Raw genomic sequence first — 65,295 nt, forward strand, 5'->3', positions numbered from 1 at the left:
GTCTCCATTAGGAATACTGGTCTTTTGTCTTTTGTAGTAAGGAGCTTCCTTCTCATTTTTCACATCAATGGCCAACAACAGAGATAGAATATGGCTAAGGTCAACTCACTTCCCACTAACTTGCTCTCAAGGGAGAAAAAAGAAGATAAGCACTATTTGACAACAACAAAATTTAAAACTTCTGCGCATCAAAGGACACAATCAACAAAGTGAAAAGGCAACACAAGAAAATATTTGTAAATCATGTATCTGATACAGAATTAATATCTAGAATATATAAAGAACTCATACAAATCAACAACAGTAAGCTGATTGTAAAAATGGGCAAAGGGTTTGAGTAGACATTTCTCCAAAGAAGATATACAAATGCTAATAATCACAAGTAAAGATGGTCAACGTCACTAATCATTAGGGAAATGCAAACCACAATGAGATAACACCTCACACCCACACACCCACTAGGGTGGCTCCTATCAAAAGAAAGGAAGAAGGAAGGAGGGAAGGAAGGGAGAGAAAGAGAGAAAGAGAAGGAGGAAGGGAGGGACGGAGAAAGGAAGGAAAAAACAAGTGTTGATGAGGATGTGGAGAAATTGGAACATTTGTACAATGGTGCAACTACTGTGGAAAACAGTATCACGGTTTCTCCAAAAATTAAAAAAAGAATTGCCATATGATCCAGCAATTGCACTTCTGGATATATACCCAAAAGAACAGACAGCAAGGTCTCGAAGAGATGCCATGTTCATAGCAGCATTCTTCACAATAGCCAAAAGGTAGAAGCAGCCCAAGTGTCTATTGACAGGCGAATGGATAAACAATATGTGGTGTACATACAATGAATATTATTCAGCCTTAAAAGGAAGGAAATTCTGACACATGCAACAACATGGATGAACCTTGAGAACATCATTCTAAGTGAGATAAAACAATCACAAAGAGACAAATATTGTTTGATTACATTTACCCAGAGTAGTCAAATACATAGAGACAGAAAATGGAATGGTGATTGCCAGGGGCTGAGGGAGGGAAGAATGAAGCGTGTAATGGGTAGAGTTTTAGTTTTTCAAGATGAAAAGAATTCTGGAGATCCTAGGTGGTAGGTCTCATTATTAGAGAGAAAACTCAGGCTTTGACAGATTAAGTAACTTGCCTGAGGTCACAGAGCTAATGCATTATGGCCCTGGGGCCTGAATCTAGGACTAGTGGGCTCTGAGGCTGCGTGCCAAGCCACTATGTCATACTGCCTCCCTAGCACAGGTTCACTTTTCAAATGTCCACTTTGCTTCTCCTTTCTACCACGTTCAGAACCTAGTAAAGGGGTTTCTATCTTCCTCATTCCCACCACCACCCCCACCAAATGTTAAGAAATGTACAAGGATAACTTCATACCTGTTCCTCACCTTCCTCCCCTAAAGGCCCACCTAGACCCGATCACCTACAGGAGGCAGCCATAGATGTGGTAGGTGGCATGCTACCCTGGAAGGGAGACCTTTAACTTTAGAGCCAAAGAGCCCTGGGTTGGAAGCCTAGCTCCACCCCTTTGTAGCTGTTCGACACTGAGCAGGTGACACTCTCTCTGAGTATCATTCATCATCTTTAAAATGGTAAGCAATGCTCACCTCTCAAGGAGGCTAGACCATATATATATATATAACAGTAAATATTTATTTATTTATTTATTTATTTTATATTTACATACAAAATCTCCCATGTCATCCAAGGTCGCTGTCCTTTGAAATTCAAAACCATTGGCTTGAATCTCATCTTAGCTTCTGCAAGCGTTGGGATCCATTTAGAGACTCATTCCTCCATAGATTAGAATTGTGTCATTTTCCGTAAAAGGCAAAGAGGCTACAACGGGCTTTAATTATTATTTTCTTCTTCTCTATTATATGTGGAAAGCTCTGAGAACCTTGCCAGCTCCATTGTGATCACTCTGAGGACCAAGAGACCAATGGAGGGCTAGGAAGGAACAGTCCGACTTATTAAAGCGGAGGCTTGACTCTTCCAGGCTTCCTACAGAAGAGTTCTGTGAGGAGTTGATCCATTCTGAGGTTTTCTGATATCAGAAACCCAACCTACAGGACTTCAACTACCAAGACAATTTACTGGTTCATGAAATCTTAAATTCAGAGGTGGTATGAGCTTCTGGAGCAGGTTGTTCAAAGGCTCCCAATGTTTTGGGGTCTACAACTCTGCCTGTGAGTTTCTCACTTCCACACACCCTCACAGCTTTTTCTAACCCAGCCTTTTTGCGGGGGGGGGGGGGGGGCGCTGCTGGCAGCTTTCAGGGCTACATACTAACCCATTCACATCTAATGGATCAATGTATGTCCACTCCTAAAACATCCCCAGTAATCAAGGGAGCCCCACAGGGGTACGGATTATGTTGATGGTTGGGCCAATTAGAACCTACTCCTGAAACCAAGAGTTGATTTGATCCTAGACTTAAACCACATTGTTGCTACACACAGTGGAATGGCTGCCATTTATCAGTATGAGCATGGGTGTGTTGTGTTGTGTCAGCGTGTGTGAGATATGTGTTTGTGTGTATGAGGGTATGTTATGTGTATGTAATGTGTCTGTCAGAGCATGTGTGTGAGATGGATGTATATATGTGTGTGTGTGATTGTGCGTGTGTGTGTATGTGTGTGTGTGTTAGAAGACCATGTAACCAGATTAAGCGTCCCTTCCGTTTGGGGCCTTTCATGCTGACCTCTGCTGCTACCACCTCGCTGGCCCCTAGGCGGCACTGTGCTCCCCTTTTGACCCTATGGTCAATGCGCAAAATCCCTTTTCGCCTAAGCGCAGATGATAGGTTACAAGCCAGAAAGGAAATCAGTTCGGAGAGCATAAGAAACATACAATTATTTCTGACAACGTGCATCCCTGAGCCAATAACTACCTCTTTCTTTGCCCAAAGTGCTGTCTTTGAGGCTTCCCAGCTCCTGCCTGGCTCTTACAGACCGGCACCACATTATTCCCTGCTTTGCAGAACAGTCTCCAGGAGGCCTGTCCCCTTGCAGCCTTCACTCGGGGCCCTTCCTGCCCTCCTTCAGTGCACTTTAGATTCCTGCAAAGGACCAGACGGCCCCTTCTCCCCAAACACTAATCTAGTTCCGGTTCTAGCTGCCCGGCCTGCTGCCCAGCCCCGCCCCTCCCCCCACCTCCCCACCCCTCCCCCACCCAGCATACCTGCCGCACAAAGAAGCAGAACCACAGCCCTCTGCTGCCCTCTGCTGGGGCCTTGCTGTCATAGCGCTGGGGTTTTGCAACAGGAACCAGGGGCTCTTCTCAAACGTTTCAGATTTCCCCTTTGGGCCAGTCACTGGAACACAGATACCGATATTGTAACCCACCTATGGCTAGTCAGATGCTCGATTATAAAAACTAGGAATAAAAAAAGAGGTGGACGGAATTTAAAACTCTCACCTCAAGGGCCACAGTGAAGATTAAAAGGCCCATTCATTCATTCATTTATTCATGAGTCAAATGTTTATTACACGCCAACCATTTGCTAGACACTGTGTTGACACTGAGGATACAAAAAGGAATAAAAAAGAAACATCCCATAAAGGAAATAAATAAGATGCTGGGGGAGAATATAACAAGGGGAAACTACTTGGTTGAGGAAGAAGCAACACATCAAGAACAGGGTAAGGGGGGTGGGGGCTGAGTCTCCCCAGCAAAGAGGCAAGAAAACCACTGTGAGGCCCAAAGAACGTGCCTGAGGTTAGGAGTAATTAGAGCTACAGTGGGGATAGTGGACACTGGCGAGAGTGAGCAGAGGATCACAGAGGATGGGAAGAAGTCTGGACATTATTCTCAGCGCAGTGGAAGCCAGCAAAGATTTGGGAAGCAGGTTTCTGAGTCCTCCCACTCATCTAGCCATACCCATGGCTGCTCAGCAGTCTCCCCCTGGCTCCCTCTCCTCCACCCATTTCTAAATGCTGCTGTTCCTCAAGGCTCTGTCCTAACCCTCTTTTCCCTTTCCACACTCTCTTCTCCCTCCATCACCTCACCAGCTCCCACAATTCTGTACAACATTTGTATGTGGGTTCATGGCTCCACCTGGACCTCTCCTTCTGGCTGCAGACCCACATATCGAACAGCCTACTTGCTGTCTGCTCTGGATTCCTCAGACATCTCTAAACGAACATCTCAGCCCTGCACTCTTGATATAACCCTAGCCCATTCACCTTTGTTCCCAAATCCATTTCTTCTCTAAATCTTCCCCATCTCAGCAAATGGCACCACTTTCTGTGACTCCGTAATGCAAACAAGCCCGAATAGACTTTACAAGTCCCTCACTTCCCCCCAATCATTGCTGTTTTTCCATGTTAAAATATCTACAAGAATAAGGTGGGTAAATTTAAAGGATCCCATCTAGCTGCCTGGCCTGCTCCCCAGCCCCTCCCCTCACCACCCCTACAACACCCAGGAAGCTGAACCACAGCCCTCTGCTGCCCTCTGCTGGGACCTTGCTGTCACAGCCGGGAGTTCAGCAACGGGGACCAGGAATCTCTCTTCCCCAACTTTTTCAGAGTACCCCTTTCGTCTAGAAAAGTACAAAATGAAAAGAGGGCCCCTAGGAATCAGCTATGATTCCTTCCTGTGACTTACCCTACACTCAAGCAGTTATCAAATTTGTTGATTCTACTTCCAGAATGCGTCTCGGAGTTGCCCATTTGTCCCAAGCTGCACTGCCCCTCTGTAGCGCCTAGCACACTCTCTGGCCCAGAACACTGCAACGATCCCCTAACTGACCTCCTCACCACAGCTCTTGTTCTCCTCCCACCCAGCTCCACAAAACAGCCAGAGTGACGATGTTGTGCTCTGGGAAATGGGGACATGGCATTTCCCTACTCCAAATCCATTCTCATCTTCCCTCTGTACTCAGGACAAAACCAAGCTTTCCTGACAAAATCTGGCCTATATTTCCAACGCCATCTCACCTCTTTCTGTCCCGTGTTTACTGGCTCACCACACTGGTCTTTTTTTTAGTGCCTTCAAACACACCAAGCTGTTTTCTGCCTGCCAAAGTTTGGATACGAAGTTTCCTTTACCTGGAATGCTCCTGCCTTCATCTCCATGCAGCCGATTACTTCTTATTCTTCAAATGTCAGCCTACATGTCACCTCTCAGCAAGATCCTTTCTGTCCACCCCATCCAAAGCATGTCCACTTCTAGGGCTCTCCAGTATCAAACATATTTTGAAACTTCGATCAATAAAAAAGTTTGATATAAGAGGAGAAATTAATGAAACCAAAGAAAAATAAAAAAAATAGATGCAATGCACAAGGGAATTTAGTATACTAAAAGGGTGTTGAGGGGAGATTTCAAATCACTAGGGAGAAGAGAAACGAGTAAATAAAACGGTGACCTCTTAATAGTCAATATCTACTGAGGTAAGAGCAAAGCCAGGTTCCCATCACACTCCTTAAGCCCAAGTTAATTTCAGATAGATCAATTATTTAATGAAAAAATAAATCATAAAATATCAAAAAATGTGGATTAGAAGAATGGAGTTAAGATGGCAGAGGAGTAGGGGTCCCCTTTTTCAGCCGGTCCCTTTAGTCGAGTTGGATAGGTACCAGACCAGCCTGAACATCCGCGGAATCAGCCTGAGATGCAGGAAGATACATTTGGATCTCTACAAATGAACATCTCCAGAGCTGAGTATTGAGGTACGAAGCAGGGAGCCGTGAAACCGTGCACAGATATTAGAAGATAAACGGAAGGGGGAGGGAGCCGCCGCATTCAGCGGTAGCCACCTGCACAGGAGAGCGGGCCGACTCGCCCGCGAGACAGCAGACTGAGACTGTGAGCCGGGGAATGCACGACCAGTCTGAAACCAGAGCTCCGGAGTGCACGCGAACCACACTGAAATGGAGCTCCGGAGCGCGCGGGGGTGGCTGGTGACTGGCGGTGTTAGAAACACAAAGGACAGAGATGCGCCGGCCCTGGAAGTGAGGGCTGGGACGCCGGGTGTGGGGCGCACATCCCCGGACGCTGCAGGGTTGAGCAACACCAACAGAAACAGAGTTAAAGTGGCCAGAACATCAGTGGAGAATGGTCCGCAATCCCTCTGTTCTGAGACAGAGGCTGAGATTCGGCCACTGCTGCTCTGACTCTCAGAAGAGGCACAGCAAACCGCCAGGGAAAGAAGCCAGAGAACAAAAGCCTGGAAATACCGGCTCACAGTGTGTTCATCCCCATCCCCCATTGCAGGGGACACGGAGACTCAACCCAAACAGGGTTGCCTGAGTATCGGCGCGGCAGGCCCCTCCCCCAGAAGGCAGGCTGAAAAATCAATAAGCCACATCCCTAAGATCCCTATAAAACAAGGGCGCACGGCCTGGGTCCCGGTCAATAATTTGGGCTCTGGACAACCCTGCATCCTCTCCTCATCAGAATGACGAGAAGGAGAAATGCCACCCAGCAAAGAAAAGACAATGAGTCTGTGGCCTCTGCCACAGAACTAATGGATATGGATATAACCAAATTATCAGAAATGGAGTTCAGAGTAACAGTGGGTAACATGATGTGTAGACTTTAAAAAAGTATTAACGAAAATGTTAATGAGAATATAGAATCTCTAAGGGCAGAAATGAGAGTGAATCTGGCAGAAATTAAAAATTCTATGAGCCAAATGCAGTCAAAACTAGAGGCTCTGATGGCCATGGTGAATGAGGCAGAAGAACATATCGGCGAATTGGAGGATGGGTTAGTAGAAGAGAAAGCTAGAATAGAATCTGGACTCAAAAAAATCCAATCTCAAAAATGTAGGTTACGGGAGATTACTGACTCAATGAAACGTTCCAATGTCAGAATCATCGGAATCCCCGAGGGAGTGGAGAAAAACAGAGGTCTAGAAGAGATATTTGAACAAATTGTAGCTGAAAACTTCCCTAATCTAGCAAAGGAAACAAGCTTTCGTGTCCAAGAGGCAGAGAGGACCCCTCCAAGCTCAACCATGACAAACCTATGCCACGTCACGTCATAGTGCATTTCGCAAATATTAGATCCAAGGATACAGTATTGAAGGCGGCCAGGGCAAAGAAATTTCTCACATACCAAGGCAAAGGTATCAGAATTACGTCAGACCTGTCTACACAGACCTGGAATGAGAGAAAGGGTTGGGGGGGCATTTTTAAAGCTCTTTCAGAGAAAAACATGCAGCCAAGGATCCTTTATCCAGCAAGGCTGTCATTCAGAATGGATGGAGAAATAAAGACCTTCCAGAATCGCCAATCACTGACCAAATTCATAACCACGAAACCAGCCCAATAGGAGATATTAAGGGGGGTTCTATAGAAGTAAAGAGGCCCCAAGAGTGATACAGAACAGAAACTCACAATCAATAGACACAAAGACTTAACCGGCAACATGGCATCATTAAAACCATATCTCTCAGTACTCAGTCTCAATGTAAATGGACTAAATGCTCCCATAAAACACCACAGGGCTGCAGATTGGATAAAAAGACATGACTCATCCATTTGCTGTCTACAAGAGATTCATTATGAACCTAAAGATACATTCAGACTGATAGTAAAGGGATGGAGTACCATCTTTCAAGCCAATGGACCCCAAAAGAAAGCTGGGGTAGCAATTCTCATATCAGACAGATTGGATTTTAAACTAAAGACTATACTTAGAGACACAGAAGGGCACTATATTATTCCTAAAGAATGTATCCAACAAGTGGATATGACAATTATAAATATATATGCCCCCAACAGGGGAGCAGCAAGATACACAAGCCAACTCTTAACCACATAAAGAGGAATATAGATAAAAATACGTTAATAGTAGGGGACCTCAACACTCCACTATCAGAAATAGACAGAGCACCCAAGCAAGAAATCAACAAAGAAACAAGAGCTTTGAATGACATACTCGACGAGTTGGACCTCATAGAGATATATAGAACACTACACCCCAGAACCAAAGAATACTCATTCTATTCTAATGCCCATGGAACATTCTCAAGAATAGACCATATTCTGGGTCACAAAACAGGTCTCAACCGATACCAAAAGACTGAAATTGTTCACTGCATATTCTCAGACCACAACGCTCTGAAATTGGAACTAAACCACAAGGAAAAATTTGGAAGAAACTCAAACACTTGGAGACTAAGAACCATCCTGCTCAGGAATGATTCGATAAACCAGGAAATCAAAAATCAATTTAAACAATTTTTGGAGACCAACGAGAATGATAACACAATGGTCCAAAACCTATGGGACACTGCAAAGGCAGTCCTAAGGGGAAAATACATAGCCATCCAAGCCTCACTCAAAAGAATAGAAAAATCTAAAATGCAGTTTTTATATTCTCACCTCAAGAAGCTGGAACAGCAACAGACGGACTGGCCTAATCCATGCACGAGAAAGCAGTTGACCAAGATTAGAGCAGAAATCAATGAATTAGAAATCAGGAGTACAGTAGAGCAGATCAACAGAGCTAGAAGCTGGTTCTTTGAGAGAATTAATAAAATTGACAGACCACTGGCAAGACTTATCCACAAGAATAGAAAAGGACCCAAATTAATAAAATTATGAATGAAAAAGGAGAGGTCACAACCAACACCAATGAAATTGGAAGGATTATTAGAAACTTTTATCAACAGCTTTATGCCAATAAACTAAGCAATCTGGAAGAGATGGAGGCCTTCCTGGAAACTACAAACTACCAAGACTGAAACAGGAAGAAATTGATTTCTTAAACAGGCCAATTAATTATGAAGAGATTGAAACAGTGATAAACAACATTCCATAAAACAAAACTCCAGGCCCGGATGGTTTTCCTGGGGGAATTCTACCAACCATTCAAAGAAGAAATAATACCTATTCTCCTAAAGCTATTTCAAAACATAGAAACAGAAGGAAAGCTACCAAACTCATTGTATGAGGCCAATATTACCTTGATACAAAGACCCCATCAAAAAGGAGAATTACAGACTGATTTCCCTAATGAATATGGACGCCAAAATCCTCAACAAGATCCTGGCTAATAGAATCCGACAGTACATTAAAAGGATTATCCATCACGATCAAGTGGGATTCATCCCTGGGATGCAAGGGTGGTTCAACCTTTGCAAATCTATCAGTGTCTTAGATTTTATCCAGAAAGAAAAATTCAAAAATCATATGATTCTCTCAATAGATGCAGAAAAAGCATTTGACAAAATACAGCATCCTTTCCTGATAAAACCCTTCAGAGTGTAGGGATAGAGGGTACATTTCTCAATCTCATAAAAACCATCTATGAAAAGCCTACAGCAAATATCATTCTCAATGGGGAAAAGCTGGAAGCCTTTCCCTTAAGATCAGGAACACGGCAAGGATGCCCACTCTCCCCACTATTATTCAACATAGTACTAGAAGTCCTTGCAACAGCAATCAGACAACAAAAAGGGATAAAAGGTATCCAAATTGGCAAAGAAGAAGTCAAAATGTCTCTCTTCGCAGATGACATGATACTCTATATGGAAAACCCAAAAGAATCCACTCCCAAACTATTAGAAGTTATAGAGCAATTCAGTAATGTGGCGAGATACAAAATCAATGCTCAGAAATCAGTTTCATTTCTATACACGAATAATTAGACTGAAGAAAGAGAAATTAGGGAATCCATCCCATTTACAATAGCACCAAAAATCATATGTTACCTTGGAATTAACTTAACCAGAGACGTAAAGGAACTATATTCTAGAAACTATAAATCACTCTTGAAAGACATTGAAAAAGACACAAAAAGATGGAAAAATATTCCATGCTCATGGATCGGAAGAATTAACATAGTTACAATGTCCATGCTAACCAGAGCAATCTATACTTTCAATGCTATCCTGACCAAAATACCGAGGACATTTTTCAAAGAACTGGAATAAATAGTCCTTAAATTTGTATGGAACCAGGAAAGGCCCCGAATCGCCAAGAAACTGTTGAAAAGGAAAAACAAAGCTGGGGGCATCACAATGCCGGATTTCGAGCTGTACTACAAAGCTGTGATCACAAAGACAGCATGGTACTGGCACAAAAACAGATACATAGACCAATGGAACAGAATAGAGAACCCAGAAATGGACCCTCGGCTCTTTGGGCAACTAATTTTTGACAAAGCAGGAAAAAGCATCCAGTGGAAAAAGACAGTCTCTTCAATAAATGGTGCTGGGAAAATTGGACAGCTACATGCAAAAGAATGAAACATGACCACTCTCTCCCACCATACACAAAGATAAACTCCAAATGGATGAAAGACCTCGATGTGAGACAGGAATCCATCAAAATCCTAGAGGAGAGCATAGGCAGCAACCTCTACGACATCAGCCACAGCAAACTTTTTCATGACACATGTCCAAAAGCAAGAGAAACAAAAGATAAAATGAACTTGTGGGGCTTCATCAAGATAAAAAGCTTCTGCACAGCCAAGGAAATAGTCAAAAAAATTAAGAGGCAGCCCATGGAATGGGAGAATATATTTGCAAATGATAGTACAGATAAAAGACTGGTATCCAAGATCTACAAAGAACTTCTCAAACTCAATACGTGAGAAACAAATAAACAAATCATAAAATGGGCAGAAGATATGAACAGACACTTTTCCAACGAAGACATACAAATGGCTAACAGACGCATGAAAAAATGTTCAAAATCATTAGCCATCAAGGAAATTCAAATCAAAACCACACTGAGATACCACCTTACGCCAGTTAGAATGGCAAAAATGGACAAGGCAAGAAACAACAATTGTTGGAGAGGATGTGGAGAAAGGGGATGCCTCCTACATAGTTGGTGGGAATGCAAGTTGGTACAGCCACTCTGGAAAACAGTGTGGAGGTCCCTTAAAAAGTGAAAAATTGAGCTACCCTATGACCCAGCCATTGCACTACTGGGTATTTACCCCAAAGATACAGACATAGTGAAGAGAAGGGCCAAATGCACCCCAATGTTCATAGCAGCATTGTCCACAATAGCTAAATCGTGGAAGGAACCTAGATGCCCTTCAACAGATGACTGGATTAAGAAGTTGTGGTCCATATATACAATGGAATATTACTCAGCCATCAGAAAGAATGAGTTCTCAACATTTGCTGCAACATGGACGGCACTGGAGGAGATAATGCTAAGTGAAATAAGTCAAGCAGAGAAAGACAATTATCATGTGATTTCTCTCATCTATGGAACATAAGAACTAGGAAGATCGGTAGGGGAAGAAAGGGATAAACAAGGGGGGTAATCAGAAGGGGGAATGAAGCATGAGAGACTATGGACTCTGAGAAACAAACTGAGGGCTTCAGAGGGGAGAGGGTGGGGGAATGGGATAGACCGGTGATGGGTAGTAAGGAGGGCACGTATTGCATGGTGCCCTGGGTGTTATACGCAACTAATGAATCATCGAAGTTTACATCAAAAACCAGGGCTGTACTGTATGGTGACTAACATAATATATTTAAAAAATTAAAAAGTAAAAAAAATAGAAAGTGGTAGAATAATTGTAGGAGCGAAGTCCATCCTACTGATCTCATTAGTTCTAATACGTCAGTCAGTTGAGTCTTTTGACTTCACAGGTGCACAATCTTATCCTCTGAAAAGCCACCTGAAAAAATAATAATAGCACTTTTCAAATAAGTGATCATCATAAAAGTCATCATGGTGTTGTTTTGGGGGAGAAGGCAGGAGTTACGGCTGAAGGGGGCATATAGACCGGATTCTGGTTGGCTGGCAAAGTTCTACTTCTTGAGCTAGGTGATGGATACAAGAGTACTTGCTTTTTAATAATTAAGATGCACACTGGTTTCATGCAGTTTTCTGTTTCTGTGTTTTATTTGACAAGAAAAAGATTAATGAAAAATAATAAACTCTGTAAAAAATAAATAAATAAATAAATATGTGAATTAATTTAGCACTAATCTACGAGGCTTTTCTGAGAAAGATCTAAGTCTGAAAGCTGTAAAGGGAAAGCTGATAAATTCATCTAAGTAGCAAGGTAAATTTGATATAGAAAAAGAGAGGGGAAAAAAAAACACCTAAAACTTAAATCAAGACTAAGTTCCAAAACAAGGAAAATATATTTAAAACGTATTTCTCAAAGAGCTCTTTTGCTTAACTTAAATAGAATTGATATAAGTGAATATTTAAGAAAAGAACAGCTCAATAGAAAATTGTATGAAGGATAGAAATAGCTTATGGAACCGGAAATTCAAAAGATGGTAAACATACGGAAAGGTGCACGGCTTCACGTATAATTGTTTGTAAAGATTTTATTTATTTATTTGACAGAGCGGGAGAGAGCACAGCAGGGGGAGCAGCAGGCGGAAGGAGAGCGAGAAGAGGCTCGCTGAGCAGGGTGGCTGAGGCGGGGCTCCATCCCAGGACCCTGGGATCATGACCTGAGCCGAAGGCAGATGCTTAATGACTAAGCCATGCATAATTTTTAAAATGCAAGTCAAAAGAGTAAGAAAATATTTTTTCTTCCCTCGTCAGACCGCTGCAAGGCTTCTCTGATGCTGGCAGGGCTGTGAGGGAATTAATCCTCTAGTCCACTTGTGATGGGGAGAGGCCACAAACTGGGGCCTTACTGCAGATTAATGTGATACATTCCAAAGTTTTGAAGGCACATATCCTTTCCCATGGCAAAGAATTTACATATGGTTATATGTGCAAAAATGCAGCCACATATATGTACAGGAATCTTCTTGGCATAATTTTTATAAAAGTAACACCCAAAGTGTCTATTAAAAGTAAGTAAATTATATGTCACCCACATGACACAATACTGTGCAGCGATTAAAGAGAATAAAGGAGACCTGGATGTGCTGATGGGGGGAAGGTTTTTAAGACATATTAAGAGAAGAAAGCATAGTATAGAGGAAAATGATCCCTTTTGTATAAATTATAACATTGACGCATACGTGTTTAAATGCATTTTTTTTTCTGGAAGGAACCACAGGAAACTATGCCTTGTTACCTTTGGGGAGAGAAAATGGGATATGAAAGGAATGAGATTCTCCCTTCTCGTTTTGTATCTTTGGAGTCAAGTGGAAGACCTCTGAAATTTTTACTTTGGATTTACATTATCAACAATTTTTTTTAAATTTGGCATTAAATCGTTCATAATCATGTTATGGCCTCTCAGCTCTGGATGCACCTTTCAAAATATGCTCTGTGCTAAACAAAAGGATTCCTTTATGCATTCTCTTTTAAAGTGAGTAAGATGTGAACTTTCTCAGTCGAAGGCACTGGAGGGACATTGCTGGAGGAAGAGGCTTTCCTGCCATTTTCCAGGGCGGGGGGGGTTGAGGGCATGAGGGTGGGGGTAATAGAGGATGCATGCTGAAGCTTACCCCAGTGCGGGCCCAGAGCACCATCCCTCTGTAACCCTGAAGCCTCCTCTGACTGATAACCTTTCCACAGCATCTCCATAAGCACTAAGCCCCATGCACTCCACGTGTTCTAAAGGCCTCCTCCCAGATTATGCTAAGTGAAGTAAGTCAAGCAGAGAAAGACAATTGTCATATGGTTTCACTCATTTGTGGAACATAAGAAATAGGAAGATCGGTAGGAGAAGGAAGGGAAGAATGAATGGGGGGTAAACAGAAGGTGGAATAAACCATGAGAGACTATGGACTCTGGGAAACAAACTGAGGGCCTCAGAGGGGAGGGGGTGGGGGAATGGGATAGACTGGTGATGGGTATTAAGGAGGGCACGTATTGCATGGTGCACTGGGTGTTATACGCAACTAATGAATCATGGAACACTACATCAATAACTAAGGATGTACTGTATGGTGACTAACATAATAAAAGATTATTATTAAAAAAATTAAAAGAAATAAAAAGAAAAAAGAAAAAGAAAAAAATAAAAATAAAGGCCTCCTCCCACTCCTGGGCCCAAGACCACCCAGACCACCAGGTGCTGATCGCCTACATCCCCACCTGCATTCCAGAAGGTGGCCTACTGCTTGCTCAGTGGCTCCAGCCTAGCCCCAGCCTGGCCAAATCAGCCAGCTTCCCTGCTATCACATGTCTGAACCACACTGCTATGGACTGAATTGTGTTCCCCAAAATTCATATGTTAAACCCTAACCTCCCACAAAATAATATTTGGAAATAGGGCATTAGGGAGATGATTACATTTAGAAGAGGTCTTGAGGGTGGGGCTGTCATGATGGGATTAGCGCCTTGTAAGAAGAACTCTAGAGAACACTGTCTCTGTCTCTCCCCACCCCCCAACCCTCGTGCTCATGTGCGAGCGCACTCTCTCTCTCTCTCTCTCACTGTCTCTCTCTGCTCACTGTGAAGATGCAGCCAAAACCCAGCAGGCCGAAAACTAGGAAGCAAGCCCTCACTAGAGAACCTAATCAACCGGCCCTTTGATCTTGGACTTTCAGCTTCCAGAACTGTGAGAAATAAATGCCTGTTGTTTAAGGCACCGAGTCTATGGTATTTTGCTATGGCAGCCTGAGCTAACACCCATACCTTCCCTAATGAAAGCTGAATCCCTTCCAAGTCTGTCCTTTGGGTACAGTCCCTCAGCTCTGGGGTCCCAGATAGTGTCCTCACACCCTGTAGTTACTCTTTTATTACAGTTAATAATTCTTTATTCTACACTGCCCCCATTTTACCTGCTGTGTAGTTTCTGTCTCCTGGTTGGACTCAAACTGCTTCACCCACATTTTTTGTCTTAACAACTATTGCTTTCACAGCACATATTCTAATTTGTAATTATTTTGTTTCTTTTATTTATTTACTTATTGCTCATGTTTCCTGATAAACGATACACTCCATGATGACAAGGACCCTGTCTCTTTTCTGTATCTCTTCACTCTGTGCATAGTGGGTGCTCAGTAAAGCCCTACTGACTGAGGGGAAAGCTGGAAAGTGTAGTGATTGAGTTTGGATTCTGGAGCCATGCTCCATAGGTTAAAATCCTGACAGCCTCTTGATAACTGTGTGGCTTTGGCCAGGGTACTTGCCCATGCCTCAGCTTCCCCATCTATAAAATGGAGTAATAATCATACCTACCTCATAGGACTTTGGTGAGGATTTAGTTAATATACATAACACTCTTGGGGGAGTTCCTGACACACCGTAAATGCTATGTAAATGATGTTATATGGAGAAAGAATGAAGACAGTCTGAAGACTGGTGGAAAGATCATCATCTTCAAATATCTGAAGGACTGTCGTGGACAAGACCCTTGTAGGCAAAACTGCAACAGAAGTGGAAACTATAGGAAAGAAGGTGGGGCTCATTAGAATGCATTTGATATGGCTCCAGCCAACCCAGAGAGACCCATTATTCCCAAGCAGCCCCGCAATGTCTGCATTTTAAAACTGAAAGTCCCACCCTGTGTCCCAGGCAAACGAGATGATTGATTGGTCACTCTAGCTGTCCCCCAATCAGGCCTCCTTCCTGAAGTAGTCAGTGCCCTTCTGTGATGGGTTTGAGCAGAAGCTGGAAAAACCACGGTTCCAGGATGTTATGAGAAAGGAGCTGGAGCTAGAACTTGAATCCAGCTGAAAAAGCAGACTTTAGCAGGAGTAGCATGCACCTGGAGACAGAAAGCCCAGGTCCAAACTCTGGCTCTTACTAGTTGTGTGATCTTGGATTGCCTAATTAACATTCTGAGCCTCAACTCCTTGATCTGTAAAATAGAGACACTCATTCCCAGCTTGCGAGGCTGCTGTCTGGGTCAGACAGAATATATGCAAAGTGACTTGCAAAGGGCCTGGCACAGTGTAAGTATTCAAGAAAGTAAAACTTTTCGTGTGGAGTTGGGACTCTAGGACTCTCTAATCCCAGGCTCCCTAAACAGTAGTTCTCAAAGTGTGCTCCCTGGACCAAGGGCTTCAGCACCACCTAAGAACTCATTAGAAATGCAAATTCTCCACCCCAACCTAACACCTACTGAATCAGAAACTGGGGTCAGGCCCAGAAATCTGAGTTTCAAGCAGCTCTCTGGGTGATGCTTGTTACACTAAAAAGTTTAGAAAGCACCGCTCCCAGGGACAGTCCTATCTTTGAAATATGAAAATGGAAAATCTCTCCAAAACTTGAAATGCTCTCCCTTTATTCCTCCATGAAATTAAGTTATTTTAAAATGAAAATAGTGCTGGGACACCTGGGTGGCTCAGTCAGTTGGGCGTCTGCCTTTGGCTTGGGTTATAGTCCCAGGGTCCTGGGATCGAGCCCACATCAGGCTTCTTGCTCAGCGGGAGCCTGCTTCTGGCTCTGCCTGCTTCTCCCCCTACTTGTGCTCTCTCTTTCTCTGACAAATAAATAAATAAAATCTTTTTTAAAAATAAATGAAAAATTTTTAAAAAATTGAAAATAGTGCTGAAATGTTGATCCTTTTTTTTTTTTTTTACCATTGTCTTTGTAAACAGGACTCACGGGCAGGAGTCTGACCTGCCCTTGTCACGTCATCAGCCAAAAGCTCTGATAAATTGGCTAAGGTTGGTTATACTGTGTAAGCCGCTACTTGACCAATCATAGACTACATGGTCAAGCAGATTTTCCGCACTCATAGAGGTGAGTAAGTGGAGAGGATAGTTGGGAAAGAATCTCCTAAGTTGTTATAACATACTTGTTTCCGCATAAAGTCACCACAGGGTTAAGTAAAAAGAATTCTCACTGGAGCGCACATTAATTTTTCTTTGCCCTAACAAGTCCCAGAGCACAGTGATGTGTTTATAACATACATAAAGATAGATAAAGAATCAGGTAAAAGGGGCGCCTGGGTGGCACAGCGGTTAAGCGTCTGCCTTCGGCTCAGGGCGTGATCCCGGCGTTATGGGATCAAGCCCCACATCAGGCTCCTCTGCTATGAGCCTGCTTCTTCCTCTCCCACTCCCCCTGCTTGTGTTCCCTCTCTCGCTGGCTGTCTCTATCTCTGTCGAATAAATAAATAAAATCTTTAAAAAAAAAAAAAAAGAATCAGGTAAAAGTATTTTTAAACAGTGCTAAACTCATTTTATAAACAAAGAACTTTTAATATACAAAACCTCAGCTAATTCAGTCAAAATAATCCATCTTTTCTTGAATTTGTAATGCTTCCCGCAATTTTTAGGAATGAATGTGAAGACCAATCTTCACTTTTCAAGGTTCTGAAAATATCTTCAAAATATTTATTTAAACACCTAAGCAGAAAGCTTTGTCTACACAAAGCAATAGCCTACAAATTCCATTAGTACGTTTGCTTTGGGAAGCTGAATTGTCTGCTATACTTTGTGACTTTGACAAAGCAACCCCAAATCTAACGATGTATTGAGCACCTTCTAGCTTCCTTACACTAGGAGAAGGGTGTATTCCAGAAGTTTTATGATCTTCAGGCAGGGCAAAGTCAGAGGGAAGAAAAGACTTGTATTTTAATGTATATTTAATGTATTTTAAATATACTGTGATAAATACTGTTCTTCCAAGCTGAATATAGCACCATACCAAGCTTCTTTTGGAGACAATAAGAAACATGGGAAGGACAGAGTATCTTGAAGGATGCCTGCAAGGAAGGCTTCTGGGAGGAGATGGGACACTGACGGATATCAAGGAATTATCAAGGATTTTTTGTTTTCTTTTGGTTTTTGCTTTTTGTTTTTAGGAATTATCAAGTTTTAATGCTGTGATGTGTTTACTTATCACTGGCCTTTGAAGAGTATTATTCCTGCTGTTAAGATTTTGCTCACTTTCTGTTCTGCTTGAAACACTCTTCCCAAATTCGGCCTATTCAAATTCCACCCATCTTTTAAGGCCACCTCAAATTCTTTCCTTCCTTCAACAAGAATCAATAATAAAATCCTTAAAACAAGACGGGATCTTATGTTTCTTCTCTTTGGGGACAACAAGGAAGAGAGGAAGAGAAGAGTTTGAGAGTCTGTGTCCTACATGAATCGAGAAAATCCCAAGGGATAAAGCATATGGTCACAGTTTCCAAAGTCGAGGCACACAAGCATTGACCTATCTCATTACTCCTTATCTTACTTCCACACCAATCCTAGGAGATAGATATGACCACTCCTCGTTGCCCCACACCATTAACAGATTACTGTACCCATGACATAGGGCTGTTCTGAAGATTAATGAGTTTCGGCGTGTAGAGTGCTAACACAATAATCTTTCAATACCTTTTTAGTTACTGGGAGAAATAAGAATCAATCAAGAAGGTGAAGTAAGTTGCCCGAGCACCCCAGAGATACCACACACTTAGGGATATTTCCTGTGCTAATTTCTTGCCTCAGGAATTCCCAAACTAGGTAATGTCAGATATCAAACCGACCTGAGATACAGACCCGTGGTTGCAAATTCTCGAGGGACACTCTCCCACCCCTCTCCTGGCCACCTCCAGCAGCACGACCACCGCCATCTGCAACTTGTAAATGCACAGGCCAGACCATCATCTGTCTTGGTAGGATTTTTTTTCTTTAGTTCCACCACCCCTTTTACTGAGGGTGTAGTTTTTAAGACTTGCAGCATGGGCCCAAAGCCTCTAATTCTGTCTTGTGTGAACATTAAAACTCAAGTCCTTGAAGTAATGAAAAACAACATCCTTCTTGTACCCACCACCATCTGGGTAGTCTTTGTATAGGCTTGAATTACTGTTACTCAGATTATTAGATCTCTTAACTATGCATTTATAAGGACATTTACTAGATTATTCTTGTTGGTTTTTAATCCAGCACATCTAGGTGTTTTATAGCTGGAGGATTGTCTGTTTTTTCTAATTTGCCAGAACTAAGATTCCCATCATAGTTTTTCACTGACAATCAAATTAGGTCTGTTTACCTGTTCATTCTCAGTCCTTACCTAAGGGAGCATTTTATGTGGTTTTAAATTCCTAAAAACAAGCTCATGTTTTAGAGATGAATATTTGTTGAAAACCCAGAGGAAACTATGGCATAAATTGTAAAACTGTCCAGACAAATATAATGACAAATTATTATCCTAAAATGGTTTACTACAGATCATATATCCTAATATTTCAGAAACAAGCCTTACTTTAATACTTTATGGGGAAAAGCACAATTGATTCTTTTTTAAAAAATATATATATTTTTTTATTTATTTGTCAGAGAGAGAGCACAAGCAGGAGGAGCGGCAGGCAGAGGGAGAATCAGGCTCCCCACTGAGCAAGGAGCCCAATGCGGGGCTTGATCCCAGGACCCTGGGATCATGACCTGAGCTGAAGGCAGATGCTTCACCGACTGAGCCACCCAGATGTCCCTTTTTTTTTTTTCAAATTTTTTAAAGATTTTATTTATTTATTTGTGAGAGAGAGAGAGAGAAAAGCACAATTTAAAAATACACCTTCCAAGACTTATTCTATTCATCAGCTCTGTTGAGGGCTGAATTGTGTCCTCCAAAAATTCATATGCTGTACTTGTAACCTCCACTATCTAAGAATGTGACCATATTTGGAGACAGGATCTTAAAAGAGATAATTAAGTTAAAATGAGGTCATTAGGGTGGGTCCTAATCCAATATGACTGGTAACCTTATAAGAAGAAAAAATTAGGACACAGACACACATAGAGGGAAGACACAGGGAGAAGAGGGCCACATACAAGCCAAGTAGAGAGGCCTCAGAAGAAACCCAACTCTGCCAACACCTTGATCTTGGACTTCCAGCCTCCAGAATTGTAGGAAAATAAATCCCTATTGCTTGAATCAAGCAGTCTGTGGTACTTTGCTATGGCAGCCCTAGCGAATTAATAGAGCTGCCTATTCTTTCTCACTAATGTAGACAAACTACTTAAAACACTTCCCTTTGTGTTCTGCTATTTAAACGATATCTAATTTAAGGTCTCTAACGTTCTTTGTTAAGATCAAATATTCTTTATTCCTTTTTAATAATTGGCATATTGTATCAACATAAAAGACAGTTCACTTTTTGGGGGTGCCTGGGTGGCTCTGTTGGTTGAGTGTCAGACTCGGATTTGGCTCAGGTCATGAGCTCAGGGTTGTGAGATCTTTCTGGGGCTCCTCGCTCAGCGGGGAGTCTGCTTTCCTCTCCCTTTGCCCCTCCTCTTGCTCACACACACTCTCTCTCTCTCTCTCCAAAATAAATAAATCTTTTAAAAAAATAGCTCACTCTTTGGATTGCCTAAACATATGTATCTACCAATACTACAATCAACCACAGTATCAATAACAGAAAACTAAAGAATCTTAGCTGTCTTTCATATGCATTCAACAAAGCCCATACTGATCAAACACACTAACTGCTTTACCTGGATCTGGTGCACTCGAGCCCAATGTGGAGAATGATGTTTTGTGAATGGACATTGCACAATCATGCCAGCTGAAATAAAATCTTTGTATTCACTCCAACACTGGATGTTAGAGCTTAAAAATGCCTAATTTCATCCAGATCTGCTACACTTGGAGAAAAATAAAAAGCTGCCTATAGGTAACAGAGTGAGTTGCAGTTTCCATCCTGACTGTTGTCAGGTGGTTTTTCTCTGTCCGATCCTGATTCTTTGCAGACCCTCTTCCCCTACCTATCTGCTATATGCTAGAATGCCTCAGAACTTGGTCCGGGGCCTTGTCCTGTCACTCTACATACCCTCTTTAGATTATCTCATACAATTCCAGAGTTTTAAATTTCATCTATATGTCAGCAGCTCTCAGACTTATTTCTCAGCTCAGAAACTGTCTTTTGACCTCCAGATTTGAATATCCAACTGTCTGTCTGATATCTGTCTCAGACATATCTCTGATATTCAACTTGTGATCTAGCCTTGCCCTAATGTACTCCTCTATAATCATTCCTATCTTGGAAAATGACACTTCATTCACCCAGCAATTCATGGCAGAACTCTGGAAGCCCTTCCTGACACTACTTTTTCAATGACCCATATTTCCAATGCATTATCAAGACCTAGTGATTAAGATTTATTTATTGCTTGATTGATTATAGTGGAGGTGGAGAGAAATGGAGATATATTATATATCTCTCTCCACCTCCACTACCTTAAAGCTATTCCTAGATATTTATCATGTGTCACCTGGACAGTCACCAGGACTAGTTTCCTAAGTGGTCTGCCCACACCCTCTCCAACACTCTCTAATCCATTCTGTACAATGTAGCCAGAACAATCTTTTAAAACCACAGAACCAATTCTCTCTCTCTCTCACTTTCACACACACATACTGATTGAAACATATAAACATCACTTCAAACTTTTCAGTTACATGGCACCTAAAATAAAATCCAAATTCCTTAATATATCCTATGTCAAAAGAAGTCTCAGAGACAAAAGCATTTAGGAAAAAAAAAGTTTTCTTGGAAAAACACTTGTAAAAGTTTACAAGTGAGATCAACTTTAAAAGGACTGGTTCAGCACACACCCCAAGGTTATATGGTTCATGATGGAAAAAATAACTTTCTCATATGATTGCCATACTCCCCCAAATTATTGCATATCATCAGACTTATAAAAGACAAGAGTCAGCATTACAAAAGCCAGTGATTAAATTATTTTTGTTAAGGAATCAGAAACATGTGAAAAAGGCTAAAGGTTTCATTCACCTTGGAGACTATGGATAGTATGACACTGTTCTTTTTTGGCTTACCTCAGAGCACAAAGTGTTTTGTTTTTCCTAACTGTGGTATGTGACATTTATACTTATTCATATTGGAAGCAAGGCAAGGGGCCGATTTTGCTTTACAAGGATAAATCTGGGCATGATCTGGCTACTTCTAACGTCTTCATCCTCAACTTATGCTACTCTCCCCCTCATTTCTATGTTCCAGCCACTTGGCCTTCTTTCAGGTTCCCAAGCTCTTCCCTAGCACGGTATTCCCTCTCTCTGGTACACACTCCCCTATAACCTTTACCTAGCCCAATGTTACTCATCTTCCCAGTTGCAACTTAAATGTCACTTCCTCCAAATCCCAATCTGAATCAATACTCCTATTATTAAATCAGTCATAGTGTCTGTATTATCAGTTAGGATGCCTTTGGTTGTCGGTAACTCAAAGACTAATTCAAATGTATTGCTAGTGTCTTTAAAGCCAGAGAGGTTTTGAGCATGGAGAAGAACACTCAGCACTATGTGTACTTTTGTTTAAAGCTCACTATACAAACCTTAATACCTAGTAAACAGTATTTCCTGGAAATACTTTGCTGTGCTGTCCAAAACAGTATCCACTAACCACATGTGGCTATTGAGCACTTGAAATACAGCTAATGCAACTCAGGAATTAAATTTTTAATTTTATTTATTTTTAATTAAAATTTAAAGCTGATAATTGCTTCAGTTATTGAAAAATTTTTAAGTGTGTTTGGAAAAACTCAAGTATATGGATCTATCTTTTCAACTTCAAATTTTATGAAATCTAATACAGTTCCAGTATTTCTAACTGAAATTAAGCAATTAAGAATAAAGTATACAGATGGAACCAGAGGGTATTATGCTAAGCAAAACAAGTCATCAGAGAAAGACAACTATTGTACGATCTCACTGATATATGGAATTTAAGAAACAAAAAGAGGATCATAGGGGAAGAGAGGAAAAAATAAACAAGATGAAACCAGAGAGGGAGACAATCCATAAGACACTCTTAATCATGGGAAACAAACTGAGGGTTGCTGGAGGGGAGGGAGGTGGGAGAATGCAGTAACGGGGTGACAGACATTAAGGAGGACATATGTTGTAATGAGTACTGGGTATTATATAAGACTGATGAATCACTGACCTCTACCTCCGAAACCAATAATACATTATATATTAATTAATTGAATTTAAATTAAAAAATGAAATTTTAAAAAAGAATAAAGTATATAAGTGTAAAGTACATACTGGATTTCCAAGACTTGTATGAAAAAATGTAAATTATCTGTTTTTATATTGATTACATGTTAAAGTTATATTTTGGATATATTGGGTTAAATAAAACGTTACTAAAATTAATTTCATCTATGTTTTTGTTTTTTGTATGTGGCTAAAAGAAAACTTTAAATCACCTAGCTTATTTTAAATTACATGGCTAATTACAGACTTAGCATTATGTTGGACAGCACAGCTCCAAATATCTCCTCAGCTAATCAAAAACATAAATTTAACAAAGTTTCCAGGTAAAGGCTTACAAAATTTCCGGTTAAAGTTTTTGAGGGAGTTGGGAGGAAATACAAACATCAAACTGGTATTTTTAAAAGATAACTGTGTAAGATGCCGAAGCTGGACTGGAATTTAAGGCGAGTGGCCAGAGTATTGGGTAAAATGGGAGGCTACTGCAGTAAACCAGGCAGAAAAGTGATGATACTGGTTTGGGCTAGAATGGAGGTGGTGAGATGAAGAGAAGCTACATCTGAGAGACACTCGGGACGTAAAACTGACAAAGTTTAAAAATCTACTTAATCAGATTATCTGATTGAATCAAAACATTGACTACAGTTTAATCATGTTCTACAATGAAAACAGTAATTAAAATGTATTTAATCAAATTCTGTAATTTTTTCAAAACACTGATTACAGGTTTAATCAAATTCTTCAACAATTTTATTAAAATCACAAATCTAGCAGATTCTCATATCCTAAGAACCGAAAAGACACACACACACACACACGCGCGCGCGCGCGCGCGCGCACGCACGCACACACACAATACCGGAACTATCACAAGGTTACAGAATTCATTGTAACATTTATATTTAAACTGATCAGAAAGGTAGCACAGGCATGACTGCGCCTCATATCTGCTAAAGGAGGAGGGGCTGAGGAATGAATGATTGAATTATTCACGGCAATCTGGAGCAGAAGACAGCGGCCAAGCCCGGGGCGCGGAGGCGGAGTCCGCGTCGGACCCGACTGCCAGAATTGGCCGGAGGTCCCACGTCAGTCAGTGGCCAGGCCCCGAACCCTCGCCTCATTCGTCGCCCCGCCCACCGCGGGTCGGTCGGCTACGCCTTCAGCGTTTTTATTCAGGCTGCGCCAGTGCGGGTCTGATTCAAAATCCGCAGACCCACCGAGGATCTGACCCGCTAACGAAAACCTCGACGCCGGCGTCCTACAATCAAGGAGACGCCGGAGCCACAGGCTGAACCGGCCATCTGACAGACCCTCCCGCCGGGAATGCTTCCGGGGCAGGGGGCGGGGCTGACGGAAGTGGCCGGCAGCCGTCTGTGGTTCGTTGTTTAAGCGGCTGACGGGAAGGAGAAGCCCAAGCTCCTGCGGCGCCGCGGGGCGGCAGTCACGACCTGAGCCGGGGCCGCTGCTAACCTCTGGACGAGCCACAAGCCAGGAGTACCGGCTGCAGAGCGGAGGGGCGAGACGCCCGCTCGCCTTCTGATCTCATCATGTCGCGGGGCTCCATCGAGATTCCCCTCCGGGACACTGACGAGGTAAGTGTCGAGTATGGGGGAGGGTGGGGACTGTGAACTTGGACGATCCACACCTTCCCCCTTCTTTTCACTTCGCCTCCAAAGCGAGATCCCCACCTTCTCCCCCAGGATCCCAGGTCGAAATCCCCGACCGAAGCCGCAATCACCTCCTACCCCAGCTCCTGCCCCTTTTCAGGCTGGCAACATCACGTCCCCGCAGCCTCGGGGCCACCCCGAGGAGTTCTTGAAAGTTCCTTTCCTACCTGTTCGTATGTGACAGCACTCTGCTCTTCCTAATTTGTCGGGCGCAGGGGTGTGAGAGTGCACATAAATTGTTAAGGCGCCTCACAGGTAAAAGGTGGGCGCTGATGTCACCGTGGTCTCTGCTGCTCAAACTATCTTTCCCTGAGGATACATAGGATGTCGCCCTTCATCCCTTAGAAACTCGAGCCTGTCATGGTGCACTGTGTCCGCCACACACGGCTCCAACGGCGAAATGGAGACCCCGAGATCTACCCGCCACGGTGTGCTGATAGAATTAACCCTCTTCCCCTTCGGTTCGCCTCAGCATGGGTACCCTGTGGCTTGTCTGAGTAAAGCCCTCAGCATTGATGTTGTCTATATCCAGTATATCTCATACTCTCATTTTTGTTTGATTGAGATAAAATATTGAGCTATAACTGACTTAGCATAAAATCCACTGGTTTTCAGTAGTATTGTTGTAAAGTTGTGTGACCATCATCATCTATCAAATTCCAGAACATTTGCCTACTGTTAATTTTTGTGCCCACATTCAGGAGTGTGTGTGACACACAAATGCTGTCTCCCTGATGAATGTGTCCAGTGACATTCAACTTCGCATTGCCTCTAGGATTGTGCTTCTCAAGTAGTCAGGCCTATGGCATCAGAGTCTCAGGGGTGCTTGTCTGCACTTCACCGGGATTATATGTTAGGCAGGGTTTTGTTTTGTTCTTCTTGAGTAAGCAACACTTTTGTAACATTTTATAGTTCTGGTGATTTGAAGACATCTAGCAGTATTTGTTGGCTTCTCTATGCTTTTACCTTAATATTTTCATATGCCCTATTTGACATGTGTGCCTTAAATATGTCTTAACATATATACTTGCTCAGCCTTATGGCAAGTGAACACAAACCCTATGTATATCCATATTGATGTATATTCTGAAAAGCAGAAAAGAAGATATGTGAATTTGAAGAAATAAGAGTCAAAACCTGTATTTTGTGTTTTAGGTCATTGAACTTGACTTCGATCAGTTACCGGAGGGAGATGAAGTTATCAGTATTCTGAAACAGGAACACACACAACTGCACATATGGATTGCTTTGGCGGTCAGTGTTTATGTAACAAATATTTTTTATATGTTGACTGGGAAAAATATTTGGTTTCTATTTTCAGATATAGTAATAGCCAGCTTGGGAGCAGGATAAGTAAATTGTACCATATGTATGGAAGTTAATTGTATTACCATTTATGGAATAAGAAGGCCAGTTTCCTAAATGATATACTACTCCACTGGTAAATTAGTATATGTTGGTAAAAGCAAAATTCATTTAAGTTAAATAGTACTCTGTACTGTGTATTTGATTATTTATAAATTACTCCGTGAAGACTGGCTTATGATTTGTAGATAATCTGAGAAAAGACAAGGTGCTACCATGTAAACATTGTTACTTAACATTGTTTTCCCATAAAATAGTGTAGAAGGTGATTATATTCCAGGCTAACTCACAAAATCCCTTTGGATGAAGTTTATCTCAGGCTTCTTTTTTGTCCTGTTCAGTCCCTTCCATAACATAAACCCTACTGGAGATTCTCAAGAGAATCACCTCAGCCTAAAATTCTAACACCCTTCACTCTCCCCAGCACCAACTGCCTAATGTTTCCTTTTTATGAGAGCATCATAATAAATTATTCTGGTACTGTAATATAGGATATACTAAGATCATTTTTTTTAAGCAAGTGTGCCCAGGTCCCTTTTGTGTAAAGATACATAGGAGGCTCCTCCTATTATCTTGAAAGGAGAAGTTGATCTACAATTGGGCTTATATCCAATGCTCAAGCTTAACTGTTAAGAATTTATTAGATAAGGATTTGCAGAGAAATATTTTTAGTGACAATAGTGCCTTTCTGAAGTGTGAAGTTTTCCTGGTCTATGGAGAACCAGCCACTAATGCTTGTCATGCAGTTTTTAAAGTCAGAGGGGAATTTAGATTTTCTTTAGCACAAATGCCTCCTTGAGCAGCACTTACAGGAAAAATGGGGGATTGTAGGGTTAGTGCACCTGTGGTAAGATTGATGAAACATCGTGGGCTGTAGAGTGTTACAGAGAAAAGAGTGTATAGGCTTTGGAATTAGAGAGGCCTTTGTGCAAATTCCCACTTGGCTGCTAACTAGCTGTGTGACCTTAGACAAATGATTGCCTTCTCATCTAAAATGTGGGGATCTTAGCATTCATTTTAAGGGTGATTATACAGATTAGAAATAAGTATATAAAGCTCCTGGCATAATCTGTGGCCCACAGTAGGTGGGTAATAAATGATGGATCTTCCTTTTAGTATTATTGAATGAAACAGATGCCCAGGGATGTTATCCAGCAGGCCCTAAGTCATGGATAATTTTGATAGATCTAGAACCAGAACCTAAGTTTTCTGTTTAGAATTCTATATCCCCCTCATTATTGCTTTTTCTCTTGGGCTCTGATTTAGTTTGAAATCAACTATCGCTAGGTAAGTAGTAATTTGGAAACATATGGTGATTATCACTTTTTTAACAACTTTATTAGGCATAATTCACCTACAGTAAGCTGCACATATTTGACATGTGCCATTTGAGAAGTTTTAGCATATTTCACACCTGTGAAATCACCACTACATTCAAGATAATGAATATACCCATCACCCCCCAAAACCTTCCTCCAAACTCTTCCCCACACCCCATAGTGCTCAGTCAATCCTTGATCTGCTTTTTGTTTCTAAAGAGTGCATGTTCTACAGTTTTTATACAAATGGAATCATTACAGTATGTACTCTCTTTGGTCTGGCTTCTCTCACACAGCATAATTATCTTGAGACTTATCCACATTGTAGCATGTATCAGTGGTTCTTTCTTCTGCCGAGCAGCAGCCGTTGTACAGATAGACCACAGCTTGTTTGTCTATTCACCTGTTGATCAACAATTGAGTTGTTTCCAGTTTTTGGCTATTACAAACAGAGTTGCTATAAATGTTTGTGTGTAGCTATTTGTATGGACATATGCTTTAATTAATTCTAATTTGATTCTTTACCTTTTAGCTGGAATATTACAAGCAAGGAAAAACAGAAGAGTTTGTAAAGTTGTTGGAAGCAGCACGTATAGATGGCAATTTGGACTATAGAGACCATGAGAAAGACCAGATGACTTGCTTGGATACATTGGCAGCCTATTATGTACAACAGGCTCGGAAGGAAAAGAATAAGGACAATAAGAAAGATCTTATTACACAGGCAACCCTGTTGTATACCATGGCTGATAAAATTATTATGTATGATCAGGTAAATAAGTCAGATTTCTTTGAATTCATCATGAAAGAGGAAAGAATACCACATGAGAGTAAAATGTGTGTGTGATAGGCAATGGAATTTTTTTTTTTTTGGAAAGAATTTTTCTTAACATGGTCGATAATAAAAATATCAAAAGAAGAATTCCCTGTTAAAATTGGAATTTCTTTGGTTGTTGTACTGTTGAAGTAATGTGGGCAAATTTAGCATGTATAAAACTTATCCACAGGTTGAGTCAGTAATTCCGTCATCTCCGGGTGAATTTCAAGCATATTTTTAAAAATTTTTTATTTAAATTCGATTTAATTAACATGTACTGTATTAGTTTCAGAGGTAGAGTTTAGTGTTTCATCAGTTGCATATAATACCCAGTGCTCATTACATCAAGTGCCCTCCTTAATGCCCATCACCCAGTTTCCCCATCCCCCCACCAACCTCCCCTCCAGCAGCCCTCAGTTGTTTGTTTCCTGTGATTAAGAGTCTCTGTGATTTGCCTCCCTCTCTGTTTTCATCTTATTTTATTTTTCCTTCCCTTCGCCTGTGTTTGTCTGATTTGTTTCTTAAATTCCACATATATGGGGCACCTGGGTGGCTCAGTCGTTAAGTGTCTGCCTTCGGCTCAGGGTGTGATCCTGGCGTTCCGGGATCGAGCCCCACATCAGGCTCCTCTGCTGTGAGCCTGCTTCTTCCTCTCCCACTCCCCCTGCTTGTGTTCCCTCTCTCACTAGCTGTCTCTCTCTGTCAAATAAATAAATAAATAAAATCTTAAAAAAAAAAAAATTCCACATATGAGTAAAATCGCGGTATTTGTCTTTCTCATTTCACTTAGCATGATACCCTCTGGTTCCATCCATGTCGTTGCAAATGGCAAGATTTAATTCCTTTTGGTAGCTAAGTAATACTCCATTGTATATATATATATACACCACATCTTTATCCATTCATCTGTTGATGGACATCTGGGCTTCATATTTTGGCTATTGTGGAAGAATGAACTTTTCTTTTTGTCATTGTTCCTGGCACAGAAGACTTGCATTTCTGGATAATTTCTTGATTTGTAATTAAGAATTGCCCATTGGTAGTTTTTAAACACATTACAGTTGATAGAGGAATTTATGTGATACTCTACCTCCTTCCTATATGGTTTTCATTTTAGTGTTACACATTCATGTTAAATTGTGTTTGCTCCTTGGTAAAGTCAAGTCTAAGATGATATATTACTTTTTCAGAACCATTTGTTGGGAAGAGCCTGTTTCTGCCTACTTGAAGGTGACAAAATGGATCAGGCTGATGCGCAGTTTCATTTTGTACTCAACCAGTCTCCAAATAATATCCCAGCCCTTCTTGGTAAGTCATTTTTGGCAACCATCTTAGGAAACTATCTTTCATCATATGCCTGTAATATATTTCTTTGACTGGGCTGGACAGCAATGTAGAAGAGCTTTACTTTATAAAAATGAAACTATCTGCAATACATCATTGTTTCTTTTGAAGTTACAATCACAGACCTGTACCCCTGAAACAAATAATACATTATATGTTAATTAATTGAATTTAAATTTTAAAAAAGGAAAGAATTCCCTTTACCATTAAAGTCACTTCAAAATATTAAAAAATAAATATATATATATATATATATATATATATATATATATATATATATATATATACATACACACCAGTTAAGAATAAGCTATTATCCAGTTCTAAAGAGTCAACAAGCAATGTCTATTTGGACAACTATAAGCTATTTTAATTGTTTTATACCATTTAACAGGATTCTTTTATTTATAGGCATAAATTAATATATCCTTACGGAAAACAAGTTTAAATATGAAATCATTTTCACCATTTTCAAGTATTATTCAGAGATGTATGGATTTAGGTGAGTTTATATAGAACATGTGAGACTTGTGTTCTTTAATCAATGCATGTTTATTTTTTAAAATTATTACAGGTAAAGCTTGCATTTCATTCAACAAGAAGGATTACAGAGGAGCTCTTGCTTACTATAAGAAAGCATTGCGTACTAACCCAGGATGTCCAGGTAAGAAAAAAACTTTATTTGAAGTCTAAGCTATATGTGATCCAACTGAAAATATTGAGGATTTGGCAGTTGCCTAGGAAGTTAGTTGTGAAAAGATGCTATGGGGTTGTTGAAATGACAGAATTGAAATTTAAAAAAATATATTATGTTTGATCCAAAAGCTGAATAGCAGATCTTATTTTTTTTTTTAAGATTTATTTATTTTAGAGAGAGAGAGCAAACATGCATGAGTGGGGGTGAGAGGCAGAGGGAGAGAATCTTTAAGTAGACTCCCTGCTGAGCATGGAGCCAATGCAGGGCTTGATCTCATGACCCATGAGATCGTGACTTGAGCTGAAACCAAGATTCAGAAGCTTAACCAACTGAGATACCCAGGCATCCCTAGCAGATCATATTATAATCTTTTTGCTTTATACTATTTGTCTATTGAAAATCTCAGTCATTTACAAATCTTATTGATCAACTGTGCCAGGTATTGTTCTAGACCGAAGGAATGCAGCAGTAAACCAAAAAGACAAAAGTCCCTGCCTTGGGGTGCCTGGGTGGCTCAGTGGATTGAGCGTCAGACTCTTGGTTTTGGCTTAGGTCATGATCTTGGGGTCATGGGATCGAGCCCCATGTCGGGCTCCACACTCAGCAGGGAGTCTGATGGAGATTGTCTCTCTCTCCCTCTGACCCTCCCCCTGCTCACTCATTCTCTCTGGAATGGATAAAAAAATCCTAAAAAAAAAAAAAATTCCCTGCCCTCGTGGAATTCATTTTGCAGTGGGGAAGATAAAATGAGTAAAATATATCCTGCATAAGATAGCAGTAAAAGGAAAGTAAAGCAGAAAAGGTGTATGAGAAGAATTGGGAGATTGCTTAGAAAGGTTGACCAGGGAGTGCCTGGGTGGCTCAGTCAGTTAAGCATATGACTCTTGATTTTGATTTGGGTCATGATCTCACGGTTGTGAGGTCAAGTCTTGCGTTGGGCTCTGCACTGGGTGTAGAACCTGCTTAAGATTCTCTCTCTTGGGGAATCTGGGTGGCTGAGTCGGTTAAGCATCTGACTCTTGATTTCAGCTCAGGGGCGTGGCATCAAGCCCCGCATTGGGCTCTGTGCTCAGTGGGGAGCCTGTTTCTCCCTCTTTCCTCTGCCCCTCCCCCTGCTCATGCTCTGTTTCTGTCTCAAATAAATAAAATCTTAAAAAAAAAAAAAAAGATTCTCTCTCTCCCCTTCTGCTTCCCCCGCCACCAAAAAAAAGAAAGGTTGACCAGGAAAATGGTAACAATTAAGTAAAGACCTTAAAATAATAGACATATAGATATATGGAAGAAGATTATTCCCAGAGAGAGAGAACAAGAGGTATAAAGGTCCTGAGAAAAGAGTTGGTCTAGCAAGTTTGAAGAACGGTGAAAAAGCTCTCTCCATCTGGAATGGAGAGAGAAAATGAAGAGGAAAAGTAGTAAGAATTGGGTCAAAGATAGAACCAGGGACCAATCATGTAAGGCGTCATAGATTATTATTATTATAAGCACTTATGCTTTTACTTTGATAGACATAGGAAGCCACTCGAGGGCTTTGGGCAAAGGAGTAAGTAATGAATGATCTTACTTATATATATATTTTTAAAGATTTTATTTATTTAACAGAGAGAGACAGCCAGCGAGAGAGGGAACACAAGCAGGGGGAGTGGGAGAGGAAGAAGCAGGCTCCTAGCAGAGAAGCCTGATGTGGGGCTCGATCCCAGAACGCAGGGATCACACCCTGAGCCGAAGGCAGACACTTAACAACTGCGCCACCCAGGCGCCCCTGATCTTACTTATATTTAAAAGGATCATTTGGGCTTCTGGGTTGAGACTAGAGTGGGTCAGGAGGGCAAGGACAGAAATGGGGAGACCAGGTAGAAGGCTTTGGCAGTCGTGTAGGTCAGAGATGATTGCGGCTTGCACTAGGTAATAGTAGAGGAGCAAGTGATTGGAATCTATATGTTTTGAAGGAAGAACTGACAGAGTAGATGTGATGTATGAGACAAAGGAGGAATCAAAGGGTAACTCCTTGTAAGAGTAGAGTTACATTTTAGTACATCTGGAAAATAGTTCAAGACAAATTAGTTTTAGACATGAAAATTTTAAAATACCTTTTAGACCTACAAGTGGAGAGGTCAGGAGTGCTGTTGTTCAGGAAAGAGGTCTGAGCTGAAGTAATTAACTTGGAAGTCATCAACATGTAGGTGGTACATAAAGCCATGAAACTATGAGGTCACCAGGGGAGTGAGTAGAGATAGAAAAAGGTCCGAGGATGGTGTTCTAGGGCACTGTGACATTGTAGAGGTTAGGGAAATGAAGAAGAACCAACAAAGGAGCCTGAGAAGGAGCAGCCAGAGATGTAAGAGGAAAAGAGAGTAAGGGCAATGTCCTTGAAGTCAAATGTAAAATGTTTCCAGGACAGGGTCAGACACTGTCCCATTCTATTGTTAGGTCAAGTAAAATAGGAACCCAGAATTGACCATTGAATTCAGCAGCATAGTAATCGTTAGTGACCTTGATAAAAGCAGTTTTACTGGAATGGTGGGGGTGAGATCCTCGGTGGAATACATTTAAGAGAAAATGGAAAAGGAGAGTTAGAGAGGCAGCAACTATAGCTAGATCTTTCAAGCAGTTTTACTATCAAGGGAAGAATAGGAATGGGTTGACAATTGAAAAGGGAAATGGAATCAAGAGAGGATTTTTTTTTTTAAGATGGGAGAACGTATGTATCTGAGAATGATGTAGTAGAGAGAGAAAATTTGATAATGCAGGAAAAATAGGAGACGGTTGCTGGAGCAGTGTCCTTAAATAGATGAGAAGGGTAAGATCCAGTGACCAGTGGGGAGGTTGGCCCTTCATGGGAACGTGGTGGAGTTTTGGCACGGCCTTGAAGTTGGGTAGCAAGTATAAGCATAGCTCTGAAGGAATGACAGTATGTGCACATAGTCACAGTGTTGAATGCCTTCATGAAACTTTTTGCTGCCTTTAAAAATTGCTCTTTGAAAATTAGATCTTGAAGGTACAGTGTAGCCAGGAGTGCAAGAAAAATACCAGTATTGTAGGTATTCTGTTCATGGTGAGAAAGGGGGTGGGCAGTATGGTATAATATCCACTGAAACTAAATTCATGATATACCAAAAGATTTTATAGTGTAGTTATACTGAGGTTAATTTTGAGATTTTGCAACTAAAAGAGAATATTTAATCATTTTGTTTAATTCAAACCCTAAAAATGTCCCAGTTTGACAGATTGACTATTTTTTTTAGCGGAAGTTCGTTTAGGAATGGGCCATTGCTTTGTGAAACTTAACAAACTGGAGAAAGCTCGTCTGGCATTCAGCAGAGCCCTGGAACTCAATTCCAAATGTGTGGGAGCATTGGTTGGACTGGCTGTACTAGAACTCAACAATAAAGAGGTATGTGAATGAAAAAATTCTTTCGTGACTGATCTGTCAGGCTCACTACACTTATCTAAAACTCTTGAGACCAGAGTGTTTTAGACGTCAAGATTGCAGATAATAGAAATGTCATATGATGCCTGCACTGCATAATATCTAACACCCAGGTATTAGGACACCACCCCAAATGCAAACTTATATTTCTGTGTTGGAATGAGTGACTGTTCACACTAATAGGATAACCCCACAATTTAGGTAAAGTTTTGCCCCCATGTAAGCTTGCTCTAAGATTACCAAACAACTTGTTTTTTAAGAAGTTTTTGAATTTCAGAATTTCAGGTAAGCAGTTGTACAACGTTTGTCAGTTTGGAATGCTTTCCATCGCAAGTAACAAAAAGCCTACTGCAGTGACTTAAACATGAGGGTTTTTATCGTCTACCAAACCAGCTATCTAAGGTCTTGGATTTGGCACCTCAGTATCCTCAAACCCAGAATTTTACATCTTTCTGTCCTTCCTTAGTATGTGGATTTTCCTCCTCATGTCTGTCACCTCATAGTTGCAAGATAGCTGCTGTCTTTCCAGGCTCTTGTTATTTCATCAACCTTATATAGAGGGAGGAAAGGGAAAGGATAAACGGCTTTCTCTTAGAGCAGTTCTATCCCCGTCATGCTTCCCCTTGTGTGTAATTGTCTAGACAGGGTTGTCAGAGTTTCTTAGCCTTAGCTAAGCTACCTATTGACTTCTGGAGCTAGGTAATTTTTTGTTGTGGGAAATTATCCTACCCATTGGTAGGACGTTTAGCAGCATCCCTGACCTCTGGCCACTAAATGCCAGCGTGTCCTACCTGTTGTGATAATGAAAAATGACATCGCCCCCAGTTTAGAACCACTGCCTTAGGCTGATCCCCAGAGAAGGGAAATACATTATCTTGACTGGTTTAGATCAATCATCATTCATCCCCTGGGGTTTGAGAAGAGGAAGAAGGAATTTTCCTTCCTGAAATTAAAAGATCACAAGCTGCAAAGTCTGGACTCTATTAACACAGTAAGGGGGGTAAACTGGCTGTTGGGTAATCCGCAGACATCTGCCACATCAAGAAGACAGCCAGGATCTATAAAAATACCAAAGGTGGCTGATTGTGAGGGAAGTTCTAACAATTTAATTCACTATTAGAAATTTTTTTTTTATCCCTGCTGAAGGTTAACTGAAACGAGCTATATTTTGGTATCTGAACTTAGATTTATATAACCTTATTTCTTCAGACTATAAAGAAAACTTTGAGAAAAATGCTAAGTAAGTAATGACGCTGTTGTCATTGTTTTTCTTTTAGGCTGATTCCATCAAAAATGGTGTCCAGCTTCTTTCCAGAGCCTATACTATTGATCCTAGCAACCCCATGGTATTGAACCACTTGGCAAATCACTTTTTCTTCAAAAAGGTAAGAGAAGTCAATTTATTAAAGTTGTTTGCTTTTAAATCCTGATTTGTTTTTCTGTTCTGCAGTTGATACTTTTTTTAACTTGGAATAAAATTGAAAATGTCGAGTTTTTTTCAAATTAAAATTTGTATTAGTTAATTGGGGGTGGGTATGTTTGTTCACTTACTCATTTAATATTTATTGACCCTTTATACTCTACCCAACACTGCAGTAGAGACGTGGAGATGAAAAAAGTGTGGTTTCTGCACTCGGTTCAGTTTCATAGAAAACACAGACATGTAAACAAATGTAAATATAGAAATAAAGGCCTCTATCTTGCTGTGGTAGAGAAACGAAAGAGGAGGTGACCAAGTGGTTAAGAAGGGTTTTCACCAAGAAGGAAAAGCTCTTGAACTAGGTTTTTAGGAGGAGGTCTTTAGGTAGTTGAAAGGGGAAAGGCACAGATGTAGAAATAGTCTCTAGTTTAGTAAAAGCATGGCATATGGTGGGCTCATGCTAGACAATGCATTGGATCCAGGTAGTGAGGCACTTGTGTCATTTAAGGGGTTTGGACCTACTTACATAGGTATCCAAGGAGTTATTGAAGTTTTTGTTTTTGCATATTGATCAAGATATAATTTTTAGAGTTGCTACTAATTCTGTAGAAGCAGTGGTATTTTAGATTTCTTGAATACTAAATCCAAGATTTTATTGGCAAAGTTTTTATATAGTAAGTATGAAAGTTTTACTTGCCATATGGAAACCAGGTACTAAATTGTACTAGGAACTTTAATTAGATAGCAATTTAGGTAAAAGTGATAGCATATCACTGTTATTACTGCTATTAATACGCAGTCAATACTTACTAAATACCAAGTATTACTAAAAATGAATTTCATGGGGGTGCCTGGCCAGCTCAGTCAGAAGAGCATGGGACTCTTGATCTCAGTATTGTGAGTTGGAGCCCCATGTGGGGTGTAGAGATTACTTCAATAAATAAAACTTAAAAAAAATGCATTCCTGGGGCGCCTGGGTGGCACAGCGGTTGGGCGTCTGCCTTCGGCTCAGGGCGTGATCCCGGCGTTACGGGATCGAGCCCCACATCAGGCTCCTCGGCTGTGAGCCTGCTTCTTCCTCTCCCACTCCCCCTGCTTGTGTTCCCTCTCGCTGGCTGTCTCTATCTCTGTCGAATAAATAAATAAAATCTTAAAAAAAAAAAAAATGCATTCCATGAATTTGTAGAATAGTCAGGTAATAGTCAGAGGTTGTTAATATTATCCCCATTTTGTGCATGAATAATTGAGGCAGAGGTAATAGGCTAAGGTCACACAGCTGTTTACCATGATGCCTTATGCCTTCTGGCTATAGCAGCATACTCCCCATTCCTAATAAATTATTAATTAAGCTTTATGCTGTAACTGTTATAGAAGAAGATGGAAATGTATCTTATAAGTACTTGAAGTGTTACTGTTTCAGATAAAAGAGTTACACAAGTATGCTTTTTACTAAAAAGAAAAACAAAGGACTAATAATCCTAAATATTTGAGTCCATATTTAATAATCATTGCTCACAGCTGTTAGGACAGCTTCCTTGAACCAAATGAAAATTATTCAGTTTTTAATTTTCAATGCTAGTCACCCTTCCACTGCTGAAGATAAAGTCTTGCTTTTTAACAAGCTCAAAACCTTTTAGATTATATATGTGAAATATGTAAATCAAGCCAGTCTATTTGAGTGTTACTGAACACCTGATATGTGATCAACACTGTGAAGTCATCTTGTAGTGAATATATGTCCTAAAGATTTACAGAGCATGCTTACATATGTTTTCTTGATCTGTCATCAGAGCAGCCCTAGGAGGTAAGCAGGGTATTTCTATTTCCCTTGCTATGAATAAGAAAATTGAGATTCAGCAAAGTTAGGTAACATCACTTGCCCAAATTCACTCAGTTAGCAGGTAGTACAGTTGAGATATGGCATTTTAATTCTCTGCCCACCACACTACATTGCCTCTCCTGTAGAAGAATCATTTAGCTGGGAAGAAAAGGCATTATAAATTAACATCCCAGATACTTCAGTAATTAAGTAGTAAAGTGGGTTTAGAGCTGGGAGCTATGGTGACTCCTGGAGCAGTTAACACAGACTTCCAGAAAGAACTGAGAATTAAGGTTGGTTGTTTGATCAGAAAGAGAAGCAGCTGGAATGCAGAGGGGGTTGGGGACAAAAGCTGGAGGAACCAAAGAGATGTGAATAAGGATTTTAAAATGGAATGTAATCTCCAATACATTTTATGTTAAATTTCAAAATGGAACCATTTTATTCCCTAAAAGGTGTGTCATGAGCCAAAGAGTAATAAAAATAGAAAAATTAAAGTATATTCCAAACCCAACATTTGACCTTTACCCTCATCCCAGGGAGCAATATATAAATTTAGCTGAAAGGCTGTGCAACCTAATTCCAAGTGTAGAGTTTGAATCATTTGGTTCAAATTCAGGTACCACCATTATATAGTTATGTGGCTTTGGGCAAATAATTTCCCTAAACTTTAATTTCCTCACTTGTAAAACAATAATAAAACCTACTTTATAGGGTTTGAGTAGTGGCAGTTAGGATTCAATGTCATGCGCATATTAAGTACTTATCTAATGGAAAACAGTTACTATTAAGAACAGCAATCACATTATTATTCCTAATATTTTTTTAAAAAGTTGAAACTGACCATTGACCAAACAAAGGCTCTCCAGACCAGATTACTATCAAATGGATAAAATATATCCCTATTAAAACCAGAAAGTTGTTTCCTACTCCCAACATATGAACTCTGAATTTGAAACTCTCAGAAGATTAGCTCTGTAATCCAAATTAAGTCAGGTCTAATGGGAAAGTCATGACCCATGCATCTGAAGAGAGCTGAATTCAAATCCCGTCACTTAAGCTTGCTACCCTTGTGTATTTCCTTGGAGTCAGAAAAAAATTAAATCCAGATTCTAGCTTTTCCACCTTAGACAACACACTTTATTTCTTTAAGCCTCCATTTCCCCATCAATAAAATGGTAATAATGATACTCTTTGAAGGGTTTTCGACGGAGGCTAGAATAATTGTAAGTATCATACCTACCACAGTGCTTAGTATATACTAGTTCTCAATAAATTGTAACTGTTCCCTTTACTAGTAATAAGGGACTTAACCTCTCAGGTCTTCTCATCACAACAATAGGGCTGATACCTCAAAGGATTGTTGTGGGATTAAATAAAGTAATAGATGTGATGGCTAGGTGTTAAGGTCTATGTAAATGAATGTATATGCAAGGAGAATGAGAAAAATGATTCGTAATTCTGGATACAGCACTGTTATTGGTAATTTAGTGAACACATTTTATTTTATTTTATTTATTTTTTTTTTTAAAGATTTGATTTTATTTATTCGACAGAGATAGAGACAGCCAGCGAGAGAGGGAAACAAGCAGGGGGAGTGGGAGAGGAAGAAGCAGGCTCTTAGTGGAGGAGCCTGATGTGGGGCTCGATCCCATAACGCTGGGATCATGCCCTGAGCCAAAGGCAGACGCTTAACCGCTGTGCCACCCAGGCGCCCCTAGTGAACACATTTTAAAAATGAAATTTGAGGAAGCCTTATGATTGAGACTGTTAGAGTTGTTTGAATTGACTCAGTTGATTTCTGGATCCCATTGTTCAGGATTATAGTAAAGTCCAGCACTTGGCTCTCCATGCATTCCATAATACAGAAGTGGAGGCTATGCAAGCAGAAAGTTGTTATCAGCTGGCTAGATCATTCCACGTTCAGGTAAGATCATTTTAAACCTTCTCTAAATATCTAATTCTTTTGTTTCATAGTGTTTCAAGTCTTTTAAAAGCTTTCGCACATGAAAAGGAAGATAAACTTTTGTACATACTCTTGGTCTTGTTTGATTTTCATCTTTTAGGAAGATTATGACCAAGCCTTCCAGTACTACTATCAAGCCACACAGTTTGCTTCATCCTCTTTTGTGCTGCCATTTTTTGGTTTAGGACAAATGTATATTTATCGAGGTGACAAAGAAAATGCATCTCAGTGCTTTGAGAAAGTTTTGAAAGCTTATCCTAATAATTATGAAACTATGAAAATTCTTGGCTCGCTATATGCTGCCTCAGAAGATCAAGAAAAACGAGATATTGCCAAGGTACATTTTTAAAAATTGTAGCTATTTTCTGATAGTTATCACTAGACTGTCATGCCTCATTCTTGTTATTGCTAGTAGAGATATGATGGAAGCGGTTTTGTTAGCCGAGCTTTGTTCCGGTTGAAATAACAAACAGTTGACGTATTAAACAAGGTAGAGTAGCTACCACTATTTACCTTGACAGCCCATAGTTGCTGCAGTAAGCCTGCTTCAGCTTAATGATCTCTTTTATCCCAGGGCCATTTGAAAAAGGTCACAGAACAGTATCCTGATGATGTTGAAGCTTGGATTGAATTGGCACAGATCTTAGAACAGACTGATATACAGGTATTTTAGCAATGTTTTTGGTCTTCTATCTGATGTGTTTTTTGAAAGTGTGGTGTAGTATTTCTCCCTTTCATTTTCACTTATACCTTCTTGTTTCCACCATGAAAATACAGGGTGCCCTTTCAGCTTATGGAACAGCTACACGGATCCTTCAGGAGAAAGTGCAGGCCGATGTCCCGCCAGAGATTCTGAATAATGTGGGTGCCCTGCATTTTAGACTTGGAAATCTCGGGGAGGCAAAGGTAGGGAACTGGAAATATTCCCTTCTTACATACTGTCAAGTTGATGCACACTTTTTTAGATGGATTAACTATCTTTTAACAATGTAATTTTCTTTTCTTTCTCTTAGAAATACTTTTTGGCGTCATTGGATCGCGCAAAGGCAGAAGCTGAGCATGACGAGCATTACTATAATGCCATTTCTGTTACAACATCATATAATTTAGCCAGGCTCTATGAGGCAATGTGTGAATTCCATGAAGCAGAAAAATTATATAAAAACATCTTACGGGAACATCCTAATTATGTTGACTGTGAGAATTGTGAACTTCTTTTTTTTTTCAAGATTTTATTCGTTTGACAGAGAGCACAAGCAGGGGGAGCAGCAGGCAGAGGGAGAGCGAGAAGCAGGCTTCCCGCTGAGCAGGGAGACTGATGCAGGGCTTAATCCCAGGTCCCTGGGATCATCACCTGAGCCGAAGGCTCAGCCACCCAGGCGTCCCAAGAATTGTAAACTTTTTTTATGAATTAAAATTCCCACAACAGCAGCAAAATTCAGCCTGAAAAAAATCTTTCTTAGAACCAATAGTAAAAAAATGTGAAAGTTATAATGTCCCCTTTCCCTTGAAGGCAAATTTATGGCTTTAAAAAAACAAAACAAAACAATGCAGCTTCACTTAAATTTACGCTAGAAACTAAAAGAAATAACTAAAAACCAGTTGAACCATATATTTCATAGGGGAGGCGATCTTCAGTGGGTAAGCTACCTTTATTAGACTTTGAAGAACTCCTTGGCTTATTTGGTGATGGATGTACCTTTATGTTGCCCTTGCTCTGATTTCCTGTTAACATTTTTGCAATGTTTATAATAGTAAGAAAGAACACTATTTTATTTGGAAATAATTATTACTAAAATGTCCTACCTTGAGTTTTTACACATATTGTAAAATTTGGAAAGTTTTTAATTAAAAATAATTTATAATACTATACTTCCCTTGAAAGAACCTAAAGCTATGATATTTTGACTCTGGTTAAATCAGGAGCTATTAACTTGGCCCTGATCATGCTGTTATGGATGCAAAAGTGATTTAAAACAAGTAAGATTTTAATTGAATGCCCAGCTGAACTTGAATTGGTTTGATAGGCAATAGTAAGCCATTGTTAGTTGCCTGAGGAGAGTGACATTTTCTGGAGAAAATAACAACTTGCATTTGTGTGACACTTTCTTATTGTTGTTTAAGTGGAAGCCCACAGTTAGAGCCCAGATTTTCTAACTAGTAATCCCTAGTAGTCCATGCTTTCACTGTTTTGCCAGAAGACAAGCAGCTTTTTAAGAAAAAGTGACAGCGTGGTACATCAGAGAGAAACTGGAAACAGAACTGCTCCAAGCTTTTTAAGTAACTGTGGTGGAGATAAGAACTTGGACCAGGGTGCTAACATTGGGAATAGACAGGCAGAGATAAATCTGAGATTTCAAAGAGTGAGACTTGATGGTGACAGAGTTGCTCTTTAACTTGTTAGATTATTAATTAGTTTTATTGGTGCTTAGTATTTTTCACCTGTGGGATTTCTGTTCATTGCATGAATGAATTAACAAAATACAATCATTTTGAAAGTATGAGTTAAAAATTATGATCTTTTATAGCTAATATTTTAAACATAAAAACTTCTAAATGTATATTTTCAGGCTATCTGCGCCTAGGAGCCATGGCTAGAGATAAAGGAAATTTTTATGAGGCTTCAGATTGGTTTAAGGAAGCTCTTCAAATTAATCAGGTTGGTAGTATTAACTCTCAGGTTTGAAAAATAATATTCTCACCTTTTATTTTCATAGTAAATCAGTTTCTCATTTTAATGTCTATCATATGTCTCATATCTTGACATCTCCCTGTTTTATTTTTACTTGTTAAAGATACTAGAGAATAAAAGTCATCTAACCTCTTTGATTGTGGCCCACAGAAATAGCCTTTACATCATAGCCTAGAACGCGTGTGTATACAAACAACTAAAATCAAAGTTTTGCAAATCTTTATGTGCTGTCGCCATGTGCTGTACACTCATGACCTTCCTATATTCCATTCTGTTGCATTTCTTATGCTGATAATTATACACTAAATTGATTTTACAATTCATGAATCCATCTCCACTCTCGATTTGTAAATGTAGCTTGTAAACCTCTTCAGTAATCAGCTATCATGGAAAGGTGATTGATGACTCTGAATCCAAATTACAGATTTTGATTCTTAACACATGTGTGTTTCAGGACCATCCAGATGCTTGGTCTTTGATTGGTAATCTTCATTTAGCAAAACAAGAATGGGGTCCAGGACAGAAGAAATTTGAGAGGATATTAAAACAACCATCTACGCAGAGTGATACTTACTCTATGCTGGCGCTTGGCAACGTCTGGCTCCAGACTTTGCATCAGCCCACCCGGGATCGAGAAAAGGTAATTACTTTTTGTCTCTTCATTTTTTTTTCCTTTTTGTCTCTTTAAAACAAAACTGACACTTGACTCCTGTTTGAATTTTGTTTTATAATGCTTGTTTCTTTTTATAGGAAAAGCGCCATCAGGATCGTGCTCTGGCCATCTATAAACAAGTACTCAGAAATGATGCAAAGAATCTGTATGCTGCTAATGGCATAGGTGATTATAAGACACGGGCAACTGTAGTGATGTGTGAAATAAGCGCTTTCACAGGAATGTTTGTAGATCATAATTTCTCCCTAAAAGTAATAAACATAGTTGTTTTAAAATATGACTTTCAGTTGTTTTTCTGGCTACAATTAGAACATTCTTAAATGTGAGCCTTTTTATAATTTTAGGAGCTGTTTTGGCCCACAAAGGATATTTTCGTGAAGCTCGTGATGTATTTGCCCAAGTAAGAGAAGCAACAGCAGATATCAGTGATGTGTGGTTGAACCTAGCACACATCTACGTGGAACAGAAGCAGTATATCAGTGCCGTTCAGATGGTAACAGTTTATCTTCCAAGATGTTTTTATATTGTGTTGATCGTTGAACAGATGTTTTCTTAACCATTCTGACCCTGCCGTGGAGCATGTGATACTGTGTCTGTTCAGAGACTTACAGTCATATAATGTTAAGGCCAGTCTTTGGTGTTCAAACAGAGATATGAGTCCTGGTGCTACCCCTAATCGCATGCCTTGGGCAAAGGACATCCTCTCTGAACCAGTTTCCCCATTTATAAAATGGAGATCGTGTACCTTAAATTCACAGAATTGTATGAGGATCCAGTATGAAGAGTACTAGATACCATACTTGGTACTAACATGCCTAGTATATCAGTAAGTACCCAGAAGATAGGAGGATTTAATATTTGTTTCCTTGTTTTACACTCTTCTTTCTCAGATGGGAGAAATCGAGTTTCAGAAAGGTTAAATGACATTTTGGAAAAAAAGAAAAACTCCATAGGGATTAGTTTTCATCACTGTAGAATCTTGTTAGGCTTTTTGTATTTGTGGAGAGCTTGAGCTTGAAGTTAAAAAATCGTATTTAGCATCTAGGGGTGCATGGTTTGCTCAGTAGGTAGAGCATGTGATTCTTGAGTTCAGGATTGTAAGTTTAAAATCTTTAAAAATATATATATTTAGCATCTATAGCATATTAAAAAGTAAAAAGGTTCTTAGGCTCTATGGGAAATAGTATGGTCAGAAAAAACAAGGTTCTTACTAGAGGTAGAAGACAAGTGCAGTCAGGCTCCTGGAAGTGGTTAACCTTTTGTCTAAGAAGGGTGGATATTGTTATCAAATTCAGAATATTTGAAAGGCACTAGTCACAAAGATTTATAAAATCCAGACTGCATATGGTAGTCTCAGGGGTGGTGTTTTTGGAGGTAGGGCCTTCCTGATCTGCAGAGTGATAATGTTGCCTTTTAAAAATGCAAATTAATTACCAGGGATATTCAAGGGGAAACTCTCTAACCACCTTCCATGAAAAAGATCTTACCTATGACAGGATAGGTTCCATGGTCAAAAGTGAAGTGTTCATGGCAAAATTGACACCAGTATTGCTATATATTGGTTTTGCCAAGAAGTTAACAACCACAACTGTGAGATTTCACATGCTCATTGGCAGTAGTTTCCACTGATCCTAAAGAAAGGTGGTAGAGAGATTAACCCAGAGGAGCCAGGCGTGTAACTTTTAGTAAGTTGTCAGTCAGCTGATTCTAGATAATATTGCTAGAGATATGAAAAAGGCCCTCCCATCTATTTATCCTTTCAGTGTTGGTCCGAGTTTCAAATGGAAAAACTATTTTGAGTATCTAGTTGTGGGTTTTTTGGGTTTTTTTAAAGCAGATATACATGTTGTGAAAGTGTATCCTGGCGAATGTCAAAAATCATTCTCAAATTATTCTTTAAAATTAACCACTCAATGGGGCGCCTGGGTGGCACAGTTGTTAGGCGTCTGCCTTTGGCTCAGGGCGTGATCCCGGTGCTCTGGGATCGAGCCCCACATCAGGCTCCTCCACTAAGAGCCTGCTTCTTCCTCTCCCACTCCCCCTGCTTGTGTTCCCTCTCTCGCTGGCTGTCTCTCTCTGTTAAATAAATAAATAAAATCTTAAAAAATAAATTAATTAACTAAATTAAATTAACCACTCAAAAGGTAAAATACCTTTTCACATAGCTTTAAAATCACTTGAAATCTTGTTATATGATGACAACATTATTTAATCCTTTTTGTATTTTAACTAATTTTTTCTTTTATTATAGTATGAAAACTGCCTCAGAAAGTTCTATAAGCACCAGAACACTGAAGTTGTGTTGTATTTGGCCCGGGCCCTCTTCAAGTGTGGCAAGTTACAAGAGTGCAAACAGACATTGCTAAAGGTAAGAAGAAAAACTCATTATTCTCATTTAGTTCTGTGGTGCATTGTATTTTTTTACAGTTCTGTTTTATGCATGTTCATATACATATATACGTAACACTCTATTTGGCTAAAATCCTTTTCACATCATTCGATTATATGAAGTATTTGCTTTGTTTCTTAATAGGCTAGACATGTGGCCCCCAGTGATACAGTACTTATGTTTAATGTGGCCTTGGTCCTGCAAAGATTAGCTACCTCTGTTCTGAAAGATGAAAAGAGTAATCTGAAGGAAGTACTTAATGCTGTGAAAGAACTGGAGCTTGCACATAGGTAAAGATTTTGTAGAAACAACTTTTGAAATGCTTTTTTTCTTTAAATCCATTTGTCTCGGGACACCTGGGTGGCTCACTTAAGCGTCTGCCTTCGGCTCAGGGGGTATGAGTCCCACATTGGGCTCCTTGCTCAGCAGAGAGCCTGCCTCTCCCTGTGCCTGATGCTCCCTCTGCTGTGCTCTCTCTCTCTCTGACAAATAAATAAATAAAATCATTAATCAATCAATCCATTTGTCTCTGCTGAAAATCATTTCCCTTCAAGAGAATTTCTATTTAGAAGCATTCCAGTGATTTTTAAGCCAAAGCAGACAGCTGCCACCAGGTGGCACCAAACTGGCCCAGTTCTTGCCAGGTTTGGATCATGTAGCCTCTGCTAGAACTGGCTGGCTAGCCTTGCAGGCTTGCCCTAGATTTTCATTAATCTGACAATAAAATGACCCAGCATTTTACACACTTGAAATTTTTAGGCTTCACTTATATTGGTTTTACTACTTATACTGGTGTGTCTTTCATGGGATATTAATTTTTATTGGGCTAAGATTATTAAGGCCTGTCCTCTTAAAATGTTGAATAGGTTTATTGAGCTTAGCTCAAAATTTACCTTCATAGGATTTGTTTCTAATTCAGTTAGTGGTGAAATCAAAACCTGACATCTCTTCAGGTTTTGTCCAACCTTATTTAAATTCTTAAATAAGCATTTCTTGCCTTGCCTGGTACATTTGTTGCAAGTATTTTCATGGCCTACACCTCCTAACCTCCATGCATATTTAGTAAATACAGTGTTTAGTAAATATTTGTTGCTTGAGCTGATTTTTGGTTATTTATGAATTTACTGAAAATATTAAATATGACTAACTTTGTGAACTTGTTTTTTATTAAACATATTGAGTGTTATATTGATGAGAGTCTTTTTTTAAGTGAGTTTCATTTATAGTTTTATTGAGATGATAGCCTTTCATGTATCAAACAGGTTCATGTAAGTCAGTCAATATGTAAACCTATTCTCAGACTATTTTTGTAGAGCCGATTAAAAATGTAAAGAGCCAGGGGCGCCTGGGTGGCGCAGTCGTTAAGCATCTGCCTTTGGCTCAGGGCGTGATCCCAACGTTCCGGGATCGAGCCCCACATCAGGCTCTTCCGCTATGAGCCTACTTCTTCCTCTCCCACTCCACCTGCTTGTGTTCCCTCTCTCGCTGGCTGTCTCTATCTCTGTCGAATAAATAAATAAAATCTTTAAAATATATATATATATATATATATATATATATATATATATATATATATATATAAAAATAAAAATGTAAAGAGCCTGTTTCATTAGAATTTTTTTTAAGCAAAGTATTTTATTTTCTCATTCCATTTAGATACTTCAGTTACTTGAGTAAAGTGGGAGACAAAATGAGATTCGATTTGGCCCTTGCTGCTACAGAAGCCAGGTAATGTTACTACTTCTGGAAGGTGACTTTGGGTGAGGCAGTGATATCAGTGTGCGCTGGGTGGCCTTCCAGGGGTCAGTCTTTCCCACTCCTCTGTGGGACTCCCCAGCCTGGGTCAAGGCTTTTTTTCTAAGGGTCCTTTCAGGGAATATGACAAAGTCAGTTTAGTACAAGTATTTAAATTGTGTGGAAAAAATACTTTTCTAGCTATCCTGACTCTTTGAGTCACATGTGAAGATAATGTTGAAAATTTTTATATTTGTACTTGGAGAGGACGCTTATACTTTGGAAAGTTACTGTAGTTGACAGTCTTGAGTTTTGAGAAAGTGAGTTAATTTTGCTAATTAAAATATCCCTTAGATATCAGCTAATGATCCTGCTTCAGACTTTTTAGTTAGTATAAGGAAAACAGATGCTCTGAGTTTTTGAACAAAAAGTGTACCAACTGCATTCATGTCTCTGTGAATCTGAAATGTTGTAGGCAATGCTCTGACTTACTGAGCCAGGCCCAGTACCATGTGGCCCGGGCACGCAAACAAGATGAAGAGGAAAGGGAATTACGGGCCAAACAAGAGCAAGAAAAGGAACTGTTAAGGCAGAAACTTCTTAAAGAACAGGTATTTATTGTGTTTGCAGTTATACTAGAACTAAAGAATTGTGTGCAGACATACACCTTGTATGTTAAAAAAGAAGTCCTTCTGATGGTCATGATATTTTTTCAACATAACATTTTGATGCAGTGTTTTCCTATTCTTTCTCCCTCATAGGAAGAGAAACGTCTCAGAGAAAAGGAAGAGCAAAAGAAACTTTTGGAACAGCGGGCCCAGTATGTAGAGAAGACCAAAAATATTCTTATGTTTACTGGAGAGACTGAAGCAACAAAAGAAAAGAAAAGAGGTGGCGGTGGTGGACGGGTAAGATGGGACTCCTGCTCATACTGATGGCCGCAGTGTCTGTTGTTTGACTCCTAGAGCTAAATATCATTGGTTGTGTTTACTCAGTGCTTAATTCTTAAGTTTGACTTCCTCCTTTGCTGAGAGACACTCTTCCAACACAGTGCTTTTGGTGGTATCCAGTACTTATAAATGCATTCCAGGGTTAGTCCAGCACGCTGTACCTCGTAGAGGCCTAAGTAGTTGATGATGTTTGACATCTGAACAGTTCATCCTAATTAGAAGTCTTTAACATTGGGCTTCATCAAGCACCCCTTCCTTGTGACTTGGTAAAAAAAGATCTTTTGTTTGTCAAATGACTGATAGGATCTGGCCTCATTCCACCAGCCAGGAGAGAACTGATTGTAGTCATGTTTGGATTTCAGCGTTCTAAAAAGGGAGGAGAGTTTGATGAATTTGTCAACGATGATACCGACGATGACCTGCCTATATCCAAAAAGAAGAAGAGAAGAAAGGGCAGTGGTAGTGAACAAGAAGGCGAAGAAGACGAGGGTGGTGAGAGAAAGAAGAAAAAGAGGAGAAGGTATTATCAGTGTGTGTGACTAGCTTCATAAAGGTGACAAATGACCTCTCACCTGAATCTTGTGTTAGAATTCGTGAAACCTGGTGATCACTTGATCTTTCCAGACAGTGAAGCTTTTTGTTCCCCCGCTTCTACTTTAATCATAATAATCCTAAGATAGACTCCACCACCAAATCCCCTGAGAACTTGGAGTCTCCACACATCTCCACAGCTTTCCTGTGAGAGCTGCAAGTTAGTCATCATTTCCTTTCTTATGTCTTCAAAATTGTAATATTTATTTGTGGGAAAATGTATGCAATTTAGAATGAGAAAACTGGGTGTGTCCACACTAATTGTCCACGTGCAATCTTAGGAAAGTCACTGAGCCTCAGTTTCCTTTGTGTAAATGGTAATAACGATGCCCACCTCGAGTTTTGCTAGATGTATAAAATGTGAATTAATGTGAAAGAAGGGACTTCGAATCTTCCCAGTGCCATTTGCTGTTAAGTGGTACCCTGCCCATCCCTCAGCTGGAGGTGCCCCTGATGTGTCCCGTTCCTCTCTTGTGGTGTTCCCCTGTCCAGGAACCTCCAGTCAGCTACCTTAGCGAGACCTGTTCTTCCCAGCCCTTCACTGCCTCTACTTGGGGAAGTGCCTCGTGAATTCTTCCAGACACAGACCTGTGGAATGGAAGCTATGATAGGACCGGTAGGCCCAGAATGAGTAGCTAGGAAGGAAGGAAGGAAGAGGAGAGGAAAAATGTAAGGTCTGGAGCCTGGGTCTTTTGTCACATCCTCCATCCCTCCACCAAGTGCAAGATTCAAGCTTATCTTAGATTAATCAGAGGACTTGACAGAAACGTAATTATTTGGTAGACGTCACAGAAATCCATGGTTTTTGCACACTCCTGAGCTATGTACAACGACTGTAGCTGATGGCCTCTGCCCTTGAGGAGGGACAGTGTGGTTGAGGAGAGCACGCATAGAGAATAGTATTCAGAATGAATATGTGTCGATGACAAAGTAGTTTTAGAGTTTCTAGGTATGAGTGAATCTTGACAGACTTTCTCTTGATGTCCACTTTGTAAGACCTCCAAAGGGAGAAGAAGGATCTGACGATGACGAAACCGAAAATGGCCCCAAACCGAAAAAGCGCCGTCCCCCAAGAGCGGAGAAGAAGAAGGCTGTGAGTTTATAATACTGTGGTTTTCATCCCCATTGTAGGCAGGAATGATCACACTACATCAGAATACATTCTTTCCCTGCAGTTTCTTGAAGCACAGATGCTTCTTTTTGAAGTGTATTGGCTGTTGTTTGATTGTTATCATTACACTGCAAACTTAGTTTAACAAGGTGTCCTAATGTAATGTAACCTGAGAGTCTTGAATAATCTGTTGTGTTTGGTCTTCTTTCTTTAGCCCAAGCCAGAACGTCTGCCTCCTTCAATGAAGGGCAAAATAAAATCGAAAGCCATCATATCGTCAAGTGATGATTCTTCAGACGAAGATAAACTTAAAATTGCTGATGAAGGGTAGGAATTGTTCCCTTAGTGTATTCTTCTAATGAAAGAGAAGAGTGGTCACTATGACAAAATGTCTTCCCTCCAGCTTCTTAGAATGTCAAAGCTGGCAGAAATCTCAGCACACAACTTATTCTAGCACTGTCATTTTGTCCTGTCACATGTTCATCCCTCAGAGAAAAAAACCTATTTTGAAATCTTATTTCTCTGTGGGTATTAGCTGAAATTTCCTGGATGGCATCCTTCTATTTTTTTTAATAGTGAAATTTTATTTTATTTTACTGTATTTTATTACTATTTTTTGCTATTTTTTTTATTTTTTTATTTAAATTTTAAGGAGTTAATATCCAGTGCAGTATTGATTTCTAGAGTAGAATTCAGTGATTCGTCACTTACATACAACACCCAGTGCTCATCACAAGTGCCCTCCTTAATGCCCATCACCCATCTAGCTCATCCCCCACCCACCTCCCTCCATCAACCCTCAATTTGTTCTCTGTTGTTGAGAGTTTCTTATGGCTTGTTTCCCTCTCTTTTTCTTTTTCCCCTCCCCATATGTTCATCGGTTTTCTTTCTTAAATTACACATATCAGTGAGATCATACGGTATTTGTCTTTCTCTGACTGACTTATTTCACTTAGCTTAATACGCTCTAGCTTTGGATGGCATTCTTCTTCTTTTTTTTTTTTTAAAGATTTTATTTATTTATTTGACAGAGATAGCCAGCGAGAGAGGGAACACAAGCAGGGGGAGTGGGAGAGGAAGAAGCAGGCTCCCAGCAGAGGAGCCTGATGTGGGGCTCGATCCCAGGACTCTGGGATCACGCCCTGAGCCGAAGCAGATGCTCAAGGACTGAGCCACCCAGGCGCCCCTGGATGGCATCCTTCTAAGTGAAATGTATCACTTTGTTACACTACCAGACCAGCTAAAACTGTTAGAGTAGCCTGATCCTGGTCACATGGAGATGGGACTTTCTTGCGGTGGTGACTCAGCTCTGCCTGCTCCATGAAGGGCTTTTCCTAGACCGCTTGTCCAGTACTGTCCTTTAGCTCATGGCGCACCTGGAGAAGCAGTCTTTGATTTTACTTGTCCTAAGCTTGTCCTTCAAGCTGGAGGTTCCCCCCAACTTGGATCCACAGACTGGGACTCTGAATGCTGTACCACACTGTGTATTTCTTCTGATGGCTGTCATTTCATTCCACAGTCACTTGAACATCCACTAAGAATTCCATGAGATAGTGTGCTGAGTGCCGGGGATACAGAGGAAAGAATCAGACTGTGCCGTCAAGGAGTTTATGCCTTAGAGGCAGTGGAGAGTAACAGATAAACCAAAAACCACATTATCATGGGATAAGCGTTATCACTTAAGGTTTCATTTATTGCTCTCCAGGGACTATACCTAATCTGGAGTTGAGGGGAGGGTTGTAGGAGACAGGCTTTGTAAAAGGAAGGCTGTTTGAGTCTTGGTTAGCATGCTGAGGGAGCTGAGGGTGCTAGTGGGGGTGCTGGCCTCCTACGTAGCGAGCTCTAGGGAACCATCTGTATATGACTTGCAGTTCCCCTTTTCTCTGAAGGCTGACATACATTGGGGTTGCTTTGCCCTTTGTGGCCGGTGTTACCCTGCCAGTGGTGAGAGGCATGTGTGAGCAGAGCAATGAGATGTCTGGTTTGGAATGAGCATTGTTAAAGTGTGTAGGCAGAAGGTTCCTTGTGAGAGGCTGAGCTGCTGCTAAACTATATCCAAGGTCAAGAACAAGTTGATTTGGGTCAATTTTATCAGTTAAACTTGGTCCTGACCATCATGAAGTGTTTGCTCATTTGGCCAGGTAGAGTGGTGGGAATTGGATCCCAGGAGGCCCACTGGCCTTTAGTGTATATATACAGAATGGAAATACAGTGTCCTCCTCTTCGTCACTCTTCATGTCCACGCAGAGTGACTTGAATTACATACTGTATGTCTAGGTTTCTTCTTTCAGATTTAAGCACAAAGACGCTTTCTTCACTGATGCAGAGATGGTTTCATTTCCAAACAGAGGAATGTATTTCATCGTCTTCTCCCTTCTTAGACTGAACCCTGTAGGATTTAATACTCCTTTCCAGGAATATTTGTCATGGAAACCAAAACAGGAATATGCCACAGAAGTATGTCCTCCCATCCAAAGCTCTGGGCTGTGAGCAGCTGTCACAGCAGTTAAGGGAATGCTCTTTCCTTCAGAGCCTCCAGGAAGCCAAGATTTCCTGGGTGTCGCCACTATTTCAAGCATAGGTACAAGTCCCTTTCCCTTTAACCCATCAACTGATAAGTAGAGGGAAACTCAGAGCAGAAGTAAGCAAGCTACAGAAGCCTTTTAGCCCCAGCTTCTTCTCTTAAGTAAGTCTTGTGCTGGTGGAGGGCCCTAGTGCAGCAGCAGATAATGGATAGAAAAGGTGCCTTTGCTCTTTGGGTGTCTGATAAGACGGGGATGAGTCCCACTCATCCAGCCGTGGGAGGGGGTTAATTCCTCAGGGTCTACAGCCAAGCAAGATCCTGGGTTTCACTTCTGCTGTTATGAATTTATTTATAAAAATAAATCATTCCTTCCTTTTTGTAATTTTATGTATGAAATTGAGAAGTGCTTCATTCCGATGAAAGGTACCTGATATAAGCCAATGAGATTCCTCGTTTACTGTTTAAATGCTGTTATAACCAAAGTGCCATATTCTTTTTTCCTTTTAATCCTTTTTTTACTGTGAAATAGATCAAATTTACAAAACAGGACACAAACAAGTATCACAAAATGAACACCTGTGTAAACACCATCCAGGTCAAGAAATAGAACATTAAATGCCATGACATTTTAAAAGCATTCTCTGCTTGTCGAGTCTCCCATTGGCCAGTCTAACCAGTGCTTGTCTTTCCCAGACATCACCGCAACAGCAACAGCAACAGCGACTCGGACGACGGAGAGCGGCGGAAAAAACGTGCCTCTTCAGAGAGCGATTCTGATGAGAACCAAAACAAGTCTGGCAGCGAGGCCGGCAGTCCCCGGAGGCCCCGCAGACAGCAGTCAGATGAGGATTCAGACAGTGACCAGCCAGCCAGAAAGAGAAGGCCCTCGGGTTCTGAGCAGTCTGACAATGAGTCTGTGCAGTCCGGGAGAAGCCGCTCTGGAGGTTCAGACATGGACTCCCGCCCCGCGTCTCCGAGTGCCGAGTCCGATCACGATTCCGAGAGAGGCTCTGATAATGAGGGCTCTGGCCAAGGCTCTGGAAATGAATCCGAACCAGAGGGATCCAACAATGAGGCCTCGGATCGGGGCTCAGAACATGGGTCAGATGATAGCGACTAGGTTTTATTTCATAAATAAGCTTCATCTCTGGAGGAAACTTTTTTAATATATGAAAGCTGTGATAAAAAAAAAAAAACGTTTCAGATGTTTGGTCAAATTGTGAAATTTTTCCTAAGGCAGTTTTTTTTTTCTACCCATTTGTATATTACTAAGCCCCAAGAGATATTTCCTGTGCTAGAGTCCAATATTTGAGTCTCTTGAGCAAATGAAGAATGGGACTATTCTTCATTATGGTACAATTCCACCTGTCGTATGTGAAAACCGCAGTAAAAACAAACCCAGATGCTAAATCATTCCTACAGAGGTTTGACAAACTGGCAGACGTCTCACCATCTTGTATGTTAAGCAGCATACTGTTTTGGATTTTATTGCAATCTTTTACCGAGTGGTGCAAGAAACTTGGTATTAATGTCTTTGTTCCATTTTAAGTTGAGATTGATAATATTTTTATTTTCTGGACGAAGAGGTATCTACTATATAATTGCACCAAAGTACAAGTGAAAGGAAGGTTTTCTTCAATAGTGTAATACCGCAGCCATGTAGATAAAATCACAATTTGTTAGGTCAAGTAAGATGTGGAAAAATGCTTTTCTGTTAGTAGAATGCAAAGATCTACATAAGCCACACAATAAAATTCTTTTACCAACTTTTATGGGTAACATCGTGTCCTTTGTATTTGCTCAGTACATTTGTATATGAAAATTTAGCATAAACAAACTATGCAAGTATTTGGAAGAACCTGAACTAAGCTGAAGGTTGTTTACTTGAAAGTTTTATCATTTTTTTAAAAGATTTTATTTTTAAGTAATCTCTAAACCCAACATGGGGCTCAGACTTATGACCCAGAGATCAAGAGAGTCTCATGCTCTACTGCTGAGCCAGCCAGGTGCCCTAAAACTTACAATTCTTCATAGATTTGTGGAGTTTTTTTAAGATACGTACTGGTACTAATTTCAATAGTACTAGTTTATTTTCAATAATTCAGTGATTAATGATTTATGATTAACGTTTTTATGTTGCACCGTACAGTTCGTAAAAAAGCTGTAATTAGGGGCATCTGGGTGACTCGGTTAAGCGTCTGACTCTTGATTTCAGCTCAGGTCATGATCTCAGGGTTGTGAGACCAAGCGCCATGTCGGCCTCCACATTGGGCATGGAGCCTGCTTAAGATTCTCTCTTTCCCCACCTCCCCTCACACTTTCTCTCTCTAAAAATAAAAACTTTTTGGGATGCCTGGGTGGCTCAATCAGTTAAGCGTCTGCCTTTGGCTCAGGTCATGATCCCAGAACTGGGATTGAGCCCTGCATCAGGCTCCCTGCTCAGTAGGGAGTCTGCTTTTCCCTCTCCCTCTACCTCTCCCCCCTGCTTTTCTCACTCTCTCTCAAATACATAAATAAAATCCTTTTTAAAAATTAAGAAATAAGGGGCGCCTGGGTGGCACAGCGGTTAAGCGTCTGCCTTCGGCTCAGGGCGTGATCCCGGCGTTATGAGATCGAGCCCCACATCAGGCTCCTCCATTATGAGCCTGCTTCTTCCTCTCCCACTCCCCCTGCTTGTGTTCCCTCTCTCGCTGGCTGTCTCTATCTCTGTCAAATAAATAAATAAAATCTTAAAAAAAAAAATTAAGAAATAAAAAATAACTTGTTTAAAAAGCTGTAATTAATTTAGTCAATAAGTATCATTAGGCATTGAAATTGCAGAGATAAAATGTCTTTCCTGCCAAAAATATAACGGAGAAGTAAGTTCATTGTCCTTATGGTGTGAAAAGGGTAATATTTGCGCAGTTTGTGGGTGCAGAAGGGAGGATGAAGTTAAGGCAAGGTTTCCTGAAGTTCGGGAGACCTTTAATAACTCGGGACCGGGCAAGTGGAGAATCACGGGAGGGTGCTCAAGGACGTGGGAGGCACATGTGCAACTCTGGGAACTAGAATGTAAGAGGCAATATGAATTTCTGCCTTTGAAAGGTGAAGAGCCTGAGATTCAGAAGTTCCTGCAGCTAGTAAAGGTGAGATTCGAACCAGGAACCAGGTCTCTCTGCTCTTTCAATATGTCATGTATAACGAGGTGAACTATTTAATCCCCAAGAGACAAAAATCTAAGTTTAAAAACATTTCCCAATTTCGACATCAAGCAGTAACTAGAGTATGTGGGAGAAGGAACTTCGGAGAGCTATTTATGGAGGAGGGATTTAACATAATGCTGTTTCACTGCTTCAGGTTTTGGCTACAAAGGTGCTTTTTAGTACATGTCCTGATCTGTAATTTTGGGCAGTTCCTCAATCTGGGTGTTTCTTCCAGGTGTGCCCTCAGATTAGCTGAGCAGCAACGTCCTCTGGCCATGGGGCCCACATCAGAAGCTACTGTGAGGTTTCTTCTGGCACGACTCCCCTCTGGCCACGGTTTGGAGACCGGAGATGACAGACATGACCAAGAACTGGGGAATGCCCCACTGAGGAAGGGTAAGGCCTTTCTGACAAATCTTTGCTCTGCTGCCGCCCATCACCCTCAGGAAGTCAGAGTAGCTCCACTGTCCTGGGGCCTGCATGAACGGATCAGCCTTCAATTTCTTTCTTTTTCTTTCATTCTTCTTCTTTTTTTTTTTTTTTGAAGTATTATTGACAAATGACATTTTACTACTCTCAGGTGTACAACATAATGGTTTGCTATTTGTATATATTGCAAAATAATCACCACATTAAGTCTAGTTAACATCCATAACCACACATAATGACAAAAATGGAGGATGGTATGGGAGTTCCTCAAAAAAATCAAAAATAGAACTAGCATATGACCCAGCAATTTCACTTCTGTGTGTCTGAAGATGAAAACACTAACTTGAAAAGATAGATGCACCCCCATGTTCACTGCAGCATTATTTATACTAGCCAAGATATGGACATATTCTAAGTGTCCATGGATGGATGAATGAATAAAGAAAATGTGAGATATATTCCATTATATACACATAATGGAATATTATTCAGCCATAAAGAATGAAATCTGCCCATTTGTGACAACATGGATGGAACTTGAGGGCATTATGGTAAGTGAAATAAGAGAAAAAAGAAAAATAGCATATGATCTCACTTATCTGTGGGATCTAAAAAACGAAATGAAGCTCAAAGATACAGAGAACAGATTGGTGATCACTGGAGGTAGGGGGCTGGGGGGAATAGGTGATGGGGCTCAAAAGGTATACACTTACAGTTATAAAATAAATCATGGGGTAATAAGGGTGCCTGGGTGGCTCAGTCGGTTAAGCGTCTGCCTTCGGCTCAGGTCATGATCCCAGGGTCCTAGGATCCAGCCCGGCATTGGGCTCCCTGCTCAGCGGGGAGCCTGCTTCTCCCTCTCCCTCTGCCTGCTGTTCTCCCCACTTGTGTGCTTTCTCGATCTCTCTCTGACAAAATCTTTTTTAAAAAAATTAAAAAAATAAAAATAATAATACTGTAATGCATATTTGAAAGCCAGCAAGAGAATGTATCTATCTTAAAAGTTACAATCACAAGAAAAAAATGTAACTATGCACAGTGACTCTTGAAACTCATTCAATCCTGCCCTAGTTCTTGATTCTCAAAGCTTTGTGATTATCCAAGCAGCCTATTTCATTTTTCATAGCTCCCAGTATTTGAGGGTTTGCCAAGACGTGTCCGTGTCCTGAAGGGGTTGATCCCAGACGACACCTCGGTTCAGGCCGATTGGAAGCAGAGCCTCGGGCAGCAGCCATGATGACTAGCTAATAGGTCCCTTTCACAGGAAGACTGAGTTCTGGGTTCACTGCCTGTTGCTGTGCCCTGAGGGTGGTAGCTATTTATCAGACAGCTGCAGCCAGGCAGAGGGGACAAAGATTGCTTCCACCGGCCTCCATTCCTTGAACGCAGCTCCGTAGACCCCAACTGGTGGCCAGGCCCAAGCTACCGAACACGCCAGCGGGCCTCTGGCTCAGAAAGACGGGGTCATGCGACACCGTGCTGCCTCTGCAGCGGCCAGAACGTGTCCGAAGCCTAGTCCCGTGGGATCCGGAACGCAGGCCCCCCTGGCGCCCAGAGCAGGAGATCAAGGGGCGTCCCCTGGGCTACCGGCCCCCAAACTGGGTCACCGTAAAGACCAGACCCCCGATGTGCGCAGAAGCTCGTCTCCGGGGAGCAGAGCAGAGCGGGGCGCGAAGATGGCGCCCAAGATGCCCAGGAGGCGGCGAGAGAGCGCGCCCGCGGCTTCCGGTGGGGAGTATCCCGCAGGCCCCCGGCCGCCCCACGCCGTAAATGCGCTGCCCCGCAGGGGACCGAGCGCTCAGAGGCCGCTTCTGCGCCGGCCGCGCGGTGAGTGAGCCCACGTGCGAGCTCTCCAGGGGCTGTTTCTGTGTGCCGCGGCCGTCCGGGGTGTGTGGGCTTGAGCCTCGTTGGTTTCCAAAGCTGGCTGGGTTTTTTTTGGGGGGGGGGGCTTGTCTTTCAGGAGCGGATCTTAAAGTTGGGGTGCCCAATATGGGGTACCAACTCAGGGAGAAGTTCTGGGTTTCTGAGTCTCCTCCCAGTTGTCGGTTGCTGTTGAGGGGTGGGAGGTGAGGGGCTTGGGGGGTGAGAGGGTGAGGAGTGGGGGTAGAGGGGGTTGCGGGTGAGGGGCGAGGGGGCTGGCAGGTGAGAGGGTGGGGGATGGGGAGGTGAGAGGGTGGGGGGTGCGGGGTTAACGGTGAGGGGTTTCTCAGCCTTTCCTACCCACTTTGATGGGATGATTTTTTTTTCCCGCTCATGTGCTGGATGTGAAGGGGTCGCTCTGCTCGTTTGGGGTTTTTCAGAGCACGCTGCTCCGTGAGTAACTGTGGATTCAGTGGACCCGTGGGGTCGGGAGCCTCCCACGTCGCCATCTTGACCACGCACGTCAGCCTCGCGCTCAGTGGGGTGGCTGTCGGCACGAGAGGAGCAGGGGGTGCTGGGCACCGGCAGAGACACTGGAACCCAGGCGTCCTCGAAGGGAATCTCGCTTTGTGACGCCGACAAGCCATGTGGCCTCGAGCAAGTTACTTCCCTAGTTAGGTCACTCTCCTTTTTATAAAACAAGCCATTTCTACACCATACTTTGTTTAAGATTTATTTATTTGAGAGAGAGCATGTGTGGTGGGGAGAGGGAGGGGGAGAGGCAGAGAGAATCTCAAGCAGGCTCCCTGCCCGGTGCTCATGGCAAGGCCCCCAACATAGGGCTCGATCTCATGACCCTGAGACCATAAGCCGAGGCAAAATCGAAAGTCAGACACCTCACCGACGGCGCTGCGCAGGCACCCCTCTCCTACACCCTAGGTTTTGAGAGCCTCAGGTGATCTGTCACAGTTAGAGAAGGTGATTTGCGTTGGCTCTGCAGTTAATTCAGAACTAGACCAAGTACCACAACTTTTGGAGCTATTAAACTTTTAAATAAACTTTACTTACGTTTAGGCAAGGAAACCTACTTTGTTATTCTGACTGAAACTCAATCACTTCCTCTGCTGAAATTGCTGTTTTTATAGCATGAGTGTTCCGAAGTGGGCAACTCTTCCATTGTAGGAAAGGCTCCTGGGATGGCTGTGAGCATTGTGAAGCAGGTTCAGTGAGGAGCCTGTGACGGGCTCCCAGGAAAGTCCTTCCTGTGACTGGATCGGGTCTGAACGTCTGGCAGTGTTTGCCAAGCTCGGTGGTCCTTGTGTAGGCTGAGTGAGGACTAGGTCAGTTACTCTTTCATAGATCATTCTTTAAAAAAAAAAAATTCTTGACTCTGCCTAGTTCCTCTGGAAACAAATATTTGTTTTAAAGATTTTATTGATTTACTAGAGAGCGAGCATAAGCAGGGGGAGGGGCAGAGGGAGAACGGGGCTGTGCGTGGAGCCCGATGCAGGGCTAGATTCCAGGACCCCGAGATCATGACATGAGCTGAAATCAGGAGTTAGGCACTTAACAGACTGAGCCACCCAGGCGCCCCTGGAGAAAAATATTTTTAATCTCCAGGAAATGTGACTTTCCTGGAGCTTTCTAAGTATCCCTTGTTTTGATTCTACTAACAAACAGTTTCTTCCCTGGGAGAATAAGTACCCAATAGAGTCAAGATAGACCTTTTAAAGGAGACTAGTATCTGCTTCTAAAACCAGAATCTGGAGCACAGCCCAGTGTGGTGTTTTTGGTTGTTTGGTTTGGTTTTTTTCCCTAAAGGTAGTTTCTTTGGGTAGTGTTAGCACTCTACAGATCCGTGGCAATGCTCGCTGGAACACGGGGAGGGGTATACGCTGCCGGAAAATCAAGTTCATCTAGACCTCGGTGTATCCACTGATTTGGGAGGAGCAAACCAACAGACTGTCATGGGGCCTCACTTGGCACACACTGTTGGGATGAAGCACTTCACTTTTCAGCCTCAGTATCCCCAGCTTTATAGCTTGTTTGAGGTTGTTTGAGATTCTTTTAAGTTAAGCATTCTAGGGTCATTGCATAGAACTTTGAATAGACTGTCTAGTCTACTGCAACGGCCTGGGTAACTTGAGGCTTTTCTGTTCCAAGGAATTGGAAATGATGTCTGCTGTTTCAAGCCTAGTTTTTCCATAGATACAGATTGATTATATTTTTTGTATATGAACTATATATATTCACTTGATTTTTGCTTTTCTTTATTCTGTTTACTACAGCCAAAATGTTTTTGTAACATTTGTCCTTCTGGACATATTGAGTTTTAGAAAATATCTCAACATTTTATGCCTTTTCCTTGACCTGGCTGATCTATTCTACATTGCCACTACTGTAGCCTCCAGGGGCGGATCCATACTTGTTCATGCGGTCCGCAGCTAAGTGGTGAAGAGGACGGTTACTGGGTGCAAGACATCAGGGCTAGATTTTGAAGTGTCTTATCCGGAAATCACTAAATTAGTAAATTCACCTTCTTATCAGTTCTGTCTCCTTAATCTCTAGTGTATCCCCCCAGCATGATGTCCCCAAAACACTAGTCCCAAAATAGACTTCTTAAAAACGAATTCTCTAGCCAAATAAGTGAGGAAAATGGTGAATTCCATAGTCCTTTGCAGTTAGGATGCTTTTGGTGATAAACCACAGAAAACGCTATTTCAAACTGATTTAAAAATTAAGATGATTGTGTCCTGTGCTGGACGTGTGGGGGTGGGAGGAGGAAGGGACAGTTCAATCCAAAGACAGGATTGTCAAAAATTCCGCTTCATTGATTCATTTGATCACGCATACAGAAGAAGCTGTAATAAATATGAACGTATACCATACCTCTGCCCCTCACAGGCTGCCTGGATACTCTTCCTCAATTGTACCCCACTCCACCCCGCATATGAGGTGTGTACCCCTCTTTTGATGATCCAGGGTCATGATTCAAACACTGCTTATTGTCGTGGGCTCTTACAGAAAGTGAGGTACATCAGACTCCCCATCTTTGCCCCAAACGACCTCAGACTATATGGACTGAAGTAATCTCTTCGTAGGTCCCCACGAGCGAGTGAACTCAAGGGCAGGGGTTCTGTCTTTTTCATCTATTTGCCAAGAGCCAAACCTAAGACTTGGCAAAAAGTAGGTACTCATTTATATTTTTGTTCTTAAAATTCAATCTCTTATCTAAAACTGGGTGTTGCAGGAAAGGACTGGGCTCTGCACTGAGGTCTCTGGTAGCTTCCATTATTCCTCCCCTACGAGAATTTCAGCAAATTCATTTTGTTGGGAGTCCTGTGTCCCTTTGACCTGCCACTGGCAGCCCTTGGGTCTGAGTCCAGGTGCCCCTCACCAGCGTGGCGGCCGCCGCCCAGCACGCTGCCTGACTCTCCGAGTGTAAGTTGTGCAGGTGGTGTTTTCTTAGAAACCGCTCTTCTCGCTCAACAGATTTTGTTCTCATTTTTACAACAGTGAAGGTACTGAGTGTTCGTCAAACTGCTGAAAGGTCACTACTCTTGAGCCTGATCCTAATAAATGAACCTGTGCCTTGGTCCTAGTGCCAGACAGGCGGCCTTTCTCTGAGTAGGGTGGAGCGCCTCTGATAGCATCTTCTGCCTGAGAGGGATCGAGGCCAAAACCTTTGTTCTCTCCTGGACTGTTTTGTTCTTGGGAACAATGCTGCTTTGGTTTCTCCAATGAGAGCTATGCTCCAAGGTACGTCGCTGGAGAGAAGGGGAGACTTCATTTCCTGCCTTCACCCGCTGCTGGATTGTCCTGGCCGGCTTGTGTGTAGACACACTCCTCCCTACCTCTCCTCCTGCTGTTTCCAACTTGAAGGGGCAGCAGAAGCGAAGCGAAGTGAAGGAGCGCTCTTGGACCAAGGAGGTGTGGAAAGGGAGCATCACCATATTCCTTGACCTTGAGCAGTTAAGTGAGGGATGAATGCTGGGGGTGGTGTGAAGAACGGTAAAGCCTTGCTTCAGCGCTGGCGGCCCTCTTGTTGGTCTACCCTGAACACCCTGGCCTCGGATCGTGCACACCCTTCCTTTGCACAGCTCACAGAAATCACAGAGCTGAGCTTTCTTTCACCCGTCCCACCCTCCAGGAAGACTCAGGGACTCTTCCTGCTGGAATCTCACATTGCAAACAGCTGATCTTGTCAAAAACCTCAATTCAAGGCAGATTGGAGGCTCTCAGTTGTCCTATGAGCTGGCATGGCCTCCCATTGACTCCCAGTGACCTCTGTGCTGTGGCCACTGGCCCTGACGTTTTCGCCCTGTCATGGGGAAGGCAAGTGCTTTACAGTTCTTTGGCCCCAGGGAATGGGGTCTGAGAATGGGGAAAGGGTTTGGCCTTTGGAAAGAGCTGGAACTCCATCCATAGTAAAAGGAGGGGATGGCCGTTGTTGGCAAGTTGGTCTTTCCGAAGGTAGGAAGGCCTGGGAGATAGAATTGCTCCTCCGTGAAGTAGAAGCTGAGTCCCAGGCCACCACACCCGGGGACACAGTACCATCCTTGGTGGTCAGCAAGGGAGCCTGTGTTATGCTGTGAATCAGGGCTTATCGAACTTTAATGGGCTCACAGATCACCTAGAGATTCCAGGAGGTCTGGAGCGAGACCAGGTATGTTGCAGTTCTAACAAGCTCCCAGACGGTACTGCAAAGACAACAATTTGAGTAGCCAGGTCGTACATCATGACAAGTGTACCCTTGTACACTGCACCGGAGGAACACCCACTGTGGTTTCATGGGGGCTGTGGTATGGAGAGACCTGGAGGGGGGAGGGAAGAGTCCAGGAAGGCTTAGGGAAACAGAAGAGAGGAAACTGTGGTTTTGAAGAGCAGGAGAGCGCATACCTGGGAGTAGTAAGCCCGATGGTGTCAGTGTCTAAGGGTGTGGGTCCTTGGAAGGAAAGAGGACAGAGGTGGCTGGAAAGTGCTGGTGGGAAGCAAGGTGGCTACTGGCATGAGAGGAAAGACAGCAGGGGATGTGATGGGCTCAGGGAATAGCCTGTGTTCCTTCAGAGCAAGATAAGTGTAATGTTCAGAGAGAGACTGGGGATATGGAGACATTTGCTGGTGATGATTGTGGGACCCAGAGGGTGTGAAGGAAGGGTATGAGAGAGCAGGGGTAGGGAATTGGGACAGATTAGCATATATACAGAAAAGTTGGGGGGTGAGGGGCCAGGGTGGAGGGCCAGGGGCCCTCGGGATTTTAGAGGGCTGGGGTGGGAGTGAGGCAGGATGGGAAGAAAGGTGCGCAGTTTAGGCTGCATAGAGCAAGAGTATGGTCTCCGGCAGCTCCAGACAGGCTGGCGTCCTTGGAGGAAGCTGGGGGAGGGGAGGGGCATAGGAACTACAGGATCAATGTCACTCCTGGACCTGGAGGCTGGGGTGCCTCTTCCCAAGGGGCTGTTGCACTGGCTCTGGGCAGGAGGCGTGTGGCAGTGACCTTGTCTCCATGGCACGTTATTACTGATGTCACTTTTTAAAAGCCATGTGGTTAGGCAATGCAGGTCCACTTTGCACTGGTGACAGGATTCCCTGCTCAGCATTTCCAAAGTTAAAGCGATAATTGTGTTTTGAGTCCCAAATACCATATATGCCCAGATATAAGGTAGCCTGAGTTACAGTGTAACTCCATTCCCACTTTTGAGGTTGTTTCACTGCTCAAAGTTTTTTTTTTAAGGTTTTATTTATTTATTTGAGAGAGTGTGTGTGTATGGGGGCGGGTGGAGCAGAGGGAGAGGGAGGAGAAAAGCAGACTCCCCACTGAGCAGGGAGTCTAATTGGGGGGCTTGATCTCAGGACCCTGATCATGACCTGAGCCAAAACAACCAAGATTCAGACGCTTAACTGACTGTGCCACCCAGGCGCCCCTGCTCAAAAGGTTTTTAATTAACTTAAGTTTATAAACTTTTGGTATATAGGTGAAATAGTTCAATGTCTATTAATAATATTTAATATATTTATTACAAACATTTAAAACTGCATATAAAACAAAACATTGATTAAGAAGTAGTGCTTTTCGGGGCGCCTGGGTGGCTCAGTTGGTTAAGCCTCTGCTGTTGGCTCAGGTCATGATCCCAGGGTCCTGCGATCGAGTCCTGCATCGGGCTCCCTGCTTGGTGGGGAGTCTCCTTTTCCCTCTCCCTCTCCCCCTGCTTGTACGCTCTCTCTCTCTCTCTGTCAAATAAATAAATAAATAAATAAATAAATAAATAAATAAATAAAATCTTAAAAAAAAAAAAACCAACCAGCTATGCTTTTCTCCATTCACACTTCATAAAATAATTTTACTCAGATTCATCACAAAGATTTTTGAGCAGGGGCTTGGTGTCCAGCCGTGCCCACCGTGGTTTTTAAGAGAATGTAGCCTTCCCTTCCTTGGCATTGGTTGTGGTCCAGGCCTGAGAATCTGTGTTTGGCTGGAAATGTGCTCACTTACGTCTCATTAAGCCTTTTGGCTGTTCTGTTTGTCTACTCGGTGTGTGTCGTCCTGATTTAGCGTACCGGTTTTCATTTATCTTTGAAGATTTTATTTATTTAAGAGAGAGAGATAGCAAGAGACAGAGCATGAGCAGGGGGCAGAGGGAGAGGGAAAAGCAGGCTCCCCGCTTTGGATTGTGTGATCATGTCCCCAGGAATAATGATTAAATCTGCATTAAATTTCTCTGTGCTTTTTCGGTTTTGTTTTGTCTTCTTCACTGAGCCCAATGGGGGATCTCCATACATGTGGAAAACTAGCATTGGTTGGACCATTTCGGATTCATGCGTCATCCCCAAACAGTACATCCTCGTGCACAAACAGTAACTGAGAGGGTCTCGTATCATTGGAAATAAATCATTAGCACTAAAACGTCAGGCCGGTCCCTCTCTCGGGGGTAATTTGGGTATGAAAGACTGCAGGGCCGCCATCTTTTATTCGCCCCCCTTTGGAAATCAGCTCCAATTTTGACCATATCTGATGGAAAACATATGAGCTTTAGATTATTCTTTCAACGACAAACTATATGACTTTGGACGGTGGCTTCATTTCAATGGTGGCTTCATGTCCCTTAGCCCTGATTTCCTACTGATTAAACTGGGGTAACAATGTCTGCATCCCAGGACTGCTCTGAGACTCCAGTGCAATAATGTAAGCCCTGCGCCAGGCACACAGTTGGGCTCCCCAGAGTTAGCCTTTTTCTTATTGATTTCTAAGAGCTTTTTGTGGTTAACCTTTTATTGTAAGTATGGCAACTATTTTTCTTAGTTTGTCCTTTGTTTTGGGGAAAAACAGGTTAATTAGACAAATCCATCAACACTTTCCTTTGTGGTTTCTGGATTTTTTTTTTTTCGTGCAGACGTGGATTTTCCATGAAGTTGAAGAAGCTTATGCTTCAGGGTCCCCCATCTCCTTGGGCCCTGTACCTAATTCTGTATTTGTAATTTTGGATTCTTTTTCCTAAAAGGGCCCCTCAAATGATTTAAACTTCAGGCCGCACAAAATCTGGACCTGCCACCGATATCATGCTTAGAATGACCACCTTGCCCCAAATTAAGAAAACCTTTGATATGATTAACTTTATATCTCTTCCCTTATTTTTATTTTCTAAGTTTTCAGTGCTAAAATGGATGACCAGTTTAGTCATCGTCTTCAGAGCTGAGTTTTCTCAGAACTAAATAGAGCTCCATTGTTCGTTCATTTGTTCATCCAAGTGCTTCCCTCTTCTGCACCCAGCTGAGCAGTGAAGCAGGTTCTGGGGAGGGGACTGGAAAGGGGGGACCGGAAGGGGGGACTGGAAGGCATCATGGGGGCGGGGGTGGGGGTGCTGTTACAGCAGGTGCAGCGCATTCGTTGCCTAGGGCTGAAACCGAGTGCCGTAAAACAACAGAAACGCATTCTCTCCTAGTTCCGGAGGCTGGGAGTCTGACCTCACGATGTTGGCGGGACACCTGAAATCTGTAGGGGAGAATGTGTTCCAGGCTGTTCTCTTAGCCTCTGGTGTTGCTGCGGTCCGTGGCCTCCCTTGGCTTGCGTGGAGACATCACTCCGCTCCAGCTCTGCCATCCTGTGGCCTCCCTGTGTCTCTGTGTCTCTTTTCAGGTAAGGACAGCATCCTGTTGGATTGGGATCCACCCTAACGGCCTCATCTTGATTACTTCTGATCATGACCCGGTTTCCGGGGAAGGTTACATTCACAGCTGCCTGCAGTTAGGACTTCAGCGTATCTTTAGGGTGGGACACAGCCCGTACCAGGGGGATTTGGAGGCTGACTGTTCCTCACCTCAGGTCCGACGGCCCAGCCTTCCGCGGCACCTGCTAATCCAGGGGCTTGCTCCCTTTGATCGCACACTCCCAGGAAGGAGAAGCTCGCTGCCTCTGGGTGAATCTTTTCCTTTCTTTCCTTTCCTTCTGTCCCCACATCAGGCTTACCCATGATGAGTACGGGCTTCTGAAATGCAGTGCAAGGTGTGAATGGTAACCCGTGACAACGCTGTGTCCTAGCTCCTCAAAGGAGCACCCAGAAG

At 41.8% G+C, this 65,295-nt stretch overlaps 1 protein-coding gene across 1 annotated transcript; it reads left to right on the forward strand.

Annotated features, from left to right (window-relative positions):
• The first annotated feature begins 23,903 nt into the window (after window positions 1-23,903).
• On the forward strand, window positions 23,904-53,038 carry CTR9 (CTR9 homolog, Paf1/RNA polymerase II complex component). The gene is made up of 25 exons (XM_048216151.2): window positions 23,904-24,355; window positions 25,586-25,684; window positions 27,647-27,886; window positions 29,122-29,239; window positions 29,850-29,939; window positions 33,215-33,363; window positions 34,677-34,784; window positions 38,458-38,565; window positions 38,705-38,941; window positions 39,179-39,268; window positions 39,382-39,510; window positions 39,618-39,801; window positions 41,175-41,263; window positions 41,751-41,936; window positions 42,047-42,134; window positions 42,314-42,462; window positions 44,221-44,337; window positions 44,503-44,648; window positions 46,015-46,086; window positions 46,568-46,703; window positions 46,854-47,000; window positions 47,405-47,562; window positions 48,630-48,726; window positions 48,959-49,071; window positions 51,962-53,038. The coding sequence occupies exons 1-25, from the start codon at window positions 24,311-24,313 to the stop codon at window positions 52,386-52,388; spliced, it is 3,522 nt and encodes a 1,173-aa protein (XP_048072108.1). The 5' UTR covers window positions 23,904-24,310; the 3' UTR covers window positions 52,389-53,038.
• The last annotated feature ends 12,257 nt before the right edge of the window (window positions 53,039-65,295 follow it).

Source organism: Ursus arctos, unplaced genomic scaffold (assembly GCF_023065955.2).
Source record: "Ursus arctos isolate Adak ecotype North America unplaced genomic scaffold, UrsArc2.0 scaffold_23, whole genome shotgun sequence".
NCBI classification, from domain to species: domain Eukaryota; kingdom Metazoa; phylum Chordata; class Mammalia; order Carnivora; family Ursidae; genus Ursus; species Ursus arctos.

Coding starts and splice junctions, on each gene's coding strand:
- CTR9 (XM_048216151.2), top strand. CDS start 24,311: ATGTCGCGGGGCTCCATCGAGATTCCCCTCCGGGACACTGACGAG. Junction 24,356..25,585: donor CCCTCCGGGACACTGACGAG/GTAAGTGTCGAG, acceptor TTTGTGTTTTAG/GTCATTGAACTTGACTTCGA. Junction 48,727..48,958: donor GAGCGGAGAAGAAGAAGGCT/GTGAGTTTATAA, acceptor TTCTTTCTTTAG/CCCAAGCCAGAACGTCTGCC.